We start from the raw sequence: 52,226 nt of genomic DNA, 5'->3' as shown, positions 1-52,226 counted from the left end.
CAATTCCTATTGCCATATTGCTAGACAGGACACTGGGGAAAAAAAAAAAAAAAAAAAAAAAAAAAAAAAAAAAAAAAACGCCCCCTAGAGGTTGGGAGGTATATCGATATTGAAAGCCAGAATATCGATATTAAATCGTTTTTAAAAATATCGATATTAATCTTTATATCGATTTTTATGCACAGCCCTAGTTTTAATGATAGAAAGCTAGTGTGTTTTTGAGAAATATGATAAACACATATAAATTCTGTTATAGGAAATGTTCAAGATCTACTCACTGATGAATTGACTGATTCATAAAAATATAACCCTTACTGCAGTGCAATTTAGCTTCACACTAAAATGTATTTCCTTATACTAGACAGGTGAGTAAATGAAACAATACATCACACAATTGAAAAAGACTGTGATTTTATAAATGTAATATCTTGAAATGAAGCCGTTTGTAATGATGGTGGACTCTTTGCCTACCGTGGTTGAAAGCACTATGACAGATGCTCACGACGAACCTCTCAACATACTTGGGGAGTTCTTCAAAATGGTTTACGGAGTACAAATGATCTTTGATTGCTTCATAATCAGTGAGCAAATCGCTATCCCCCACAACTGGGAAAAAAGCAACAACAAAAAACATACAATGACTGTGGCATTTAATAGACAAGATCCAGGTACAAATTTTATTAAAAGAACAGGTTTTTATTAACCTAACCCTAGAGGTCTACTGAAAAAGTAGGAACTTGTACGTTCGCTATAAAAGGTGAATCAACTTTAGGTTAAGGAATTAACCCCGGTTCTCTGAAACATGAGTGAGGTATCTCACTATGGGACACGACCCCAGCGCTGTCCCCCAGAAGCTCTATTACACTACGCCAGTCCTGACTGGCCAGCAAAAGTGACGTCGGCTCCAGGAGGAGGTGCTTCCTCCCTCTATAAAAGCTGACGTCATGCAAGCGATCTTCAGTCTTATAAGCACACCTCTTCCTCGCTCCAGGCAAGGAGGGTGATCTGGTGAGATACCTCACTCATGTTTCAGAGAACCGGGGTTAATTCCTTAACCTAAAGTTCTCTTTCAACATTCGTTTCGGTATCTCACTATGGAATATGGCGACTCCCGTATTGCCAGATAAGCTTACTCGACCAAAAGATGCATGCTGCAGTCATTTAAATGTGGATCCCACACCCAGAACCGCGTGAGCCAGATTTGGTACTGTGACATCCAGTCTATAGAACCTAGTGAAGGTGTGAGGGAAAGGCGCTATCCAATGGGAAAGGCGCTGCTTAGCTAGGGGCTTCCCGTTTTTGTGGTAAAGCCCATGACACGAACAGCTGCTCAGATTTGCGAAAACTAGCTGTTTTCTCCACATAGATCTGAAGAGCTCGCACAGGGCAGAGCGTATGCAGCCGTTCATGCTCCTGAGAGGAGAATGGTGGAGGGCAGAAAGCCATCAGCTCCAAAGGACGACATGGTAGAGTCGGGTTAAAGACCTTTGGCATATAAGCCGGATTGGGTTTCACTGAAACCTTAAGATTTCGTTCAGTAAACCGCATGCAGGAAGGGTTTACTGAAAAAGCTTGAATGTCGCTAACACGTTTGGCAGAAACCAATGCGACTAACAAAGCTGTCTTAAATGAAAGCACTTTAAGCTCAGCCTGCTCCAAAGGTTCGAAAGGTGCATGTGACAAAGCATCAAGCACCGTCGGCAAATCCCATGAAGGGGTAAGGCTTTTGGACACTGGCCGGAGCCGTCGTGCACCCTTCATGAACTGGCACACCAGAGGATGTTGTCCCACTGTTTTGTCTCCAAAACCTACATGGCAAGCTGAAATAGCTGCCAAATAGACTTTGACAGTGGAAAAGGCCAAGCCTTTGCCCAGCAGCTCTTGTAAAAATGTCAGAATAACTGACACAGGGCTCTGCATTGCTCTGAGCATGTTGTTTTCGCACCAACTCTCAAAAGCACGGCATTTTCCCTCATATGCGCTACGAGTTGAGACTGCTCTTGCGCTCTGAATTGTGTCAATGACGTTCTGGGGGAACCCGCCGGCTGCCAAATTTAGCCTCTCACAGGCCAGGCCCATAGAGCCAGACGTTCTGGGTGAGGATGAAATATCTTTCCGCGTGCCTGCGTTAGCAGATCTCTGCGGAGGGGGAGCTGCCATGGCTCGCCCTGCAGTAGCTGGAAAATCTCTGCCAACCAGTGCTTCCCCAGCCAGCGGGGAGCTACCAGGATGAGCGAATGTTTCCTCTCTCGCACCCTGGCAAGGGTAGGAATAATCAGTTCCAGCGGTGGAAAAGCATACAAGAGCACCGGAGGCCACTCGTGTGCTAGAGCATCCAGCCCCAGCGGAGCGCCCTCCTCGGTCAGGGAGAAAAACCTCAGACACTGAGTGTTCTCCTCTGATGCAAAGAGGTCCACCTCCGCCTGACCGTACCGCTGCCATATTTGGGTTATGACCTCGCTGTGGAGTCTCCACTCCTTGAAGCGGGGGCTGCCCCTCGACAGCAGGTCTGCACCCCTGTTCATCACACCTGGCACATGAGTGGCTCTCAGTGACAGGAGGCGTGAGCTGGTCCAGACTATCAGTCTGTGTGCCAGCATGTGTAAGTGATGTGAGCGCAGGCCTCCTTGCCTGTTGATGTATGCAACCACCGTTGTATTGTCTGTTCTGACCAAAACATGGTGCCCTCTAATAAAGGGCAGAAAATGTCTCAGAGCCAGTATAACAGCTAGGAGCTCCAGACAGTTTATGTGAGCTGTCCGTGTTTGTGAGCTCCAGACACCGTTTACCATCATGCCCTCGTGTGTGGCTCCCCAGCCAGTCAACGAGGCGTCCGTGGTCACAACCTTCCGTGTTAGGATGGTTCCCATGGCGACACCAGCGTTCAGGAATGTGGGGTGTTTCCACGGACTCAGAGCGAGTGCGCATGTCCCAGAAACGATCACCTTCCGGTGGGCATGGCGTGTTGGGCTCAAATTGAGCAATGCCACCCACCGTTGAAACAGTCGCATGTGCAGACGGCCGAGTGTGATGACCGATAGTGCTGATGCCATCAGACCCAGCAGTCTGTGGCACAGTCTGAATTTCACGAGCGCGCCTCTGCGAAAAGCTGCCAGACAAGTCTGGAAAGCTTTCAATCGTTCTGCTGAGAGGCGTGCTCTGAATTCCTCTGAATTTAGGGACATCCCAATGAAGGTTATTGTTTGTACTGGGGTTAGGATACTCTTCTCCCAGTTTATTGTGAAACCCAGAGCCGCCAGATGTGATATCAGCATCTCGGCGTGCGTCATAAGTTCCCCTGGAGACTGAGCTGCGATCAGCCAGTCGTCTATATACATAGCCAGACGTATTCCCTTTTCCCTCAGAGGTGCGACTGCCGCCTCGGTGCATTTCACAAACACGCGCGGGCTCAGTGACAGGCCAAAGGGAAGTACGAGATATTCGTACGTCTTCCCCTGGAAGGCAAATCTGAGGTACTTTCTGTGAGGGGGATATATAGGGATGTGAAAATATGCGTCTTTCAAATCTATGGAGATGAACCAATCTCCTCGACGCACAAACCTTAATAGAGCTGCGTGTGTCAGCATCCTGAACATATACTGCCTCAGATATGCGTTCAGCGCTCGCAGATCTAAAATCGGTCGCAGCCCCCCGCCTTTTTTCTGTACGAGAAAATATCTGGAGTAAAAGCCGTCTCTGCTTTGCTCCTCGGGACCAGCCGAATTGCGTTTTTGTTCTGCAGAGATATTATCTCCTCTTGCAGAATGCGTGCGTGTTCTCCCCGCGCATATGACTGTATTATGCCTTTGAAGGGCTGTTACAAACTGGAGCCTGTACCCTCTGGATACGGTCTTTAGCACCCAATCTGATGCCCCGCACGCTCGCCACAGCTGGATTTTTCTCGTTAGAGGGCTGGGAAGTGCTTCCGTGTGAGCACTGTTCAGTGCTGGCTGCGCAAGCTGGTGCTGCTCCCGGTCCGCTCCCTCTTCCATAGAGAGAGCTGCCGAGTATGCCAAAGGTGGGGCAAGAGCTCCTCCTGTTGGCCTCATGTGCAGCTGCACGGCCCCGTTCTGTCCCAATGTCATTTCTGACATTTTTATGTTTTTTTGTTTTGGCTGCGCCCTCGGCACTTGACCTAGTTGCGCGCCTGGTAACAATTTTATTGAGTTTATTATGAAGGGAGATATTTGTGTTTTCAAACACTGGCGTGTGTTTGTGCACTGGTGTGTGCTTTCTAGCAACTGCTCTGGCTCCACTGAGCTCTGGCTGTGCGTGAGTTTTCTCCGCTTGCTCCAACTGTGAGCTCCAACGCTGGCTCTGCAGGTCGTTTGAATTGCCCTGAACGTGGCTTCACAAACTCGACCTGGGACAGAACGTTTCCCGGTGGGAGGGGAGCAGGTGTCTGGCAGTGCCCGCTCTCCCATCCCGAGGCTAGCTTCCTAGGTAGCCCGCCTCTTTTTCTTTGCGCTCGCGGTGGCCGGAGGTTTGGTTCCCGAAGTCACCGGTGGCGCAAAGGGCTTTCGTCCCCATGCACCTTTGAGCTCGGTCTGCTTTCCTTGGCCGTGGTCCGGTGGTTGCGGCTGAGGTTGGCGCTTAGGGATGCGGTAGACCGGTCGAGCCGCCGCCTGAGCAAACGTCTGACGAGGTGCCGCTCCTGTAGTTCTGCTTGATAAGCGAGGAGAAGTGATGAGGCGTTCAGGGCTTTAACCGATGTTGCTACTGCTTTGTAGCTTTTTTCGTTTAAAGCTGACTGAAACGAATCGGCCTTGAACGGGAGGGTTGGTCCTGCCGCTGTCATGGTCGATTTCTGTGAGGGGTGCAGGTGGGATGCCAGCTGAGGTTCAACAGGGGGCAGACGGAGGAAACCGCTGTCTTCCATGCCGGTCCAGTCCAGCGCCGACCCTCCCAGAACGGGGTTCTTGGCGGTGAGCGTGTTAGTCCAGGACCGGGTTGCTTCCTCAAGGCACTCTGGGAAAACCGGCAGCAGTTGTCTGGCGGAAGATTTGGCTTTTGGAAGCCTTTTCCCCTCATACCGAGACGTGGTGGTCTCGGCCGGGGTTTCCGGCCATTCAATGCCCAGCTTTGCAGCTGCTCTTCTGCAGACATCGTGCAAATCCGATGCAGTCGGGTTTGGGGCGCCGCTGCAGTGGGCTTCACCAGCTTCCGTTGGCTTCACCAGCTTCCGTTGGCTTTGCAGCCGACGGGATGGAGAATGTCTCGCCGTCCTGCTCGTAGTCATCCGACCCGAGACTAACGGATTCCACCTTGGAGTCAGATTCTGCACCAGCAAAATTACTGAACGCCGGGGGGTCGGCTTCGTCTTCCTCCATATCAAGAAGTGGTACGACAGCATCAAGCTGGTCGCCCCAACTGACTTGAGTTAACGGGGGCTCTCCCTCATCAGTCACGGCAAGAACCGTGCGGGGGGGTTGGATACCCCCAGCACAGGGTCCGTCTCTGACAAGCTAGCTTGGCGTGCTAGCCTGCGCCGACGAGTTTTAACGGAGAGCCGTGCACAGTGTTCGCAGCTCGCTGGCGACGCTAACCCGTCTTGGGCATGTTGCGGCCCAAGACACGAAGCGCAGACAGAATGGGTATCTGCCCCAGCAATGAGGTTGCCACATGTGCATGCTCTAGCCGGTAGTTTGGTTCTGTCCATGGTGAGTACAGGTCCAAGCTTCGTGACTATTAGCTTCGTTTAAAACCAAAGCGAAAGGGGCGCAGTTAGTTTGGAGACTAGCTGCAGTTGCTGCTGTTTGGTGACAGACCAGCGGTAGAAGAACTCAGTACAACCAAGCACAGCTATTGAGAAGCGTTCGGCGACCGAGTTGTTAGCTCGCTCTGTGAACAGTTAAGCTAGCTCAATAGTACCGTATTAGCTGTCTGAGAGTTGCTTCTGGGAGCGAGAAGAGGTGTTAGACTGAAGATCGCTTGCATGATGTCAGCTTTTATAGAGGGAGGAAGCACCTCCTCCTGGAGCTGACGTCACTTTTGCTGGCCAGTCAGGACTGGCGTAGTGTAATAGAGCTTCTGGGGGACAGCGCTGGGGTCGTGTCCCATAGTGAGATACCAAAACGAATGTTGAAAGAGAACCCACATTACAAAAAGTTAGTTACCGATGACAAAGAGCTCAATGCCAGTGTCTTTCAGCTCCTTTCCAGGGATGGTAATAAAATCTGTATTTGTTCCATCAGTGATAAAGACAGCTGTTTTCATTGAGTTGGGACGCATCCACACATTGGGTTTGAAAGTGTGATGAAGGATGTGTCTCAGAGTTAGACCTGCATTTCAAACAAAGAAAATCTGTGGATGCCAAATTGTTTCAGGAACTCACTGATCATGAAAAAAAGAAAAAACCTGTTTAGTACAATGAAGTAGACCATCAAACATCAAAAGTCAAATACAAATACAAAGAAACATTACATTACAAACAATATTAATCTTTGTTCCATGGAAAATTATACGTTTTGTCAATGTTTTTGTATTATCTACCTAACCTCTTAGTTAATCTTATTCTGAGGACCATTTACTAATCAAACCGTCTTTGAAAATAATTTAAAAAACAATCCCTAAATAATCTTATAATAATACTAAAAAGGCCAATACAAGATAAATATACTCCAAACTTCCCTTTTCACGTCTTCCTCAGTTGTCTAACCTACATTCTGACGTGAACAGCTATCATCAGCTCAGTTGCTCCTTCTGTGAGCAGCTGTAAACTTGTTCTGAATTAAGAACCAGTCAGAACCAGACGTCCAACCCCTCTCCATAAGAAGAAAGAACTGGAACTTATTTTGATCAGCATTACCTGTGTATGTGTTGCCCATCTGTTGTTGCATTACTTTAATGGCCTGTAGCAGGTGCTGTTTGTTTGTGTAAGAATTCAGCTCCCACTCACTCTTTATGTCGTCGTTAAACTGAGTTAGAGCTACAGAAAGCACACACCCATGGGTCAGACCAAACACAGTGCACTCATGTTTATAGGCCTATAGTTAAATTGTTCACATAAAAATACTACAAACAGAGTGAAATCTTTTTCACTGGGATTTACAAATGTTTCGTAAACATAGACTTCTCTTTAAAGAAATAATATGACAAGTAAACGAAAACAAAATTTTTACCAATCTGGACGTTGTTGGGGCTGATGTGGAAATTTTCAACTATTTGAGAAAAAAATGATTTAATAATTTCAAAATCATCAGGAGATATACTGGTTGAACCATCCAAAAACATCACGATGTCAATTTTGGCCATTTCACACTGAGATCCTGAAAAACAGAAACAGTCAGACATCTGTTTCAGAAACCATGCTTTGGCCTATTAAAGCACATTTTTCAGTTCTTAAACAACAGAGGATAAACTTTATCAGAAAATCCAAAAATAAAAGTAAAATAAAAACCACAGGGAATATTGCACAAATTAATATGACATACTGGCATAAAAAAGACAAAATATTCAAACTGGACAAAAACACCCCAGCCTATTTACAGAGTAATGTGAGATGATACGCAATTTGCATATTGGTTTAGCAGTATTGCAAAGTAGCTAAGGTGTGTGCAAGTCAGTGTTATTGTCAACTTTATCTGTATAGCACATTTAATACAGATGCCTCTGTCCAAAGTGCTGTACGCAGCGACCACAAAACATATACATCTGTATATACATACAAAATAATAAATACGCAACACGAAATGAGAATAGTTAAAGGTAGCTGACTCGTATAATATATGGCCGGTGTTGTGCAACAGGTGTGATGTGAAGATAACTGGAGCTTCATATTTATATTCCCGTATATTCATACCAGTACGACACGAGTGCTTTCTGGCTTGATTTATGGCTTGATTTATGATTGATTTCATTCCCTGTGGCGATCTGCTCCTCTCCATCTGCTTTTCTTTTAAAAATAACAATAGTGGTTGAATTACTTTGATACCATGTCAAAAATACTCTCTTTGTTCATAAAAGTCTCCAACCCACATTGCCATATTTGGGCTCCCAGAGGACCGTAACTGGTTTACCCCTAACCAACTAGATATTTTGGCATTTACCTCATTACTGGACAGACGCCACCTTCTTTTGCACTGGAAGTCGACTAAAGCCCCTTCTATTACCCAATGGCTCAATGACACCATGTCTTTTCTGAAGCTAGAAAAGATCCGATATTCAGTGAAAGGTAATTCTGGTAAATTTTATGACAAATGGCTCCCCTTTATTACATTCTTCCGCTCTCTTCAGTCCTTTCCTTCTGATTGACCCCTCCCTCCCCTGTTTGTTTGTTTTGCTTTTGTTTATTTAATTTTGGATTTTTATTTATTTATTTATTTTTTTTAGATTAAATTTTTTTTTTGAAGGGCTTTATTTATATTTTGTTATACTGTAGCTTATTAAGATCTATTGTTATTTAGTTGTTATTATTACGATGTTAATTATTTTGTTTTATTTTTGCAGTACACACAGTACCTTTATGGTGCCAATATGTACATATTGTTGCTTGCTATGATACCCTATGTGAAAAGGATGTACATATGGATACACATCTCTATTGTTGTAATGTGCATTACTTCCTAATAAAAATATGAAAAAAACAATACAAAATAAAATAAAATAACAATATTCGGGACTGGCACTGGGCAGCAGCGCCTGCTTCTTCAGCATGTAGGCAATCAGCGTGCACAGGCAACTGCACAGGCGATCACTCGGGTTCAGGTAGTGATTCTTACGTCGGAGCTTATATCCAATCTTGTCTCAGTTTTTTTTTTTTCTTTAGGGAATCAGTTGGCCCCGTCTTTCAATGTTTAGACATGTTACTCTGCCAGGTATAGGTTTTGGCTGAGGTTTTACTCCAACTAACCGCATGTGCTCGCTTTCATCCTCTTGACCTAAAAAACTGGCTCACACCCTGTTTCCTTAGCTCTGTGTCTTACCTAGACTAAGCCATCTATGGAGCTAATCTGCTATTACCCTCTCTACTGTAGAAAGTATTCCTTGGTCAGTGCTTCTGTTTTGTTTTTGTGTCTCTGCCCTGTCTTATCACATACAATGCAATGCGAGTAATTGTCCACTGTCTCTCCAGGCTCTTTCAGGAGGAGTGAATGTTGCAAGTCAATGACCTGATGAAATCTGCGTGGTTTCCAGAGATAGGAAAACAAAAAAAATTTTTAACCAGTCTGTCTGTATTATTTCATTGAATCAATTTTGTAAATTGCCTTGAGTACACATGTTGTGAACTTGTGCTACTTTAATGTAATTGAATAATTGAATACAAAAAAAAAAAAAAGCTACACAAACTCCAGTGTTATTTTTGGGCCAGTTTGAACAAGTAATTGCAACAATGTTGAACCTGTGCTCATCCACTCACAACTGAATCACTGTAGAACTGCTTTATGTTATTTTTTCTCCTTGGCACAACATCATTCATCCGAGTGGTTACAGAAAGTGATGAACACACCGACATTTTTTCAATACGTTATAAATAAAATACAGTTAGTACAATGTTTTTTGTTTATCTCTATTATGCAAAGTATATTTCATGCTTTTACTTTTAAGTGATATTGACTTTAAAACACTTTCCCTTTCCCCCCATAAGCATCACCCAATCCCTGGTGACTACACCCTGGAAGAACACACCTATTTTTCCTTGTGTTACCTCCATCATGTTGCTCTCTTCTGCTGCCTTGTGTGTCTTTGGAAACAGAGAAACTCAGCTATAATCTATTCCTAGGAAGTGTGTGCTGACAGTGACACACTGCAAGCACCTCTGTCCACCACTATGTGTGTTTGCGAGAGTTTCTTTATATAGTACAGCTGTTACTCTGACCTCTTCCAAGCATACACTAATTAGGATTGAGAACTACAGGGATCATTCTTCTTTTCCAGAGCATCACAACTGTGAAAAAGGCACAATAGGTTTATGTTTAATAACAGAAAGAGTAATATTAATAAAAAAACTTTGATTGGTCTTGCTCCCTAATAAAATTAAAACAAAGTTTCTAAAGTTGATACCCCCAGTTGATTTGATTTTTTCAATGTCAACTCATGTCGAAAGGTTACAATCTTTTTTGTCAGGAAATCAACATCCCAGCCCCTGAGGAGGAAGAACAAGGTACTGCAGAGCAACCTGAAACCAGGACATCATGCCCCCCAACAGAGAAGAAGATCTTGGGGAGAAGGCCATTAGTCAAGTGGCCAAAATCCTGCGACAAAACACTGAGGAGGGAGGTCAACACTGATCTCTGCAACATCTTACAAGTGGTCAGAGGCACCACCCTGAAGAAGCTGGAAAGAATGGGTAACCTGATCTATGACTATGGATCAGAGCGGTTCGAAGTGGTCGAAGGCAAACAATCTACTCTGACAATTTCCACCAAGTCCCGAAGGCAGACGGAGATAGACAGGCTAGTGAAGGAGAGGAGGTAGCTTTTGTCGAGTTTGAGGAGGAAAAGAACGGAATAAACGTACTGCAGGAAGAGATCAAGGGCAGGCTTGTAACTCTGAGAAGAGCAGAGAGTTTCTTGAAGAAGCGCAGAAGGAAAGAGCAAGCAAGCTTGCACTTCTACAAAGATCCCTTCAAATTTGTCAAGAGTCTCTTCACAAAGGAGAAGAGTGGAAGTCCCTCTGTGTCAAAGGCTGTTTTAGAAGAACACCTAAAAAAGAACTTGCACAGATGAACGACACCACAAAAAGGTTACACTCCCACCTGACATGCCTCCCCTTAACACATCAGCGCACAAGCTGGATATCAGTCCACCCAGGTGGAGTGAAGTATAAAAAACTGTGCGTAGATCAAGGGCTGCGTCAGCGCCTGGCCCCAATGGAGTTCCATACAGACTCTACAAAAATGCACCAGATGTCCTTCAATTCCTCTGGAAGCTGATGAAGATTGTATGGAAAAAGAAGGAGATTCCAACATTCTCGCGGAGAGCTGGAGGGATCCTTATCCTCAAGGAAAAGGACTCCTCAGAAATCACCCAGTTCTGCCAGATCAGCCTTCTAAATGTCGAGGAGAAAATCTTTTTCAGCGTGGTTGCTCATCGCAAGTTACCTGCAAAGAAACCACCTGATTGACACATCAATCCAGAAAGCAGGCATTTCAGGCTTCTCAGGATGTGTGGAGCACGGCAGCATAATCTGGCATCAAATCCAGCTCGCCAGGAAGGAGGGGACAGATTTCCACATAGTATTCCTGGACCTTGCAAACACTTTTTGCTCAGTCCCTCACGACCTCCTGCTGTGAGGTCGTGAGGGACTCTCCCCCCTCCCATTCACCGTGGCCATGGAGGTCATAATACAGGCATCCCGATGGGTGGTAGGCGGACAGCAAATAAGACCTGGGCTGAGGCTGCCCCCAGTCAGGGCTTACATGGATGACCTCACCACACTTACTGTGACCAAGGCTTGCACAGTACGGCTACTGGGAAAACTCCTAGAGAACATCGAGCGGGCTCACATGAAGATCAAGCCAAGCAAGTCCAGAAGCATCTCCATTGTCAAGGGGAGGCTGTCAGACCACTGCTTCTACATTGGTGATGAACCCATTCCAACAGTCACGAGAAGCCGGTGAAGAGCCTGGGGCAATGGTATGGTGCCTCCCTCAAAGACAAAGAGCAAGTAGAGCAGCTCAGGAAGGACATAGCCAGCACCGTAGAGAACATCGACAGAACCTTGCTTCCTGGCAAGCTCAAGCTCTGGTGTATGCAGTATGGACTCCTGCCACGTCTCCTCTGGCCACTAACCCTCTACGAGGTTCCACTCTCAAAGGTGGAAAAACTGGAGAGGCTTGGCCTTCCCAGGTGCCTCAGTAGCATTGGGCTTTATGGCAAAGGAATGCTGGAACTTCCCATCACTAGCCTGACAGAGGAGTACAAGTGTGCCAAGGTTAGACTGGAAATGACGCTCCAACACCCCAGTGACCCACTTGTGTCCCAAGCAGCACCCATCTTGGCCACTGGAAGGAAGTGGACCCCGCTAGCTGCTACAGAGCAGGCAAAGGCAGCACTCTGACACCGGGACATCGTGGGACATGTTCAGGAGGGGAGGAGTGGTCTTGGTCTTGACACTGGCAGACCAACTTGAAGCAAGGCCAATCCAGCTCAGAAGCGCAAGCTGGTGGTCCAAGAGGTACGGCGGGAAGAGGAAGCAGCAAGGCGCACACAAGCCGTGGCACAGGCGAAGCAAGGGCAGTGGACGGCATTGGAAGGAGTTGAGAAAAGAAAGCTCTCCTGGGAAGATCTATGGGAGATGGAGGCATTCAGGGCAAGCCTTACCATCAGAGCTGCTTGTGATGTTTTACCGTCACCTGCAAACCTAAGCCAATGGTATGGCGACGACCCCTCATGCTCCTTGTGCCAAAGCCCAGCAACACTAAAGCACATCTTAGTGGGATGCAAGACCAGCATTACCCAAGGTCGCTACACCTGGTGACACAACCAGGTGCTCAGAAGTCTTGCAGCAGTGCTGGAATGCCAGCGGATAAGTGCATATGCGCTCCCCCCGCTTCCATCCCACCGGCAGCCAACACTTTTTGTTCGAGAGGGTCAAGCCAGCTTCACCATCACCAGTAGGGCTGACATTGGACAGCTGGGCAGAGCACAGGACTGGAAAATGCTGGCAGACCTGGACAAAAAGCTGTGCTTACCACCCGAAATTGCATACACCAACCTGCATCCAGACCTCGCTCTGTGGTCTTCCTCACTTAAGCTGGTGTGTATCATTGAGCTCACGGTACCCTGGGAGCGTGCCGTAGAGGAAGCCTTTGAGCGGAAGAAGCTGGGGTACACCAATCTTGCAGCTGAAGCCCAACAGCAAGGATGGAACGTGAAGGTACACCCGGTGGAAGTAGGCTGCAGTGGATTCATATCCTGCTCAACATCTAGGCTACTCAGGGAGATGGGGGTGAGAGGGAAGGCCCACAGGCAGGCAATCAAGGACCTCTCCAAGGCCACTGAAAAGGGGAGCCAGTGGCTGTGGACCAAGAGGAAGGACCTGGCCTGGGGCTCAAGTGTGTGATGGTTGATGGGAGTGAACCTGGGACGCTGGGATTCACTGCTGAACCCTCTGGAGGTGTCGTGGGCCTATCAGCGAAACACCCAAGAAGGAGGGCATCCACTTGAGAACCCAAGGGATGCCATCACCCACTTGATGGCCACAGTGTCTCGTCTGTGCCTTAGGTATCTATTCTTCAGACTTTCTCTTTCTAACAACATAATGCACAAATGAAATTGATGAACTTATTATGATTTTATTCATTTTGGGAAACTGTCGTTTATGTTTGTTTGAGATAATTTTCACAGGAGTTTAGCGGTTTTACAGCGGTTGTGCAGAGACCATCAAATTCATTCAGTCTTCTTACAGGAAAATCAAATGTTTTTGTAAGTACATTCAAAATAATCATTGGAGATCTTGGTAATCTAAATGATACTATTCTATTACCAATGGATGAATTCAAAACATGTCTAAAAATGCATCAAGTTATTACCTGCTGTCACCAGAATGATTTGAGCATGGAAGGGTAGATTTTCTTACGGATAAATGACGACTGAAACCCATGAAGTTTGCGGATGAGACCACTGTGATTGGTTTGACTGAGATGGTGACTAGAGAGGTGGATCGAGTGGACCATTGGTGCGGTCCCAACCACCTGGACTTTAACCCACTCTAGATTGTAGATATGATGACGACTTCTGGAGAATTTACTTTTTATTACATATGTTATAAATCATCATATGGTTAATTTAAGCAAAATTACATTTTTTCTTCTTTCTGTGAAGGGGCATTAATTCAACTGGTTTAAATCAAAAACATTACCTGCTGGACTGTTGCTTCCTTCACCTTGCACACCTAAGGAACACATTTTAACACAGAAAAATGACAAATACAAAAAATACAAGAAAAAATGTTCATTCATTGCATAGTTCATGTCAAGTTAGTGTGTACTTTAAAAGCTAACTATCATGAACAGAAGACTAGAAAATAAAATCTAATTTAATGCACACCTATACACATTTGTGCATTACTTCTTAGTAAGTTGATGATTTTGTCTTGTAAGAACTAGCTGATGGAAAAAACAATATATAACATTTGTTGGGATTTTAGTACTGTCATTAATCCATTGAAATTCATTGCAAATATACATTTTTACACTTATCCAAGAAAGCAAATTTTTGCATTGTTTAAAAGTAGCGCATATTACTCTTAACAATTATTATTTTCTCAAGGTCCCTTAAAAATGTGTTTACTTGATTTTAAGTCTTCTTAAACTAACCTCTTATTTGATGCTGTTGGCATCCAGGGATCTCCACGGTATGAAAATTGTTTAATTTCATCAGTTGTGTCTAAGTTATGTCTAAATTCCTGTTAATACAGTGCAAACTCTTTTTGAAGTAGTGTCCAAAGTTACTCCTCAATGGCCATTCTCCCAAATTTTTAAGATGCTTCTCTGGTGTACTTGATCAGAAGCTGATGAGAAAGATCAGCTTTTTGATTCGGATGTGTTGCAGGATACATTTACAGCATGCAAGACACAGGCCTCCAAGACGAGAACTGAATATGTTGGCCTAAGAAGCTTGTATACTAAAATCATCACAAATAATTAAAGGTATATTTACACAGATAAATTATTTTTAAATCTAAATTTCAATAAAAATACAAAAATAAATGTCCATAATAAATCTGGAAATGTCTTAGCTTCAAGACTTCAACGTCAACGTCAACATTTACCACCATATTAAAAACAGGTAATATCTATGAAATTATAGCAAATAGTAATGTGTTTTATGCATTTCATGATTTTTTGTGAAGGCAAAAGTTCTTTAATGAAGCAAGATTTCATTTTTCTGCAAAAACATGTTTTTCATCCGTTATCTGAATTTCCATGAGTTTCAGTAATAAATTAGATTTTCATCAATTTGGCAATTAATTAAATTTGTAAATATAAGTTGTTGTATTTCACATGGTACCTTAATGTAGCTTAGCAATACAGCTTTATGACAATAACTTACCACATTCTATGACCAGGAAGAAACCCTTGAATATCTAATATATGTTCAGGTTTGTGCACCAAACGTTGTGGCTTAATTATGCAAAGGCTCACAAGCCTGACGTTATTTTTTTAACTTTCATCGGTCCTGACATGGACCCAGGTTGTAACCTTGCTCCTGAGTCTGTCTAAAGTGGATAAAACATGGAAGCAAACAAGCCCGGACTTTCTGAGCCTGTATTTCAAACTTCTGTTTTTCTGGAGACTTCTCGCTCTCTCTACTTCTCCCTGATAGTTTTTTCTTTGATAACCAGACTGTTCCAAACTACATTTCAGTATCAGCCTGAAAGTTGGCCACAAAACACAGATACAACACATGAATATAACAACCGTTCATCGCTGTTTTTTTTTTTTTTTTGGGGGGGGGGTGTCTTAAGTTTAGACTACCTCTCCCCTACCGCTATGTTCATTGAGAATTGAGGATAGTGAGTGATCTTATAAAAAAAATCAACATTATGATTGGCATACCACAAGCTGAAACCTTCATCACAGAGAAAATTACCTCTTCAGTTTCTTGGGTAAAAATGGATCTGGTTCAAACAAATATCTTTTACTGGAACACAATTTTTAAAAGTATCAACAAATAACTAACCACAACACATTGTAATTTGAAATTTTCCTTTTTTTATAGCTCATTTGAAGTTTTCCTCGTGAGTTTTAGTCCTAGTTTTCAGTCCTACCTGAGCTCCACAGCAGCACCAGCGGTATCAGCAGGTGACCCATGTCCAGATAGACTCTGACTCTTCTGTCACACTTGTCCTTTAATATTACAGTATGCAAGCTTTTAATATCAATTAAAAGGAAATGATGCCAAAAAATGATATGTGACTTTTAAAAAGATTAGATAACCACTCCTGTGCCTCAGTGTGGTTTGGTGTGAGTGATTGCAACAGACATACAGGAAATTTACAGATGAAAGAGAGCAGACCTCCTTCTGCACATTTGTGAACTTTCCCTTCAAAACTCCTTGATTCTCTGTAACATACAGGTTATGGGTTCTCTGTGGGGAAAGGAGCTGTTTTCCAATGGTAAAAGCATTTTCAGCATATAAACCATGATCTGTGTAACTTTTTTTATTACTCAGACAAAAATTAGCTACAGTCAAAAGTAGATCTTTGTCTTTTTCCAGGTTTATTTCTATTGCAAATGAGGAAAGGTTTTCTGCTTTGTTTTTGAATTTCACATTTATTTTAACATAATTTAACAGCAGATATTGTCAAAATTCTAAGCACTTACAAAGGGATTTTATGGAAGGACTGTATCCTTGATGGACACAGCAATTCGCTAAAGTTGCAGCAGAAGAATTTGTCACTCAGAGAAGGTTGGCACTTTAGGTTGTTTAAAGCCTGTACACAGCCCACATATCAGACTGGTTTTATTGGGGTACAAATTGGTGGCATTGCTCCTTCTGTAATGGAGACATCCCAACAGCTGTCACAATTAAAACCAGAGCCTGATGAGTTTTTATTAAAGCCTATTTAATTTCCCACTGGGATCAATAAAGTTTATCTGAATTTGAATTTGAGCCTGTGTTGCTCAGTGTGACAGTGTCACATGATGAACATCCTTTGACGTTCTTCTCAGAAATGTTGAGGAAACACACTGGTGTAGAGATAAAGAAGAGGAGGAAATCTAGCATCTGATGAGCAAATTCATTGCAACGTTTCCATTAGAGTTTTAAGATTGAACTCGATTGCACCTTCAACTGACTTTTTAAAACATCTGAAATTAGAGTTTATTTTGTTTGTGATTACTGCTGTTGTACTGCACAGAATAAACCAGTCAGGCACAAACTTGCATGACTTTGTCCAACCTGGTATTCAGTAGATGTCAGTCTGCAGATTACCCCCCCCCCCAACCCCTACTGAGACTGTCTTAGATATAAGACATTTAAAGATTAATATGGATCAGTTAGAGCTTCTGGATGCACTGTACTATAATTTTTTTTAAGTATTTCCATACCAAAAAGCCTATTGCTATTGATATCCTGCTGCATACATTACAATGAATACCAAACTATAAAACACCTAATGATAAAGGCCATGTCGTTAGATGTTTAGGCATGGCTCTTTATTTTTCACTTAATTTATTTATTATTTTTTTCCTGGCTCTTTGGCCTTAATAAAAACACTGGGAGACATGGTATAACAAAAAAGGCACTTTATTGAGCCAAAACAATACGATAACTGACGATCAGTGAGTGAAATCGGTATATTCTTTCTACTAATGTAGGTGCATGGAGATGCGATGCATAGAAAAAATGCTATGGAATATGATAAAGATGCTGAAATGAACTAATCAGGCTGAGATTGTGGTCCATGGGGTGCAGCAGAGAGCACTTTTATACGCAGGAGACGCTGGGATCTCACAGATCCTGTGGGATGATGCTTCAGGTGCGTCTCATAAATGAATAAGACAACATAATAACATAAGATAAACAATATTAAAGGTGCATAGCCATACTATTTGACTTTTTTAAATGCATATGTCAGTAGCTCACTCTGGTTGCATACAAGGTTTTTTATAAAAGATTATCACATCCTGCTGGTGTGTTAGTTGTTATTTCTGGTGTTTTATGCTCTGTTTTTGCTAATTTTGTTAGTAAATAAAGTCTTTCATGCTTATTTCAGATTTTAACGGGAGTATGTATTGCACATGAGCAGCAGTGGTTAAAATATAGAAGCGGCTAAGGGCTATTAGCATCTCCCTTCAAAACAATGATGGAAGTTCTAAGACCCAGTGAAAAAAAACACAAAAATATATGATTTCAAGAGCGAAAAGACTGGAATGTCACTGAAAATACAGTATAACCATTGGTGTTCACTGAAGCGAACGCTAAACCTGCTGAGGCTCAGCCGTGACCGCAGAGTTGATCGACGTGAGTAAATGTTCTGATATGAGGCTGTTAAAGGTTTTATAGATTGGTTTATTTTAATTAATTTACAGTTTTAATTAATAACAGTTAAGACCAACTGCCGAGCTGCTGCTTTATTGCAGAGGGTCAAGCTTGGTCTGGCATTATTTACAATTAAAGCAAGCCTATTACGTGGCTATATACCTTTAAGGACAGCACGCTGCATGTTAAAAGAGAAGGGACCATCACTAGGTATTGAACTTATTGCTAGGGTCGGCAATTTTTCCTGGAAGCTTGCCCAAGTCCCTTTTTGAATAACTACGCATGAGCAAAATTGGCTTACCTAACTCTTCCACTCTTCAGTGTAGAGTTACAATGGATGGCTAAGCTAACCACTAACCTAGCCGGATACATAAACACCAGAAGTGCGCATGTGCAGCCAGCAAGCGGAAACTATGAAGGAACGAGTGCGGAATGAGCGCATCAGAATGATTGGTATGGTAATATCATCTTTATTGTCATTGAAACATACATTACAACGAAATTTGATCTTTGCTTTTAACCCATCACTCTTGGGGAGCAGTGGGCTGCCATGTGCTGTGCCCGGGAAGCGTTCTGGTTGTGTTATGTTAAGGGTCTTGCTCAGGGACCCAGAGTGCAGGCGCTGGGGATCAAACCGGGTACTTGCATCCTTCTCTGAGTGCAAGCGCGCTGCTCTAACCACTAGTCCAACACTCCCCATACACCAAGACACAGCTCAGTAGGCAATTTGGGGTTAAGTGCCTTGCCCAGGACCCAAGGGGAATCGAACCCACAAGCTGGAATCGACCCCACAACCTTCTGATTGCCTGACAACTACTCAACCCATCAGGCCACAGTCGCCCTGGGACAGTATGTGGGACAAGCAATAGATATGATGATACCCCAGGAACATGAGGGACGGAGAGGTATGAAAGCAGGAACAAAACTTCATGGCGTTCGGACTGAGGAACAGAGGACCAGGGGGTTGGTTGTGATTGAGTGATTTGTTGTTTTCGTTTGGTTTTCATTTAAAGAGCTTTTTCCGTCAGTATGTGTTCTCCACCACGTGGAGACGCTAAACAGCTGCCTCCTCCTGATCTTCTTCCACCTGTTCTCCTTCCGCTCTTCCAGGATTCAGCTTTAGGTTCTTTTGTGGAACCGTCTTCTGCCCCTTGGTGGTCTGTAGGAAGATAGCAGCATATGCAGCTGAGTTAGAGCATCATCCCAGGCTGAAGGGTCCAGCTTAGCCAGAAAGAACCTGTTGTGCTACCTTATGGCTGCAGTAAATCAGAGAGATGAAGATCAGTAGACTAGGCAGCAGGACCAAGGTTCTGATGATGAAAACTGTTGGATCTGATCAGAGACATTCAGTCAGCAAGTCACATTCATTGACACCAGAGAACAAGAATGAAGCCAGCTGGGTTCAGCTCTCCATCAGCTTACCTGAGACAGTCAGAGTCAGCAGATGGCTTACAGAGGAGAAGTTATGACTAAAAACATGGACTTTATAAACACAGCTGTAACTTCCTCTGTGGGACAGCTCTGCAGCAGGGAACAGGAAGTGTGCAGAGTGATTGATCGCTAGCTGGGTGTAGCTGTATGTTATGTTGGAAAAGGTGAGGGAGAGCTGGAAGGAGCCCCCTGGATACTGTGGCTGAATGGAGCAGCTGATGGTGAAGCTGGAGCCCTGAGACACTCTTGCTGACCTCTGGTGGAGGGCAGAGGTGACCTCATCCTTGGAGGACACCAAAATGATTGGCTGAACCAGCAGGTCTGAAAGCACACAGATTATTTGTTAGTTATTATGAGTTAGTTTCATGACTGGTTTCTTTTCAGTCCGATGCGACATCGTTAATACTGTTGAAAAAAAAACAGTATTAATGGATCATGTCTGCTATCAGTTCTTTGATACGCAACACATCCAAGTTGGATTGCTGGATTAGAGCTAATGAGAAACCTTTGAGTCTCCGTATAAGTTAAAAGTAGGGTTGCCAGATCAACCGTGACACAACAAGAGAGACAAACAAGCATAGAAGCACACATTGATCCAGTAATCTGTTCTACATTAGATGGTAATAGCAGGTGATCTGTCTTCCCTGGATGATGTCACAGTTAACAGAACGCCAGACCAGGTGTACCTACTATGAAGAAAAAAGAGAGCGAACAGAAAGTTAAAGCAGATATGACTACACGTAATGCATAATTGAAGAACAGTAGAACTCTATAAAGTGAGAAAGTTAGATCCTGATGCCTTCCAGTAACCTAAGCCTATAGCAGTAAAACTATAAAGGTAGCTCAGAGTAACATGAGCCACTCTAGTTAGAAGCTTTGTCAAAAAGGAAAGTTTTAAGATTAGTCTTAAAAGTAGACAGGGTGTCTGCCTCACGGACCAAAACTGGGAGTTGGTTCCACAGGAGAGGAGCCTGATAGCTAAAGGATCTGCCTCCCATTCTACTTTTAGAGACTCTAGGAACCACCAGCAGACCTGCAGTCTGAGAGCGAAGTGCTCTGTTAGGAACATACGGGGTAATCAGAGCTCTGATATATGATGGAGCTTGATTATTAAGGGCTTTATAAGTTAGAAGAAGAATTTTAAATTCTATTCTTGATTTAACAGGAAGCCAATGAAGGGAAGCTAAAATTGGAGAAATATGATCCCGCTTGTTGATTTTCATCAGAACTCTTGCTGCAGCATTTTGGATCAGCTGAAGGCTTTGAACTGCATTTTGTGGACTTCCTGACAGTAAAGATAAACCAAGTACTTCAATATAAAAGTGAAGTTTATTTTGGCCTTATGTTAGAAACAGTGTCATCCCACTACTCTCAGACGGATAGCTCTCCCTCTAAGGAGAGAGCAGTGTAAGGTGACCAGATTTGATTTCTTTAATGAAAACTGGGGACGTCTCTGATTTTAAGTGCAGAATCTCTGCCTGGGGGTTGGTTTGTTTTGTCTGAACTGCAATGCCGACGGGGTGGGGAAGGTGCGTTTGACAAAGCTTTTCTACGTCGGGATAGCCGCAAGACTGGTTAAATACCTCTTGTTGCACTAAACTTTTTTACTACATCATGATACACTGAAAATGGTGGCATTTCTGGGTACAGCTTTTGCCAGGGACAGGTCATCCAAAATGGGGACAGCCCCCATAAGTCGGGGACGTCTGGTTACCCTACTAGAGGGACAGGTGATATCACACACTTGGGAAGAATATGTAATAAGCCTTACAATCTGGTGCGCCTTGATCTGAAAAATATGGTACTTCTTCCGACTGCAGTGTTCCAACAACAACATTCGCTCCCTGCAGCCACTATCTCAACATGAATCTGCTGCTGGAAGTTTTAAACTCTTAACATGTTTAGTGGAGGAGGAGTCGCCTAGTGGAGGAGTTTAAGTGTCTTGGGGTCTTGTTTACGAATGAGGGGAAGATGGAGCGGGAGATCGACAGGCAGATCGGTGCGGTGTCTGCTGTGAAGCGGGCGCTGTACCGATCCGTTGTGGTGAAGAGAGAGCTGAGCCAAAAGGCGAAGCTCTCGATTTACCGGTCGATCTACGTTCCTACCCTCATCTATGGTCACGAGCTTTGGGTAATAGTAGTAGAGTCATAGAGTAGAGCCGCTGCTCCTCCACGTTGAGAGGAGCCAGTTGAGGTGGCTCGGGCATCTGGTTAGGATACCTCCTGGACCCTCCCTGGTGAGGTGTTCCGGGCACGTCCCACCGGGAGGAGACCCAGAGGAAGACCCAGGACACGCTGGAGGGACTATGTCTCCCGGCTGGCCTGGGAACGCCTTGGGATTCCCCTGGAGGAGCTGACCCAAGTGGCTGGGGAGAGGGACGTCTGGGCCTCCCTACTGAAGCTGCTACCCCGTGACCCAACCCTGGATAAGCAGAAGATGATGGATGGATGGACATGTCGAGTACAGCTAGAAAAACACACAAGACCCTCTTTATCGACAAGACAAAACAAAAGTGTTGTTCGGAGGAACTTGCCTTGAAAATGGCATGTGGCAGGGCTCTCAACTTTTATCCAAAGTTAAGAGGGAGATTATGCAAATTTTTGCATTTAGTGCAGCGGTTGAAACCTCCCAAGGATCAAATACATATCGAGGGCAACATAAGAAAACGGGGAATCAGTCTGCAAGCGTTCGGCTGGCAAATCTGCCATAGTTTGCTGCTCTGTCCTGTCCCAAAGCCTTCTACAGGTAGCACATTTGTAGATAACACTGCTGATGGATCTCTTAGCACCAACTATCCAAATGCCATTTACTCTCATAACTCTCTCAGTAAGGTACCTTCCATGGTGCTGGACGGCTTTATGGGGTTGTTGAATAAATAGTGTAGCAAAATGACATTTTCCTGTTGCTATTGGCCCCTTCAGTACATTCAGTTTTAATACTCCATGGAATTGTCCCCATACGTTTTTGCACTAAATAAGACAATTTTAATTAAAATAGTCATTTGTAAATATTTTTTTGTACAGTTAACCCTTAAAAACTTTAAATATGTTTTGCTGTGGTATCAAATGGTATTAAATATCTTTCTTGGTATCAATATTGATACTACTTCATGAATATTTTAACTACTTCATGAAAGAAGAAAGACATAGGGATACACAATAATATCCAATTTACTGATAATTTTACCTGTGCATACAAGCATCACAATGGAGAAAGACTGAGATGATGATGATGATGATGATGATGATGATGATGATGATGATGCACACTCCCTCAGTGTAGATCCAGATTTAAGCAGGCCAAGCTCAATCTTCCAAACTGGTCTGGATGAAGAATCATTTCTGGTTTCCAATAAGACAACAGAACCACAGTCCAACTCTCTGCAGGCTGCATCTGCTTCATTCATGGTCCAACCTGACGCATCTACTGGTCTCCATGTTCCCAGTTTAACCTCCAGTGTTCCTTCACAACGACTGGCTCCTCCCAGCAATCTGACAGGTTCTGAACAGGGGAAAAAGGCCCTCGGTAAATGATTGTCACAGTTTGACCAGAAAATTAATAATTCAGCTCTTTTACCTGAGCAGGTGAGTCCAACAGCTTTGCCTGATGAGCAGCTGTTTCTAACAGAGCCTGATCTTTTACAATCCAGAAGAGCTGATTCAGTTCCTCCACACTGGAACTCTGTGGTCCACTTTGGAGTTTCGACCTCTCCATAGAGCGCTCCCTGGAAGGCTGAAGGAGACCCACAGCCAAGCTCCCTACAGACCACCTCAGCATCTTGCTGGTCAAAGTCAGTGTCACATACTGTAGACCAGTTCTGGTTCGACTGGTGAGACCAGGAGGATTTCACCTCTAGTCTGCCTGAACACAAACTGGTTCCATTCACCAACCTGACAGAGACTGATTAGAAAAGAGCAGGGAGAACAAGTACACATCAATCCAAAGACTACTGTTAATTAACAGTTCTATAAATTAACATCTAACAATGGCTGGCAAATCCGTTCCCCTCGGGCATGAGCCCTGATTGTCTTTTGTGCTACAACAAAGCTAAATCAAATAGTTAACTAATGAGCCTTGCAACAAGTCTCTCACAATATTCTAATGACCAATTTATTGGATTCAGGTTTGTCAAAGCTGGGAAACATCTTAAATATTCAAGACACCAGTCCTTCAAGACCACAATTATCCATCCATCCATCCGTCCGTCCGTCCGTCCGTCCGTCCGTCCGTCCGTCCGTCCGTCCGTCCGTCCGTCCGTCCATCCATCCATCCATCCATCCATCCATCCATCCATCCATTATCTTTACCCACTTAGGCTGGATTGTGGGGGCTGGTGCCTATCTGCAGTGGTCATTGGGCAAGAGATGAGGTACACCCATAACATGTCACGATTCACGTTTTCTGTTTAGGTTCTGTCTTAGTTTGGGTTTTGTTTTGGTTCTGTTTTTTTATTTTGCTTTGGTTTTTCAGTTCATCAGTTCATCTGCCAGTAATCATCAGCTCAGTTTACCAGTCAGATCTGTTTACCCTTCCAGACACCAGTCACCAGCCAATCAGTTCAGCTCCAGCTTTAGCCACTACCCTTCCACTTATCAGTTCCACCTGTTACCCGTAATCTGTACTCAGCTCTATCACCTTTTTATGCCGCTACTTATACTCATCTCAGACTGTTCCAATCTGCCAGATCATTTACGAGCCATTCGGTGAGTTTATCCAGCGTTTCTGTTTCTGAGTTTGCCTGTTGATTCTGACCCGTTTTTGCCTCGTGACATCTGAGCCAGCCTGATCCCTGAACCTGTTTTTTCCTGCCTGCTAACCTGTGTACCAGTCCTAGCCTGTTTTTGGATATTCCGAGCTTGCCTGACCCCCTGTCTGTTTAACCTGCCCACCCGTGTACCGAAACTGATTCTGTTTCCTGACTGCGCTCGGATTCTGCTCAGGACTTTCCTGCTTTCCTGATTTTTGACTAAGGACTGTTATTCGACCAGCTCTGTTTTTGTACCTGCCCATCATTATTGCCTGCCTGTTTGTCTTTGTTCCTACCCACACCTTTTGTAATTAAACCTTCTTAAAACGTACCTCTTGTCTGGCTGAATACTGGGTCCATCTGTCCCCGTTCATGACATTACGGGGCAATTGCCAATTCAGTACAAGGTTATAATTAACACTATATACCTCTTTCACCACCATAACCTGATCAGCTGTGATCCTGCCTATGTCTACCTGCCTCTCACAGCCAGTCTCTGTCATGAGTCGTCATGTGTGAATAGCTGTCCAGTGTCCATAGTTTGAATTGCTTGTTTGCGGACCTAGTGCCTATCTTTGGATTTCCCTGTTTCACTTTTGCCCTCGTGTCCTTCGACTGTTTTTGACCAATATTCCAACCCTGCACTTTGGACCTTTCTGCCACTTGAAGCATGCCTTCTCTGTGCATGACCCTAGCTCGTCTCACAGACCTGCACTCTGCCTCCAGCCTAATCAGTCTGTCTTCTCCTGCTTGAACAGTCTGCTGTCAACACTGAGGGTGTCCAGCTTGATTCTGGACTTCAACCTGCCACCATCAAATTATTATTATTATTATTTTTTTTAAATAAAACTTTTAAGTGCAAAACGGTCTCTGGTTTGAATATTGGGTTCTCTGTAGTCAATGCATTACGTTGTTGTAACACATGCAGAATGTGGTTTGGCATTGTCTTGCTGAAATAAACAGAGACATTCCTAGAAACACACCGGTTGGATAGCAGCAGATGTTACTTTGCAATCTGCATTTGCATCAATTCATCTTCGATGAACTTGGGCCCAAAAAAGCCAGTGGCGTTCCTGGGTGCTGTTGTTATATGGTTTTTGAGACAAACAACCATTCACGCACACACTCAGACCTAAGGAGAATTTAGAGAGGCCAATTAACTTAACAGTCATGTTTGTGGACTGTGGAAGGAAGTACCCGGAGGGAACCCACAAATGCTCAGGGAGAACATGCAAGAAAGACCCAGGGCAAAGGTAGGACTTGAACCCAGGACCTTCTTGTTATTGTTGCCCTACTTTCAGCAAATCTATTTTAGTTATTGGTGTCTTATTTAATAGGAGGTTCTTGGCTAGCTAATAATAGTATGCTGTATTTACAGCGTGCAAACATGCTGTGTCTACAGGCTGCAAACATTGCTTTTTCATCCTTTTGACTCTTTAAAAGTTTTTAATATCATAGTTTATTAAATGTGGAACTGTTGAAAAATGCAAGATTTAAGAAACTGTAACAATTACAGTAACAATAACAACTACAATTACAGTTACAGTGTAAAAGGGTTCATGGGTAAACCTTTTCCCATCTGTCATCACTCTTTAACAAACACTTCCACAAACATAGAATAAATCCTAACTTTTTTGGGTTGTTTATTGTTGCGACATTAAAAGATGTTTAATGTGCACTATCTTTGAATTCAAAAGCATAAAAAAAATCGGTTTCATCATTGCTGTTGTTAAAGAGTGTGACATTACAGATGCTGGAGCTGCAGACAGCAGTTAACGGGAAACAGCAGATCACGCACGGACGGTGAGAACTTCATAGATGTGGCATGCATAAACAAATGGACAGTTATCTCAGGGCATAATGGACATGTGAATATCTGGAGCCAGGCTATGTCACTGTCTAACAGTAACACATATCCCTAAGATGACATGGGAGGGATCGACCACTCCTACACGGGGGCTGTCCTTGCTTATCCACCTCCCCCCGCAGAGACAGTGAGTCTGCAAGAGCCAGAAGATATGATAAACAGATCTGACAATAATGTAAACATTTAAAGAGTTCGCCCGGCTGGGTCAATGTGTTCTGCTCGCCACCTGATACTAATTTTTGTGAGTCTCCACTTAGACTTGCCAGAGACTAAAGCATAAAAAATAACCCATGATTTTCAATGGGGGTAAAAGGAAACGCTTATCTTGAAATATCAAAGCTACCATGATATTACTGAGAGACTTACTTAAACAGGTAACATCCAGGATGCTAGAAGAAGAATCTCCTGATGCACACTCTTTCAGAGGATATCCAGACTGAAGACAGTCAGAACTGATCCACCACACAGAGCTGACTGAGGAATCTTCGTGTTTTTCAACAAAAACAGCAGAACCACAGGTCATCTGTTCACAGACAACAGCTGCGTCCTTAAGGAACCAGTCTGGACCTTTAACTGGTCTCCACTCTCTTCGTTTCACCTCCAGTGTTCCTTCACAGCGACTGGCTCCTCCCACCAACCTGACAGGTTCTGAACAGAAAACAGTAAAGGATCGTGCTGATTTGAACAAAACAAGACTCGTGTCTGTAGCTCCTCTTCTACCTGAACAGGTGAGTCCAACAGCTTTGCCAGGTGAGCAGGTTTTTCTAACTGAGGCTGATCTTTTGCAGTCCAGCAGAGAAGATTCTGTTCCCTCACACTGGAACTCTGGTGTCCATGATGGAGCTCCAAGCTCTCCATAGAGCGTCCCCTGGAGGACTGAAGGAGGCCCACAGCCAAGCTCCCTACAGACCACCTCTGTATCCTGCTGGTCAAAGTCAGCTTCACACACTGCGGCCCAGGACTGATTGGACTGGTCAGACTGGGAGGTTTTTATTTCCAGTCTGCCTGAACACAGACCGGTTCCATTCACAAATCTGACAGAGTCTGAACACACAAGAAGAGAAATAAAACGTTAATCTTGGCATACAGTACATGCATTAACTAAGAAGATGCCATGTTCTTAGGACCTGCTTCTGGTCTCTGTTGATTTTTTTTTTACTGCTTGTTTTTAAACAGGGCCCATCCATCTCTGGAATTTTCTTATGTTCAAACCTTACATATACAAGCACACTCTCATAAACACCTACAGATGCTTGGATCCAGGTGCTTTCAGATATACTTCTATACAGATAAACCCTTAAGATAGATTTGGCTGTGGTTAAATACATCTTGCATTAAATAATACTGCATATTTTTCAGTGGTGATATCATAGGTGTTGGTTGTTTGTACCTGTGATACTTTTTCTGTTGGTTTTGTTGTTCTTTCAATATATATTTAATATGCTGTTCTTTCTGCAGGCGTAGACACAGACTCCAAGGATGTTAACTTGTACTCTCTTTTTCCTCTGCTCAATTTCTGTCACCTTTTCTCCCTTTTAAGATTTTGCCTTTTCTTTCTTTCGCCTTGCATGCTCGGAGCATGTGGTGAGTGGATTGAGAGATTGAGAACTTCTAACTTTGCTCTCTTTCTTTCTTTAATGTGTCTTACTGGGTATTTTCTTTTGACTGAATCACATTGGTGAAGTTTATTTTTGTAAGTAAGGACCTGTTTTTTGCTGGGTGTTTGCAAAACACCAGGAATGGATTTCACTAAACTTACAACATGGTTTGAAGATAATTCCTAGTTGTTCTAGCACTACAGTGGACGAGTGTAGTTTGACAGTAGGGGAAGTTGTGGGTGGTAGCACTGTCAAATCTGCTGCTCAGATGAACAGCACAGTTGTTATTTTTGTTGATAGTGTGGAGAAGGCAAACAAAGTGATTGAAAAAGGCATTGTTGTAAATTATGTTTTTTGTTTTTTTTTCCTGTTTCGCTGTTGAGCACACCTACTTAAAAAGTCATGATTGCAAATATTCCTCCGTTCATTAGTGATGAGTTGCTGGTGAGAGAATTGTCACGACATGGGGAAATTATTTCCCTGATCACAAAGTTGCCATCGGGTTGCAATCAGTATCAGAATCAGAATCAGAAATACTTTAATAATCCCAGAGGGAAATTGTTGTTTAAGTACAATCGCCATAACAAACAAACAAACATCACAAACATTTCAGGGGGAGACGATTTACTGAGGCCTTGCTGCCAAGGTCACCACACGGTGCCCACATTGTCTGCCTGCGCTCTTTTCATTGAAATTATCCATTTCTTTCTTCTTTCTTCATCCTTCGGTAAACGACAGAAACGTACATCCGACAATTTGGAATGCCTCTGTGTGCGACCGGGAGCACAACAAGTCGTAGGCATTGTTTAGATTCCAAAAATAAACTAAAAGTACGCTCTAATTCACCCGTTTTGTCATGGTAGTAGACGAGAGCAGCTCTGTTTTTTGCCTACCAGCGGGACCCGGATGTAGCGCTGACGTCACGCGTGAACTGGTCTATATAGTTTTGTCTGGCGTTCCAGTCTTATTGAGGGTAAGTCATTTCCGGTTTGTGTAATCAAGCCATTTTCTCCAGTGTTGTTTCAGGTGCTTGAACTTTATCTTTAGGTGGTAGGTAATTTTCTCCATTGTAAAGATTTCTTCTACTATTGATATCCACTGCGTCAGGTGTGGAGCGTCACTTTTTAACTATTTTCTGGTAACCGCCTTTTTAGCTGCCACTATCAGGATTTTGAAGAGATAGATGTCTTTCCTGTGTATCTCTTTACTCTCCAGCCAGCCCAAGCAAACAATACGTGGGTCCTTGGGTATCTTGTAACCTATTATTTCTTCTATAGCCTGAACAACTTGATCCCAGTAGGTTTGTATTTTGGTACATTGCCAAAATATATGACAGTGACTGGCATTCATCTGTCCACATTGCCTCCAACATTGTTGCTGAGTGTGGAGTAATTTATTTTGCAATTGAGGTGTTATAAAGTAGCGTATCAAATTTCTTCAGCCGAATTCCCTCCAGCCTCTACAGCTTGTGAAGGACTGTTGTGTTTTGCACATTGAAAGCCAGTCACTCTTTGACAGTTTCACTTTTAATTCTGCTTCCCATTTGGACTTTATCGACTTTATGTGAGTTATTTTCGTTTCGATTTTGTAGATTTTTATATAACTAAGAGACAATTTTTGTTGGGGTTTTTGTGTATGCATCCAAAAATATTTGAATCAATTAATTTCCTTCCAGTGATAGGAATTTGAGTTTTTTGAGTTGACAAAGAGCATGGACGTCTTTGTAAGTAAGTGGGATGTTAATGGTGTTTTGTGTTCGGTGGATGAAGCATCTTTAGTTTTTGATTTTTATTAACATTATTTGGTTTTAATAAAAGCAATTTTAAACTCTTTCTTTCTTCCTTTGTTTAATTATTTTTCCTTTCTTTCTTCCTGCTTCTCTGTGCATTGAATTTGAAATACGTAATCCCAAAAAAATATTCAATAAACTTTTTGCATATATATCAAGCAGAGCACTATAGCTAATGCTACACCTGTGGAAGTAAATTTGCCGGGCTTTCTTTGGCATTAAGAAAGCATTTCTGAGTGCTACATTGCCAGAAAGGCCATGTTGTAAAATAAAATACTGTTCATCTCCTAAACATCTTGAAGTCTGACATTCCTTTAGTCCTTCAGATGATAATTTTTTCAGATTTGTTTATGGTTGTCAAACGGTTATGTTTGGGATCTCTCACAAATTCATCTAGATAAAATTTAAACAGTTTCTTTGTGACAGGCTGCCGGTTACAAAGAGCCTAAAGATCAGATCTAAATTCAAAAGAACAAGTGGCTGTATCCTTTTCATCAAAGGATATAATCTCCTAATTTAACTATTCCACAGCTTCCAATGTAGCTCTCACTCCATCTTTTGCAACCTTAATTTATCAAAAGTTTCTTTAATATCCGCGTGTATGAAGGTGTGGCTTACCTGTGGTAGTAGCACTATGACAGAGGTGGCTGGTGAGGATGTTTATTACACCTTCGAGGGATTCGGACTCCGGCGTTAAGTATAAGTGTGTTTCAAAAGCTCCAGAAGCGATGAGCTGCAGTTCAACAATTTCAACAGAATCACCTATGCCTGAAATAAACAGGTATCCTTATATAGTAGTACTGCTCCAAAAATAAAGAAAACTGTTTGTTGGACAAGATGATTAAGCAAAAACTTCTCCAGACAACTCTGACGTGTTGATCTAAACTGAATACATCCACATAGAAAAAGAGTCACCAATCACGAATGTTTCAATTCCAGTGTCTTTCAGGTTCCTTCCAGAAGACTCCACATCATCATGTGATTGTCCATCTGTGATTAAAACTGCCATTTTTTTCGAGTCGGCACGCATCCCCACAGTTGGTTTAAAGCTCCGATGTAGAACGTGATGCAGAGCTCTTCCTGCATGTTGCAAAGAAGAAAATCAGATGGTGAAAAAGCTGTGTTGAGAGCTGATTTTACTTGACTGAATTTTGATCCCTTCTACAATTTTTTCACACAGTCACAGTTCAAATTGTTCAGTTTAGGATGATGCTGATGATGATTCTGACCCTGTTAACTATTCAGAGAACTTTAAATTTAAATTACTTTCATAGTCACAATTTTATCTACACATGTACGATTTGTACATCAAAACATAGTTTACTTTCACCGAGTGTATCTCCCACTGCTACTGGACTGATAGTCTTTTATCAAACAAGCGTGTACAGAGACTGCATACCCAAACAATTTGTCTATAACTTTATTTCAGCTCAGATTTTTCTTCCTATAACTTGAATAAAGGATATTTATCCTGTTAGATCTCTAACACAAAACACTGTAGACAAAAAAATGACATGCCCACCTGAAAGTTCTGACACTCAAAGTTCAAGAATATTATTTTATTACTGTTAACCTGAAAGATAAAACTCTTTCCACAGCAATAAGTCCCTTATTAGAGTCTCTGGTTCTTACAATATTCAGCAGATTCTTCTTTCTGCTCTCATTGCATTATTACGTGAGGCTCAGATTTGAAACAGATCTAACAGAAGGAACCTTGTGTATGTTAGATTTCAGACAGTAGCTGCACTGGGACCAATTATCATTCCTCCAGAAATGTTTTAACTTGCGAGTGAAGACTGAAACAGAACATAAAGTCCCAGAAGACCTCAATCTACTGTGGAATCAAAAACATGCTGACCTGTTTCTGTGGAACCCTGAAGCTGCTGTATGTTGTTGATGGCCCTCAGCAGAGACCTTTTGGTGTTGTGTGTGGTCAGTCCCCACTCGATCTCTGGTCTGTTACTGTACTGAGTCAGACCTTCAAAAGGTACACAGGCATTGGTCAATCCAGACAGTTATAGGTTACTGTTTGTATTGTTTTTATATTGGTGGTGTAGGATGAACAAAATAGAACATAATTGCTGAGATTTATAAAGCGTCCATACTTTCTATATTTTTAAAATGTTTTACAACATTACTTCCCACAAAAACAGGGCATATGAAACTCTTGGAAATGATAATAAAAGTTTTACCAATCTGGACACTGTTGGGGCCAATATGGAAGTGTTTAACTATTTCAGAAATAAATCTTCTGATATTTGCAAAGTCTTGGTGGTGAATACTCGAAGACCCGTCGAGTAAGATCACAATGTCAGCTTTAGCTGTTTCACACAGAGCTCCTGAAAAAGTTAAAAAAGAGAGCAACAATAAGAGAACTTCTAATGTTAGAAGTTAAGTTTGTAGCATACACCAGGATATTAAAGCACATGTTAATCAGCATTATCTGTCTCAAGCTGCTTCATTGTTTCACAAGTACATAGTTAGCAGTTTTTTGGAGAAACATGTCTGCAGCCTCCTGTCATGCATTATGACATACACAAAGCAGGCAAAGTAAGTGTTGACATCAATATTTTTCTCAGTAAATATGTGTAGCCCCTGCATAAAACCATAACAATAGCAGAAATCTGTCTGTATTTAGAGTGCAGTTTGCTCAACGCAGTGTGAACTAGTATCAGTGGAGTTCACACTGGTGGAGTATAAGAAGTTTATTATAACCGTGTATATAAAAAGCATCCCAAAGTGGGGGCAAAACTAAAAGATCCCTCCAAAACATTCAATGGCTGCTTTTTTCCTAAACTTGTGAATGTTGCAGAGATCACCTTTGTAGTCTGAAACTGTAAATAACACCATTTATGCACGAGCCAGTTACGACGAGCAGGAATTTAGACTGAGAAGTAAGACATATATTTAGAAGAGTTGTCCAAGAACCACAATAACCACCACTTTACCCACCATAATCTCTTTGAATACTCATTGCACAAAAAGACTCTGTTGCTAAAGAAAAAGAATGCTCAAAAATATACTGGAATTATCCCATCTGCTCAGATGAGAAGAAAACCTACCAAAACACACATAACATGTTTGGAGGAGAGATAGGTGAACAGGGAAGGTGAGGCAATTTTTGATGTACCTAACAACGATCAAAGATCAAAGAATCTGTCACTTGGAAGCTACACTGTGGGGACATTCCCAGTTTTCAGCTATTTCAAAAGTGTACAAAACATACTGTTTTTTTGATACTCTTTCATCTCCATAGAAGGTGGGGATTAAGTTGCTCTCTAAACGTACAGTGCAGTGAATGGATCACTCGCAGGCCATATGCGCTTTATCATTTCTCTGCGTGAGGAATGTTGTGTCACATGAGACTTGACAGCTCTACCTAAGGTTTGTTGTAGGTGAACAGCAAAATCTGCTAATATATGGGCCGTATTTTATAATTCACCATTCGCTTTGTACGCTTGTGAAAAGGTTAAAATTGTGAATGGATTTTTGTGTCTGGATTTAAAATCTTTTCAGCAAAGTTAATTTACCTCAAGCTCTAAATCTTGTGAAATTATTTTCTTTCACTTTAAAATATTACTTAGATCCTGAGTCTAAAGATTTAAACGTTCCACATGAGATTACGCAGCTGCTATGGAAGACGACTTTTAGATCTCTCATTTCAAACTTCACATTTGTGTGCAGGGTGCTGTACATAACGGTGCTGACAGAAAGAGGAATACCCCCTACTTTTCTATTCTTTTTTTGTTGTTTTTTGCCTTTGATACATATTTCTGTAGATGACTAACAGCTTTAGATTTTTTTAACAAATTGATTTGCCAATAATATTAATATGAATATAAAGGATACTTTATGCAGAATAACTATATTTTAATTTTTTACTGTTTTTGAAATAATCCTAATTAGTTAAAACCTGACATATGCATTCTAGGACCTGACAAGTTATTTGAACTTGCATGGTGTGATTAAGAAAACATAGAAATAATTTAAAAAAATGATATCATAACATCTAATGCACATGGGAAAAAAATCTCTCCAGCCTCCCTGCATTGTCTCATGATGGGGGAATGCATCAGCGTTAACACCCTAATATATTGATATACCTACCTATACCTTTTTTTTTTTTAAACCGTTTGAGTTCAGGTCCACATCTGAACAGTTATTGTATTTTGCTATTTTAGACATGCAGTCACGTTGTGCTGAACTGTGAGTAACTGTATTATGCTGAATAATGTAAAAGTCAATGATCATTACTTTAAATCAGGACACCTTTATCAAGATATAATTGTGTATTCTTATGAATTTTGATTGTTTGGTGCAATACGGGGCTGCACAGTGGCGCAGTGGGTAGCACTGTTGCCTTGCAGCAAGAAGGACCAACGCTGGGTCTTTCTGCATGGAGTTTGCATGTTCTCCCTGTGCATGCATGGGTTCTCTCTGGGTACTCCGGCTTCCTCCCACGGTCCAAAAACATGACTTTTAGGTTAATTGGCTTCTCTAAATTGTCCTTAGGTGTGAATGTGTGCGTGAATGGTTGTTTGTCCTGTCTGTGTATGTGTTGCCCTGCGACAGACTGGCGACCTGTCCAGGGTGAACCCCGCCTCTCGCCCAGTGAACGCTAGAGATAGGCACCAGCAACCCCCGCAACCCCATGAGGGATTAAACGGGTCAGAAAATGGATGGATGGATTGATGGTGCAATATGAATAAAATCACATTGATAGAACAGGATATGATTACCTGCTGAGGTGTAGTTTACTTCAGCCTCCAGCACTGTGGACATAAAAAAAAATATATACATCTATATATAAAACAAAAAACATCAAAAAGAGACATCTTCACCCTGTCTTGTATTGGGATAAAATCTAAAGATTGAACTCACTGTATGAAGAGGCTTTGGACAATTTCTAATTAAAATACAATTATTCAGTTTATATTTTGAGTAAATATTCAGAGTAAATGCTGAATAATGTAAAAATAAACACAGTGGAAGTTTTACGTCGTCAGAGTCCAGATTCTCCAACACTACTGACTGCCTTGATGCAACCAGGCCGTTTTTGTTATCGATGACCAGAATAACTTAGATGGTCTTTCAACAAAACTGCCCCAATGAAGCAGCAAATGCGCACTTTATAAAAAATAAAAAAACAAACTGAATTATTTTTAAAACATTTTCAGTGTTGGATAATGCTGATGATTTTCGTTATGATTTGACAAATTATATAATTTGCATGATGGTTTATTTAATTTGCCTTGTCATTTGTGGTCTTACCTGAGCTCCACCGCAGAAGCAGCAGCACCATCACTGTGCAGTGATCCATGTCCATCTGAATGTCTGTTTCTATCTTTTCAGTGCCTGATGGACTTGTCCTCTTTTATTTGTCTTGTCTTGTGGATTTGTCCTCTCATCATTTATTTGAGTCTTCTTCCTGTTTTATCCCCTTATCTTTAATCTGAGTGACGCCTTAGAGCTAAAGTGTATCAGTAGACCACAGATGTGAAAAAAAAAAACATAAATGTGGAGGAAGGACATGGTCTTGTGCTGTTTCTGACTATTTCTTTGGCCTTATCAAATATACTGCTCTGTATCTGATCTCTACTCATGTGGGGTTCCTATGGTTTGTATTTTGGAGCAACATCATTTCTAGTTGTACAAATGCTTCCTGTTGGACAGATATTTTAGCAACATTTCACGCCGCATTTTAACTGAGAAAATCAGCTTCAATGGGTCTTGACTGACTCCCACAGACTGATGAAGAAGTTTGTCTCCCAACTTGGAAAAATTAAGCAGAGACAATAAATCAATGTTTTTTAATGTCTCTGTTACTTAAGTTGTTTTTTTTTCTCCAGAAACATCAAAAAACAGCTTAAATAAATCTACTTTAAATAAAGCACATAATAGCATGACTGCCGTATCATCTATCATCCTGAAAGCAAACTAGTATACACCAGACAACATTTGTCCGTCTATGCATTCAGGCCTCCTTTTGTATTAGTATTCCCTTGTTGGGTTATTTATTGTGAAATTTGATTGCTGTGGATTTTATGTCGTTAATTTCCTCTGGATTGTGCTTCTAACATATTTCTTCTAATTTACCTTAAGTCTTCAAGTTCCCTCTCAACTTTTCCCACTCAGTTAAGTGCGCTCTCCTTTTTCTGAATTACACAAATCACTCCTCACAATATTAACCCTTACTGGATGCAGTCTAACTTTGCCAGATTTTCCTGTCTTGCGCAATACCAGTAGCCACCATACCAGTTGGTGCTCCCATGTTTGCCTGTAATAATTTTTTTCATCCAATTTGACTTTCTGCCTTTTCCCTGCATTTGGTCCTTCATCTTTCCACACCCTGATACCTGCACACATTCATGAAGCATGCAGTAGCTGGACTGGCCTGCCTGCCTTGTCTGAGAGAGTGTTGGAAAACCTGGATTCTTGGACAACTTTAGATGTGTTTGCAGGAAGAATGAGACAAAACGAATGAAACCTTTTAGTCTTTGAAACGTCTTAAACTACTAAATCTGACAAAAAAGTTTTTTTAAACTTTCTTTGGCTTTGTCGTGTGCTGGATGTATGATAATCATCCAGCACATGACATAATCTCATTCGTGGTTAGTTTTCTAGGTTTTGTTGTGTTCTTTGTACATTTAGAGTTATCTTTGTTCCTCTCCATTCACATGATTTAGTGTCCCTCCATTTGATTCCCCATTTTCCTTCTACCACAACAGGTCCACATTTCCTCTAATTGGCTCATCTGGTTTCTTTGTCATCTACCCCCTCTACCTCAGTATTTTAGCTTGTGATCCATCACTGTTCACTGCTGGATTCTTCTGCGACCCTGTTGAATTGCCTCATACACTGTTCCTCAGTTTCTTAGCCCAAGCTGTGTGTCCTAGTCTCTTTGTTCCACACCATCTGTAGGTGTTTCTTTTCTCATTAAAGAATTCTGCACTTTGGTCCTTTTTATTTAACCAACACCCATGACCTTTACCTTCTCACAGGTACGTCAAACAAGCTCTTCGCAGTCTCGCTTACTCATAGTTATTACTTTTTATTATTTATCCTAACACTGTAAGAAGGTTTTAGGCCATTTTATGTTTCTGCCGTTGAAGAAAAATTAGATACAATGTAAATTTTCTCTTCAGTTTTGGGTCACCTGATAAAGCTCTTGAGGTTCCTGTCAGCGACAGAGTGAAATTATTGATGCAAAGATACAGAAAATAAGGAACCTCAGCATCTGATTAACATAGGTCACTCTTTATTTCATTCTTCAGGTTTCTGACTAGATTTACTTTCAATATATTTGATAAAGATGCTAAAAGGTCTAGGTATTTTTATTATTTATTTATTTTTTATTAATTTTTTACATAAACCATTGTCAATGACAGCAGGCTTGTAGGTAACATTTCTCTTTATTGATTCTCAAGATAGAACATTCACAGCAGATAGACATAAAACACACCCCATAATTCTCAATGGACTCTAAGAGACTGAATCTGACATAATCTACCCCAAAAATCCTCTGCTGGTACCATTTTAATGGATTTATTTATAGCTGTTATTTCAATTTCACAACCTTCCTGACCCAGATGTCTTTTTGCATAAGATCTCATCTGAAAGAGAAGGCATAGTTAAAACCCTCAGAGAAGGTCCAACACTGTAGTAAATGGTTGCTTAAAGTACATCCTGATCCAAGTGTACCAGTGGCAGTCCTAGACCTGATTTACCAGGGGAGCCAAGGTGGGCCAGTGTTTTTTCATAGGAGCACAGAACAAAATAATGAAACAATAAAACGGCAAAACGTAATGGTTTAATAATATTAAGTGAGCCACTTGTGGTTCTGGAACTGCAGGTTTCAGACCCCTGATCTAGCAGGTGAAAACTGTGATCCCAGCTGAAGGTAAACATGAAACACCTTAATTTTTAAGTCCTTCTTAGAGTTAAACTGTATAGGTAAAAAAATACATTTGGTCAAAGTGACCAATCAGTTAAGGTTTCTTTACCATTGCATATAAGCGTGAGAAGTGTATTTCATGTTATGTCTTTAGTACGGGGACCATAACAGGGGCCAGAGGGTTTAGATGCACATTTTATTAAAGTTGGAGGCCATCTCTTTCCATGGGTACAATGAAACCAGAAAAAAAAAACTGAGGAAATAAGCAGTGGTTTCTATGTTTTATTTATCCATCTAGACCTGTCTTTATCTATATGCAACCACATGAGGCCGCTGTCTCACTGCAGGGCATGTTCAGCTGAGGCAAAAACAATCCATGAGTTAGATTTCTGAGAGGACTATTTCAGTCAGGCACAACCGGTGGTGTTAAAGTTAGTTTGTAGCTCCTTTGTTTGCTACCATGCAGATAAGCTGGCCACCCTGCCTGAAGAAACTGTTAGCGTCCCACACTGATGTTGCAGATCTTGCAGCTGGGGTCTTTCTTGGCATTGAGGGTAGACAGGCTCATTAGCTGATGCCCGCTGATTTGTGACACCATCCCCAGGGATAGCTCCACCGACTCTGTGTAGATCACCTCCAGGATGACGTCTTGGGCATGACGGAAGGACAGTGAGCCATCCTCCTCCTCAATGCAGCTCAGGAAGCTGTTGTTGAATCTATCCAAGGCTGGCAGCTTACCTTTACAAAAGATGTCTCCCTTGGAGCCGTTGGGGGCCAGGACCACGATGACATAGTGGTACGAGGTGTACATGCAGTAAAAATCCCCAAAGTAGATGTTGGTGTTCTGATTGAAGAGGAGGTCTGCTTGGATCTGTGAAATACAAATGAACAAACATGATGTATGTGGTGCAAACTGCATTTCCCAACAAACTCAATGCTGAAGTGTTGACCTGTTCAACCCAAGAGTTTGAGGAATTTAACACAAAGATAGATCAATTGGTCTTGCTTAGGGTTAACTGTCACGGTCTCAATCATTCTGCCAGTTATGGTAAGCAACTGAATGGGTATGGGTAGTGTATGGCTGCTCACCATGTCACTTTAGCTCCAAAATGGCTGTCAATGTAAATGTAACAGTGAGTTCATCTGTATGCTCAGAGCATCTTCCCAGTCTCTAATAACATGACTTATTTACATTACAGCATATATCTTCTAAGGATTTTCCCCCTTCTTGCCTAAGTTATTTCTCCACCACTCTGTGCACGCTTTAATATCAAGATTTTTTCCAAAGGTTGCTGTTTGTTTCATGGCTGGACATGAGCTTCAATAGAATCTTGTCCAATTATTTAACAAATTTAACCCAGTTTGTCCTAAACTTTTAATCAAACCACATAGCAACAGTGGTAAATTCATAAAGGTTCCATGAACAGGTAGATTAAAAACAAAGCAGACACACCAAAACATAAACTTCTTTGTAAAAAGAAAAATAGGAACAAAGGTTAGTGATCAATATACCTTTAAACTTAAGAAATTAGTTTTTAAAAACAACCAGAAAAATTACAGAAAATAAGATAAAAACCAACCGTATAAACTTATCAACTCATAACTCCTTATTTACACTACCAGGACCCCATTTACGAAAGCTGGGTTAATGGATATCTAGAGTAATTTCTGGGGTAAATTCCTGCATACCTTGGCTTTTCCATTTCAGAAAGCGCAGAAGCCTTTACCCTGAATCAAATTCTGATAACAAATGACTCCGTGGAACAACCCTGCTACCGAACAGAGTTGTTTGGTCTAACTCTAAGTTTTCCTGCTTTTCAGCTAAGATCTGCACAAAGGACATGCTGCAAAAGGCGCGTCCTTTCCTGGAGGAGCCTGTATGCTGGAGCACAAATACTCCACAGAAACCCTGTCAGGAGAGGCTGATCAGACCACGATTAAATGTCTGATCAATTCTGGATTACTATATTTTTAAGCATTACTGTTTTTCACCGCTGTAATTGATTTATGTAAATATTCTTAGCCTGCACATCACTTTTCTAACACAATCAGGGGCTGCTCTCACTTCTGAACAATTTCTTTGTTCCACAGTCAGACACCCCCAAGATTAATGAAATAACTACACAAAATGTATTTTGTGTCAAATTTTGAGACATCCAACTCTAATTTCCCATTCATGTATTTGTGCTTTCATTTATATATTTTTCCTCCAACACCGTTAGGGCTACAGCACATTCTTCACTTAAATAATGTTACCTTTACTTTAACTTGCAGTTATTATAAAAGGTAGATTGGCACAAACTATACACCTACAAGAAAAAGTTATTTTTAGAAGGATCGGTGTATCTAAATTCTGGTATAAATAAATACAAATAAATAAATAAATAGAATTCAATATTTCAATAACTCAGGCCATCCCATCATTAATTGCAAATGTTGATTATAGCCAAGTAATGCTTCAGTTGAGTAAGTTTAAACATGAAAACTTACAATTTAACATGGCCTGATTAAACTGTATTTTAACTCTTCATCTTGATTTGCAGTGCACGGGGGAGAGGGTGGGTTGAACTTTTTATGCCTATAAGGTTGCACCCCAATCCCCTACCCCTAATTAGTGTACCATTTTTTTGTACATCCGGGAGCACCCAAAGGCCATTTTTGAAAAAAATCCTTGGGGGCCAACCAAATGTCGCAGCGTCATGGGGGTGGGCTACCCTGAAAGACCCATCCCTCGTCACCCATATGCCCATGGTCCCAGATTTTTAAAGCCCACCAGGACCCCGGCACAGCCCCCCAAAAAAGTCATACTTCACAAAAAACACAAATAAATCGGCCCTTATGGCTAAAAACTTAAGTTAGGGGTTGTAGTAACACTATTTCACCACCAGATGGCATTATACACAGTTGGCGGCATTTTATATGGACAAATAGGCATTATTTAACATTATGTACAATCGGCAGCATTTTATATGGGACAATAGGCAGTATTTTACATTATGTATAGTCCGCAGCATTTATAATGGGACAATAGCCGGCATTATGGTTAAGCGACAGTTTGAGGGACAGTTAACAGCATTTAACATATATAAGGAGCATTAAACATTGTCTACCACCTAAAGGAGTGGGGTTCGAAACCAACCTTGGCTAATAGTTTTTTAATTTTTCCAATTGTCAATGACATCACTGATGACGTAGGACTAATTACCTGTTTTGAAACCGAAAATGCAGAGTATGACAGAGTGAGATAGAACTACTCAGAACAGAATCTTTCTACTCAGGGTAGAAATATGACATTAACAAACTGCATCTCTTCCTTATAACATAATTAACATTAGAACATCTGTGGTCTGAATGGGGTTTAATAGCTTTAGTGCTAATAAAGAATAAGTGTTAACTTAGATGTTTTTTTCGCAGTATTGCAGTGCCAACATTGGTGGATAAGTAGGTTGGTTTGGTGGTGAAGGAGGGCAAAAATAATGCAAATAATTTGTCTCAATGCCTGAAGAAGAAAAAAACATCATGCTTTTGTTACACATTACAGGGCAACAATGAACTTGAAAATAAATCCATCCGCAGTCACTTGCCTAATGCTGGACTTTAAAAACTGGTTGGTCCTAAATTCCTTAAAATGGTTTTTGCCCTCCGGTATTAGCCTTGTCAAATTATTATTTTGTAAATAAATTAAAGACTTTTCTTTCGCTGACACCATTCTGTCCTGTCTTTTCATTGTTGTTGTCTGACGCTACTATTTGCATTTGTATGTTTGATTGACATTCGTGCCTGCACATCCAAGGTGCCATCGGTGTGACTTTAATTAACAGTTATCAGGAAAATAATCTTACTGGAAGAAAGTATGACAAAAAAAGCATAGATAAGGCATGGGTGCAGAGAGCTGTGGCTCTGAGGAGAATCTTTAATTAACCAATTACAGACCAGCATGAAATCTCATGCAAGCCAAAGGTTCCGGGACATAGACATATTTAATAAATTAGAATATAGGTTCCAATGAGGCTAATTTGTCAGATTAAAAATATCTTTAGAAAATAACAGTTTAGGAAGTAAACATACTTATCATTAAACTCACATTTCTGTATTAAAATACATTTTTGTATTTCTTTTGATATAATTTTAAATGTTCTGCTCACATAATATGTAAGCAACAAAAATCATCGTTATTGACAAATATAAGGGCTTTACAGCATCAATATGTGAGTAATCAATCTATTTATCTATTTGTTTACCTTAGTTAATTGGCTTACTGAAAAAAACTGACTTTTTGATAATATTCTAATGTATTGAATACGGCTGTACATAGACATTTATCTGGAATTTAGACTTAAACATAAAAATAACCTCAAATTAATCCAAAATAGAATGAGAATACTGGAAAATCAAAAGTAATACAAATTTTATGAGAGAACGAGCACACATTTTCATGTTCTCTTTTCGAGGTAGGATTTAACTATATGATTGCAAACTCGAACCCTCATTGACAGTGCATCAATCCAGCCAGACATATCATTAAGTATTCTTGAACATTGAAATTGTACAACTTGGAACCACAGGAGGTGAATACATGAGCAGAGTTAGCTTGTGCGAGAATCTTTGATGCTCACTTAATGCAGGGGTTCTCAAACGTTTCGAGGCCACAGACCCCTTTAGATTCCTCATGCTGATAGTATTTTTAAACAGCCTTATGTACTGTTAAATATATTAGGAATTATGTATGTTTTTAAAATATATATAAATACACCTAGTATTAGAGATTTGGTGGAGATTAGATCCCCATTTTCGATAAAGCCAAACTCGATGTAACTGCTGTCATACTTCCTAAGTTTAGCTTGTTTGGCTTTTACCTTACTTGATGAAGTGTATGGAATTAAATATTTGTCCATTGTGTTACTCAACTCAACCCCGATGCATCCTCAGCAGTGCCTCCTCACGCCCGACATCACACATTTCATGGACCCCCAACCTATGGTTTGCGGACCCCGGGGATCCAGGGACCCCAGTTTGAGGGCTGCTGACTTAATGTACCCCATGCTCTCTGCTTTATGTGGCTATCATATTAGCTCAGAGGTATAACACCACAAGAGGAAATCCACCTTCAGTTTTCATACAGATCACACTGAGGCAGGAAAGTTTACACCGGTTAACCTATAGTTTTAGGAAGGTGTTTAGGCGCTATGGTTGAAAAAATAAGATTTGATTGTTGTGGCTCCCCAGTCTTAAAACATTATTCAGTTCGACAGATGTACCTGGAAGCGGTATGGCCCATATGGAGAGTCTTTTGGAGGTTGTCCAGTGTTAAACTCTGTGTTGCAGCTGAAGAAGATACCCTCCAGTTTACCACTGATGGGTGACCCATGGCTGCCGCTGTTGTCCTTTACTGATGGCAGCATACGGCAGCACTGAGCATCTCTGGAACGGTAATCCTGGCTGTTTCCAAAACACATTGAGATTAAAACAAATTTCATTGCCTTTAGCATCGCAGTTACACCTCCAGGACAGACCTGTTTGGTTGGAAGTACTCCTTCTGCTGGTTTCTGTAGAACACTGTGAACGGTAACATCCTGCCAGCGATAGCTTCAGCTTTCTGCAGTAGTTGCCTTAGCTGGATGGTGGAGTAATCTGCAAAAACAGATTTTTGTGTTTTACTTGCTTCTTCGCATCAACTGCAAAATGTTCTGCATTTTATTTTTTGCTTTCGATAAAATCAATCATCTTAATGTATGGATTATGGTTTGTTCATAACCCGTTGTTCATAACTTGCTGTTTACAGACCTTTTATTTTAAGAAAATGAAGAAAAGAACATGTGGCTCAGTTTGTCTGCCTGACCTGCTGTGCAGAACTCAACGATCTCGCTCCAAGCAGAAACAACATATTCTCCATCATGCTGTTTGGTGGCTGTCTGAACGGCCACGGTGTATTCAGTTCGAGGACTCAGGAACCAGTGACCTCTGACGGTCATTGGCAGAGGAACCACCCTGGCCACCAGCTTGGTCGGTACATCCTGGAAAACAGGCGGAGACAGGAGGAAAGTCGACAGTTCCCAGTTGTGTCTCAACTCATCTGTAACAGATGCCCTAGCTGCAGTGACTGACCTCATTGGTCGGACTCTATCGTCATTAGCTGAATGTCTCTCACCATGTGTTTGAACTTGTTGGAGCTCTTGTCTTCCTTCTTGTTCAGGTCGATAAAGTAATGTGTGATCCGATCCTGGCCTCTGCTGTCCATGTCCCAACTGATCTTGAAGGAATCACATGTGATGTTGCTGATCAGGATGTGTTGAGGAACCGGCAGCTCGTCCACATCCCCGATCCCACTGTCCGCAGACTCTGACTCTGAAAAAAAGTCAAAAACTGTGAAACACCAACCTGAGAAGAGCTACAAAAATATTTCTACAGTAACTCATATAAAAAAAATTTTTCACAGCAAACTTTATTTATGTTATGTTTCTGTCAACAAGCAGCAAGCCTGAAATAATCCAATCCCAGATATTGTTTTATCTCATCCATGCAGATTTTCTCTCTTTAGAGAGTCCATTATTTCATCCAACACTGAAGGCTACACTGACTTTGCAAATACCAATTAATTTAGAGTTCCAGTTGTTATTTTGTCCAATTCTTCCTGCAAGTGTGTCATAAGGTGTCCAACAGCACATGTCGCCTCCAACTTTTGGGGCAGATCAGAACTGCAGGAAGACCCTGTACCATCTTCTTACTCCTGCCTTCCAAGCATGCGTTTGGAATGTGTTTGGAATCTGGTCTAATGGTGTTTCATGCAATTTAAGGTTAACTCAAGCTAATGTAATGTAAACAGAAAGTAACCTGACAAGTCATTGCGGTTGATCATCTGCTACAGTGCCCGCTAGCTTCCTAAATTACCAATTTGAGTCTGAATTATTTCCTTGAGAAATAATTGCATTAATAAAATCAAGTGTTGTAAGGGTTATTCAATTAAAATTTCAATTAAATTTAATTTATATAGCGCCAATTCACAACACGTCATCTCAAGGCACTGTACAGAGTCAAATTCAATCAAATCATACCGATTGGTCAAAATGTTTACTATCTAAGGAAACCCAGTAGATTGCATCAAGTCTTGACAAGCAGCATTCACTCCTCATGAAAGAGCGTAGAGACACAGTAGACAGTTGTCTGCATTGTCCATTGCTTTGCAGCAATCCCTAATACTGAGCATCAATGAAGCGACAGTGGAGAGGAAAACTCCCCTTTAACAGGGTGGAAAACCTCTTGCAGAATCAGGCTCAATGTGAATGGTCATCGGCCTTGACCGACTTATTTCAGTAGCAGAAAGGGGACACACACATTTCCCCTATCTGTCTCTAAAGACATGCTGTTGGCGGAAGAGTATACACAAACAAAGATGACGTAGATTATTCTATTTGCGGTTTTCTTTTGAAATGGAGGACTATCCATACTTATTACCCATGTGAAAGGGAATAGAAAGTAACCAAGAAAAGAAAAAGTGGTAATAACCAGTAGGAAATGAGAGCTTATATCGGTGCAGCTATTATTACCAGGTAGAGATAATAGGGCATTCCTCAAATTACATCAAATTACTAAATTTAGACGCATGTATCGCTGCCATGTTGTGGTTGTAAAAGCAGAGCAGTAATGCTTGAATAATCTCCTTGTATGAGTCAAATAGTGAACAAATCTGTCCTGAATGTCACCTCAGCCGACAATAATATGGTAATGACAAAACATAGCTGCGTTGGTGCTGGAGTGATTAGGGTTAGGGTGATCGTGATCATATGAAGGGAGTTTTTTCCCCATTGATCTTCCAAAACCCTGGAGGATTGCAGCTGTCTGGTTCATGCTTTCTGTTACAGACTCTATACTCGTGTTTATGGTCGCTTATTTTAGACACCAAATAAGCAACTGCACGTTCAGAAACAAGCCTGAAAAAATGCGACTCACGGAATTTACAAGCGACTTAAGAAAAAAATGCAAGTGGGCTTGACAACAGTGCCAAAAACCATTCCACACGATGACTGTAGGCTATTAGCTATTAGCAGTAGCTAATACATGGAGGTGATGTCTACATTATAACACTTATTATACCCGGAGGCTTCGTTGTAGCTATTACAGTGAGGTAATTTGCAATTCATTTAGCACACCACTAAATAGTGTGGCAGTGTGTAAATGTTATACAATGGGTCTTTAAGCTAATTTAACCTCATTACATGTTCTTTAAGATGAAATCTGGTTCTCATACTTGGATCTGCAGTGAACCAAGATTGACTGAATCATTCTGATGATGGTTTTCTGCTATTTTATTTAGTTCTTTTGTTATTTTGTATGTACATAGTTCATTGGTTTCCTTTATCTTTATTTTGCTTTGCAGTTTAGTTAAGTTTCTCTAGCCTAATAGAGAGGATTTGTTGATTGAAATATAGAAAGAACAGCATTCTATAGTGATGTTCTCTGGATATTAATTTGTTTCTGTTAATACATTCTTATACTTGAAGAGAAGTTGTTATGCCTTTATACGTGTGCAGAGTTTACTGAGGGTGAAATACTCATGAATGGAACCGAACAGAGAAAAACTAAAAAACACGAGGGAAACAAAAGCAGTGAGCTTGAATAGCTAGAATAACAAAGTATAGGAACATAACAATAAATTGGGAAGTTGAAAGAATGGTCTAACAATGAAAACTCCAAGCAATGATGGCGTGAGAACTAAAGAGGGCTAGGCCTAAAAAGCACTAAACAGTATGGAAAGAAGTCCAAAAAGGAAAACAGAAAAATTCAAGATCTCTAAATCATGATGGCTCTCACCTATTTGAGATAACCATTTTCTAATCACTTTTTATCCATTGATCTTTTATATGGCAGTTAAAGGTCAATCAGTTCTCAGCTCAGAGAAATACAGAGAATTTGACTCCTTCTGGTCCTCTTGTAAATGAACTACATAAAAATATTAAAAGTAATATTTTAGTGTCATTTGTAACTCTAGATTGTCCATGTTCCGTATTTTATGCAATGTGATGCAACCTAGAAAAAAAAATGGATGAAATTTAACAAATGTATATTTGCAAATATACATAAAAATATATTTGTAACTGACATTTTACATACTTTGCATTTTTCTGCTTTCAGTGTGTATTTAAAACCAAATGGTAAACGATCAAGTCAGTTCACTTTATGTCTATATAGCAACAACTCATAACAAATGCGATCTCAATGCGTTCTACATGACAATCTGGTCTCATTCATATAAAAATAAAAATGGTCAAATCAGTCCAGTAATCGCGATACATTCCAGTCATGTATATAGTCAGTTGAAAGCTTCCACATTGGATCACCTCTGTAAGTAAAGAAAAAAAGTTCTTGTTTCTACATGTCTTCTCATAAGTCTTTATATTAATGATGATGTTTTTGATCCAAAAAGTTGATGAGGCTGGAAGTTGATGTGTGCAGCAGATAAAAGCATATAGACAAAGAAAGGAATCAGTCCAGTGCTCCCATCCTCTTTGACAGTCGAAGCGTTTCATGATGTAAGAGGATTATTTCAGAGTTACAGCGAGGGATTAATCTATTAAAGGTTGGATACTTTGGCCCTGATCAGATTCCAGCTCAGATGGAGTCAACAAAACAGCATCAAACAACAGAACTGTGTCATATTCTTTGTCATTGCTTTATCTCATCATTTAAAATCTATAGACTCTTACATGGAATAAAATAAACCTGCAGAGGTTGAAAGCATAGGTTTATGTCTACATTTTGTGCTCTAAATGCTTATCCCTTTCCTTCTCTCCTTCTATATTCATTTGTTTTTCAACTGCTCATCCCTCCTTTTCTGCCTGTGTTCATGGACAAAAGGCTTCAGTTCACAGAGACACTGAGAGCTTGAAGGCTGAACAAGAAGCCTGTTGAGGAGACGAGGACAGCTCAGAGTGCAGCAACAACAGGCGACTCCAAACTTTTCAGGCCAGGGGCCACATTCAGAGAGCTCACTGAGGGGAAAACTAAAAACAGGTTGGAGCAGAGGTACAGGACAGTATTGACAAATGAAAGTGGCTCCTGCATTTTAAAAAAAAAACATTGTTTTTATCTGAACCAAAACTACAGTGAGTCCAGACTCTCTACAATTTGATGGAGTCAGGTTTGTGTTTCTACTGCAGGCGTCTAACCTTAAAAAAAAATCAGCTTCATCCATTTTTTTTCATCTCTGGAAAACCGAAAAACCCAGAGGCAAGTCTCAGAATATTTAGTGTCTTTGCCATCAGTACTTTTTCGGTTCAGGAAAATGCTTGTGTTAGTTCGGGTATGATGGATGAACAAGAGACAAGTGGCACATAAAAAGAAAATTGTATTTTGATCTTCAGCAGACTGAATATCAGGTGATTTTAAACTTAACTCAGATTAACAAACACCTAGAGGACAAAAGCAAACTTTTTCTGTGATGCCCCTCCTCTTTATCCCTCCATCCTGTCTGTGAATGGAGGGGGTGACACGTCCATTCATCCCCGCTGGGAAGGTAATTATCCACAGAGATGGAGATCAACAGGCTGAGCTGCCAAAATTCCCAACAGAAGGAGACAGAGAAGCCGGGAGATGTTTTTCACTTAAAATCTCTGAACCATTCCCACCTGCCTAACTTGTTTGAGTTTGAACCATTTATTTAAGACAAAACTCAGTCCAATGTCATACAACAGATATCCATCCAACCATTACTGGGAGAGAGGATTCTTTAAAAGGTCACAACATGATGTGGATTTGGGCTAATTCACTATTGCTGTTCTTAACCCCAGTTTTATCGTCTGATTGAGCTGTATGAGTCAGAATCCAGTCATACTGGTTTCAGATTTCCCAACCCACCTGTTTCCCCTCTGTTGCTGTTTGTTTCTATGCATTTTGGCTCCATGTTGCACTGATTTCCCTCATCCTTTACTGTAACACAAAGTTTTATTTCCTGCGGTTTCTCTTGAAGCAGTTAGCTCAGATGTTTGTGGCACAAATTTGCATCTGGAATCCAAACTCAAAGCGATTAGACCTTCATGTCCTGCTGATAGATCTGGATTGTGTCTCTTTTTGTTTCGAATTTCAATTTGTGAGCAGCACTATGGAAACCATCAGCACCTGGTTTAGTTTGGGAGGAGAGCAGAGTAACTGTCGTCACACTTCAAGAGCGCAGGAAAAGTTACAGACTTTAAAGATTCAAAAGATTCAACAGACCCTGAACTGTTTCAGCTTTTACTGATGTGTTTCTTCCTCATTCCAGAGCTGTGCTGGTGATCTGTTTTACCAGAAGAAAGTTTTGGGTTTTACATCAGAATTACCGAGCGCTGGGTGATCAACAGGTAAAAAGTTTAGGAACATTGTTAAGATTATGAAATTACAAAGACTGTACTGCAAAGGTGCTTACCATGGAAATTACAGATAAACAGACTCTGGAGGCCAGAGCCTGACATAAATGGATTGGACAAAATGGCTGTTTATGGGAGAATGTGTCAGCAAGGACACGTCTGCATTACAGCATGATCTTCTCCACCAATGTGATGAACAGAACACTGATATATTGTTACACGCCCCTGAAGGGGTGGACAAATGCTTCCTATTTAATGTCTGTGTGAAAGAACAAATGGGGTTCTCAGGTACCGGTTGCGTTGTCTTGTGTATGAGAACCCAGAACTGAACCTGTAAACATTTCTCTGCCTTTTAGATTAAATACGGTAAGATATAGTTACGGTTTGAAGAGTCTTTTTATTACTACAGAAGTCTACAATTGAAACACCACATTATCAGATAAAAGAACCAGGGGAGACCGTGAACAGTCATGGATATTTAACAACATTCTGTAAATACCACCAGTATTCTGGAAGACCCCAGTCTGGTTTGTTTGCAAAAGCATGCATCAGTGAAAAACAATTAGTTGAAATTATACTGTAGTTACATTAAGCAACTAGTGGGAATTAATTTCTCTTTAAAACACTTAGATCCAATCAAAAATATAAAAAAATTAACCAATCTAATTTTCCTGTTATATTAGCTGCTCAGTCAGCTCATCTTTCCATAGTTGTGGGGCCTGACAAACGGGGAGCGACGTTGCTCCCTCTCCATTCATTTCCTGTGGTACTTGTGCGATGAGGCGACAATCGCTTGCCTTCCTCCAGCCAACAGACCCGCAAAATTTGTGCGTGTGCTAAATTGCAAGGTCATACACGTGCACACGCAGACTTGCGACGCCACACAAGAAAGTTGAATGATATTCAACTTTTGTCGCCATCGCTTGGGACTACAGCCATTTATCTGAATCAGCCGCGAGGTGCGGTTAAAATGATATTTCCCGTGCTGTTTCCTTTTCTGTAATATAGGATGAACCCAGTTGGATTTTTCTTTTGTAGAGTAGATATAAAAGCAAGATTTCAGCCAATTCCAGTAAAATCTAGTGACTCTTCACCCTTGTTGGTAATGGACTGCTTTGAAAATAACAAAACCCCTCCAATTTCATAACCAATAAAATTTCAGGGAAAAAAGCGCATCCCGTGTGTTGGGTCTTTAACCACGGTGGCAACGAAAGCCATTACTCTCTGTTGTTGGTCGATCTCCGTGTGTCGAGCCCATTATGGCTTATACATGTAGTGTTTTCACAACCGCATTAATGTTCTCATTAGCCCCTTTTAGCGGCCTTAGGCAAGTATTTGGCTATTTGCCCATTCCATCTATTTGTTCTTGTTAACAAAACACACACGCATGCAAAAAAATTAAATAAATCCAATGCACTGCATGTTCAACAAGAGTCAAATCTTATTCTTTTGCCAAAACTTCACAAAACTTTGAAAAGAGGTGCGCAGTGGTGAGATACGGCCTATAAACTGAGATCATTCTGTATCCCCCGTGCTCAACACTAAACATGAATTGCAATTTATCAGCAACAGCTCTGTATCAGTGAACAGGATTCAGACCTGTGAAAGACACCATGTTGGTTTAGAGTTTTAGCTTGGAATCTTTGCAGCAGGACCAACATGATGGGTACGCTGTTGCAGGAGTCCAGATGTTTGAGGTCCAAGCAACATTCTGCAGTATCTTTGTTTTCATCAGGATTATTAATGAGGAGATAATAGATACATGCAGCTCAGTTTTGTTTAATTCTGCTGCAAAGGGTGATAAATAACTTTTAACAGCTGGTCCCTCCTATAAAATGTTTTAGAACTCACAATCCACAAACATTTATCAAGCTTTTCTTAACCTCAGAGACCTATTTTCATCCTGTAATGTTTTAGTCTGCCTGACAGGGACAATCTAAGCCACCACACGATGCTTGAATGACAAGCATGAGCAGACAGACACTGACCTGGGCGGTCGTCCAGCTGCAGACTCTTCATTTCCACATCTGGACTGTTCAGGGTTCTCTGAGACTCCGTCATGCTACCAATGCTCACAGAGATGACAGCAGAAACCTAAAGATGAGAAACAGTTGACCACTCTGACTGCAGCTGACTCTATTTCTCGCCCTCTCTCTCCCTCGGTGCTTGATGACATCATGGGATGAGCAGAGGGAGAGAGAGAGAGAGAGAGAGAGAGAGAGAGAGAGAGAGAGAGAGAGAGAGAGAGAGAGAGAGAGAGAGAGAGAGAGAGAGAGAGAGAGAGAGAGAGAGAGAGAGAGAGAGTTGTTATTCCGTCACATTCAATGAAACAGCTTTGAGCTGATCATCAGGCTTTTACTCTCATTCTTTCATCTTTTATACATCCAGAATCCTCTGATTATTAAACTTAAATCGGACAAAATAGCAGTCAAGGTCTTAAGAGGAACTTTAAAGGACCTTCAAAAAGCCTACAGAACTACATCACTTTAAAAGATTAAAGGGTAAAATTAACATGTCAATGATGTATGTAAAATCAAGGTGGGCGGAAGATCCTAATATAAATCTGTCATGTTTTGGTTTGAGGTGCAGACAAAAGTTCGGGAGTGGCCTGATGAATGAAGGTGTATTTAATGAAATAATAAAAGGTGAAAACAGGATACAGCAACATGAACGAGGCCAGAACCGGGGTAGCATTGCAGAGGACCTAACAGCAGGTGGAGCAAATCAACACAGGGAGGCAGGGACGGAGGGCAATGAACTGGCAGGGGCAAGAGGAGAATAAAATCTAACAGGGAAATATAATGAATGAACAGGCATGAGAGAATAACCAGACTAAACTAAGGACAGACAGGCAGAAAATAGAAATAAAACAGAAACATTATTATGCTACAAACATTCAAGAACAGAAAGCGAACTCGTGACAGAAACAAGAATCTATAGATAAACAATATTAAAAGGTGCAATCCGAAACAGACTGAAGGATCCCCAGGGAGCAACAAGAAGTAATCAGATCCCTGGGGATGCTGACAAAAACTAATTGAAGAAGACTGGTTAAATATCTGTAAGGTACAGTCGTCCTCTTTAAGTTCAAACCGTTGGAGAGAATTCACTTGGCAAAAAAAAAATATATATAATTTTTTTCATAACTCTAAATATGAAATAATCAAGTAATTTTGTGAAATGTTGGAGAAAAAATGGTGGAATATTATCAGATAATTTTTATGGATACTAGGAATTTTCCAAAATGTATTCACACAAATACAGTTATTTGGGAAACATAATCTCCAGAGAATCTCCAGCTGATTGAAAAGAAGTTGTTCAGGAAAACGCCGACTTTCTATTTGAAATATACAGCCAACAAAAGTGAACTATACAACAAAACAAGATTCAAGATTCTTTATTGTCACCGTTTGTTACTGTGGTGAAATGTCTTTTAGGACATAGTCCAGTTTAGAGTACACACAACAAACAGACAATAAACATGTATACAGCTTTTTCACATTAGAACGTGCAAAAGATAAAAGAAAAAAAAAAGGAAGTCATACAAAGCAATGACCTGTTGCTGCCCTGAGGAGATTCACTTTAGGGACAATTCTGAATCCCCCAGACCTTTCACAATTAAAAGATGCTT

At 41.3% G+C, this 52,226-nt stretch overlaps 2 protein-coding genes across 2 annotated transcripts; both read right to left on the bottom strand.

Moving 5' to 3' along the window:
- Nucleotides 1–18,681: 18,681 nt before the first annotated feature.
- On the bottom strand, nt 18,682–34,870 carry LOC105937647 (lysyl oxidase homolog 3). Its single transcript, XM_036142347.1, has 13 exons — nt 34,634–34,870; nt 34,102–34,134; nt 31,555–31,701; nt 31,221–31,340; nt 30,278–30,442; nt 29,981–30,130; nt 26,696–27,019; nt 26,342–26,623; nt 22,938–23,261; nt 22,548–22,862; nt 19,353–19,682; nt 19,180–19,262; nt 18,682–19,089 (listed from the first exon to the last, which is right to left on the bottom strand). Exons 1-13 carry the CDS (start codon nt 34,686–34,688, stop codon nt 18,985–18,987), a joined length of 2,433 nt encoding a protein of 810 aa, XP_035998240.1. The 5' UTR covers nt 34,689–34,870; the 3' UTR covers nt 18,682–18,984.
- A 2,323-nt stretch (nt 34,871–37,193) lies between these two features.
- Nucleotides 37,194–50,771, bottom strand: LOC105937656 (phytanoyl-CoA hydroxylase-interacting protein-like). The gene is given in 7 exon segments (XM_012879094.3): nt 37,194–38,127; nt 42,515–42,695; nt 42,770–42,887; nt 43,096–43,270; nt 43,405–43,601; nt 50,584–50,683; nt 50,685–50,771. Coding segments are annotated over 7 exon segments (1,233 nt in total). The 3' UTR covers nt 37,194–37,752.
- Between the last annotated feature and the right edge of the window lie 1,455 nt (nt 50,772–52,226).

The sequence above is a fragment of the Fundulus heteroclitus genome, chromosome 10 (assembly GCF_011125445.2).
Source record: "Fundulus heteroclitus isolate FHET01 chromosome 10, MU-UCD_Fhet_4.1, whole genome shotgun sequence".
In the NCBI taxonomy this organism is placed as follows: Eukaryota; Metazoa; Chordata; class Actinopteri; order Cyprinodontiformes; family Fundulidae; genus Fundulus; species Fundulus heteroclitus.
Note: the sequence above shows the minus strand (reverse complement) of the source record. Positions and strands in the feature narration are given on the sequence as shown.

Coding starts and splice junctions, on each gene's coding strand:
- LOC105937647 (XM_036142347.1), bottom strand. CDS start 34,688: ATGGACATGGATCACTGCACAGTGATGGTGCTGCTGCTTCTGCGGTGG. Junction 26,624..26,695: donor TGTTGGACTCACCTGTTCAG/GTAGAAGAGGAG, acceptor TTTTCTGTTCAG/AACCTGTCAGGTTGGTGGGA. Junction 23,262..26,341: donor CCTGGATGTTACCTGTTTAA/GTAAGTCTCTCA, acceptor TTTTCTAATCAG/TCTCTGTCAGGTTGGTGAAT.